The 62,449-nt window shown below is 36.1% G+C and overlaps 2 protein-coding genes and 2 pseudogenes across 2 annotated transcripts; 1 reads left to right on the top strand and 3 right to left on the bottom strand.

The window, feature by feature from the left end:
- Window positions 1-2,512: 2,512 nt before the first annotated feature.
- On the bottom strand, window positions 2,513-8,492 carry LOC143577130 (adenine phosphoribosyltransferase 1-like). Its single transcript, XM_077061053.1, has 7 exons — window positions 8,414-8,492; window positions 8,102-8,328; window positions 7,904-8,014; window positions 3,553-3,645; window positions 3,004-3,153; window positions 2,859-2,917; window positions 2,513-2,762 (listed from the first exon to the last, which is right to left on the bottom strand). Coding segments are annotated over exons 1-7 (696 nt in total). The 5' UTR covers window positions 8,416-8,492; the 3' UTR covers window positions 2,513-2,708.
- Window positions 8,493-21,869: 13,377 nt separating this feature from the next.
- LOC143577120 (zinc finger protein ZAT10 pseudogene) lies at window positions 21,870-22,684 on the bottom strand (annotated as a pseudogene).
- Window positions 22,685-29,548: 6,864 nt separating this feature from the next.
- Window positions 29,549-30,187, top strand: LOC143577128 (zinc finger protein ZAT10 pseudogene; annotated as a pseudogene).
- Window positions 30,188-35,790: 5,603 nt separating this feature from the next.
- LOC143577114 (uncharacterized) lies at window positions 35,791-39,746 on the bottom strand. The gene is made up of 3 exons (XM_077061045.1): window positions 39,097-39,746; window positions 37,364-37,711; window positions 35,791-36,721 (listed from the first exon to the last, which is right to left on the bottom strand). The coding sequence occupies exons 1-3, from the start codon at window positions 39,571-39,573 to the stop codon at window positions 36,092-36,094; spliced, it is 1,455 nt and encodes a 484-aa protein (XP_076917160.1). The 5' UTR covers window positions 39,574-39,746; the 3' UTR covers window positions 35,791-36,091.
- Between the last annotated feature and the right edge of the window lie 22,703 nt (window positions 39,747-62,449).

Below are 62,449 nucleotides of genomic sequence, written 5' to 3'. Positions count from 1 at the left end.
TGGTAGATCCCATTTTTCTAGTTAAATATGTATAAATGTATTACTATAAATTGACATTTGACAGCCTAAATATCTACCTAACACATTTTATGATCTTGTTGAGATAGTGAAGATCCATATATTGGATTGAAAATGTTTGGTAATCAGATGTCAAACTATGTGCTTACATTTGTTTATTGTTTTCGCGTGTCAACTGAAAGTAATTTAGTCACCAATTAAATTCTAACTTATGGTATGGATATGCCTGGAAAATGCTTATGCTGTTTTGGGGATCGAAGATCAAGTTCACGGCTCCTGCAGAATGCTCGGGCAGTTACTAAGTCAATATAAACACTCAGATTGTAGGAACATACAAGAAATGTTGATGTTACGGTGGAATTATCAAACGATAAGTTTATCATATTCATTATAGTAACGTTTGGTGGAGATGCGTTGGTTAAGTAAGATTAATAATTGTCATAATGTTATAAGACCAAAAGTTCCAAATCTTGAATTATATGACAAAAGATCAAGTGTACGGGACGGACACTGGAACACACAAGTCTTAAAGTCTAGCCCACATATTTGTGGAATGTGTTTAAGTTGATGTTTATCACACATTGTTGAAAATAAAAACTCTTATGGTGTTTGCCGATTGCCATTTTTATAATTAAATAAGTTTAAGGCTTGTATGTGTAAGTTGTATATCTTTCATAGAGTAAAAAGGTGATTACGTGTGAAAATTGGAATTTAAATAGTTGTGATAGAAAATAGAACTTAAAATTGAAAATCTAAATCAAACGTTAAACAAAAACCTTATAAGACGGAATAGATGAAGGGTCATGGCCTCCGGCTCGGTACATATTTTATGTTGAAGATGCATAAGTCCTGAGGGATTGTCCATTAATTGGGATGAAAGATATTCTGATGGGTGAGGGCATTCAACGAAAAAGTGTTGGTGATGGGTCATCTTTTGCGAGGATGATAACCTCAGTATAGTTCAAATCCATTTTTAACATCCTCTTACTTAGGACTCGGGCGTTGACTCTTAACATGCCCCAACTACTACAAAAACAGCCATAAGATGCAGTGATTTTGGCCAAAATGTGCGGTTCTAGGACCACACCAAATAACATCGAATCTTTAGACATAGGAACCACACCTTTTAAGAAACCGCATCATCTAACCTGCATAGTCATAGCCGCACCTTTTACATCCTAAACTGAATAACAAAACCGCATCTTTTAACATATGAACTAACCACGCCTTTTAGCTTAAATTCTTTTTTTTAATTAGCTGGAAACAATATACTAAACCAAATGATATACACACACATCTCACTGAGAGAATATGTACTCAGCTGGATGCCACGGCCCTTCATCTCTTCCGTCTTTTAATATTTTTGTTTAGCGTTTGATATCTAGAGTTTCAATTTAAATTTATGTTTTCTAAACACAACAATTTAAATTTCAGTTTTCCCACGTAATAACCTTTATATTTGGGGGGGTAGAAAGAAAGAAGCTTGTTAGTGTAAAAATGGTTGATTTTGAGTTGTATTTATTTGGTTAGATTTTCGGTCAATTTTTTAGCTTTTGCCAACGGTCGTTGTTAAAAAAAAATTTGTTAGTATCATGTTCGGACCTTACCCTACCCGGATTCAGTGGGTATTAAATCCTACCCATCCTACCTGGTTCTGGATGTACCTGTTGGGCTATACCTGGGTCCGGGTCCGAGCCCGACAAAGAAACAGGTTTGTTAACCCACATGACACCTGCTTCCTTCAATACACGTAGAAATCATGATCATTGGTTTCATAAAATAGATTACAAGTATTTTTTTTCCGGTCGTAAACTGTCTAAATTATTATTATTATTATTAAAGGATCCAATTACAATAAAGAGGCGGGTAAACATGTAACAAGTTGTGCCGTCATCCCCTTTTGTATGGCAAAACCGATCCTACTGAAAACAAAGTTATCGTTCTTAGCGTCGTTGAGTTACTGTGAATGACCCGCTGAACTCTTTTTAAAAACGTAGCAGTATCGGGCGCAAGGGACCCAAATGTATCAAACGCGAAAGGAATGAAGACATATTGATTCTTAACACAAGCCTTCTCAACACAAGCATGCTTCCCCCCCCCCCCCCCCCGCCCCGCCAATCCAAACACAAGAATGTCCGCTGGTCGGAGAGTAGACCTTCCTTCACGCAGATTCGACAAGAAATTCACATAAGCTTCTTTTTTTGCCGAGATTCTCGTCCGTTTTTAACACATCACCATCTTTACTAAATCATGTTTATATTTAAACCCGGGAGTTCTTTGCAATGAACCGCGTGTTCACTAAAATTATCTGAACAAACTTTACGGATACTGGGCATGTCTCATCAACTGGCAACACAGGGGGGGTCATTAAACGATATTTAAGAATGGCTCGGTACTCCACTGTTGACATGTGCTGGTGACAGTCAAAAAGTCTTGAGCATGAAAAATCTGAAAATATTCTAAAACCGCTCTATGACGAGAGGGCATTCCAATAAAATCACAATGAATGACATATATTTATGTACACCAAGTTTTAATAAACATTACACTTCCCTTAAAAGTGTTATATAATCAGTTACTCTTTAAATGATCGCTCAAACAAAGCCTTCAACAAATTAAAGTTACATATGTGCTCTAATTGACCAATTAAAACCAAACAACAATTATAAATTTCAAGGAACAATCGATAATTAAGTTGAGCTCACAAGCACAAATAGCGGCTTGTCACCTAGACGGTCCTGACCCTGTAAATTATGATCCAGTAGTATCCGATTAAAGTTGTAACATACAAAGTTAGATGTATTAACCAATGACAAAAAGAATAAAAAGAAAGGCCGTACCTTCAGATCACGTAATTCAACGGCACAAGCACACTCGACTATATTCGCCCCGACTCGCTCTGCAAAATATAACAAGACAGAAAAAAAGAATCAAATATATATATATATATTCAGTATTGTGTATTTATTGATGATTCAAACTTACCAAGTAGCTTGATTGCAGCCGCCAAGGTTCCGCCAGTAGCGATTAAATCATCTATTATGAGTGCACGCTCACCAGCCTGTACGGCTCCAACATGCATTTCCATAATGTCTGTCCCGTACTCCAAGGAATATTCTTCTGATATAACAGCTCCTGAGGTGACAATTAAGGCTCATGGCTTACCATAACACCTTACAAGACTTGCTATTATATATAGTGGAAGAAATTTAAATCACACAGCCAATTCCCGAATCAAACATTAAATAAAAACCTTAAACGCTAAAGTGATTATGTAATGTGGTTAACGTTTGATAGCTTAATCACCCAAATCACACAGCCTTTAAACTACAGCCAACCTTGATGCCAGCCGATTCTGAGTAAAGCGTGTTTAAGTTGCTAGATATACTTGTACAGTGTTAATACCAGATATTGGGTAATAACCGATGGAACTAATTTTAGCGATCACTTGTGCAATATTATAATGCCATATGTAGACCAAAGGTACAGCAAGACACAAAATCATTTGAAATTAATAAGAAGTCAAAGACGCACCAGGTAACTTGTTGGGTTTTCTCATAGGAACAAATTTAGCACCAATGGCTAATGCAATTGGAGGACCAAATATGAACCCTCTTGCTTCAATACCTGCATTAGGACCCCGAATTATAAGTTTATCAGTGATTTGTCATCAACAGATTAGAAAGTCAACTATAAATGTCAAACAACATACTAATATAGATAACTTTTTTCTATCTTTGTCAATGATCCTTTGGTTCTATAATCTCTAAAAATGGGTCAATTTGAGTCTACACGGATTATTATACAATGGTCATTGTTATGAAACTTGCTAATTTAGAACGGGCCCAAATAGGCCAACACAACCACCATCTCCACTGATGTCACCACTAGCCGCCACAAAAACTATACAGTGATGTTTCATAAAAACTATAACACATTATTTTTCCCAATTTTATGAGGCATGACTTTTCCCAATTTACATAGAGTTCATTGTGATGTTTCACAGTTCGTGTCTAGCCACCATAAAACCTATACAGTGGGTCAAAACTTGTTATGATATATCGCAATGAACTCTATGTAAAAGAGAAGTAATCATCTTGGTTATCCCAATTTCATGATGCATGATTTTTCCCTTATATACTTTATTCATCAAAACTTTAACAAGTAAAAACTAAAATTTGTAAAATATGTTAACTAACAATTAAGTCACAGTTTAATACCAACTAAGAGAGAAACTATGTCCAAGAACTTATTTAATTAGAACATGCCAATAACACTCTAGCTCTTATTACACTTTGCCACTAAACACCATAAAAACCATTCCTTTAGAAGCATCATGTCATACTAAATCATGGCTAAAGTACTCTGTTTCTACATCAAGGTTATCCCAATTGAAAAAAATATATATATTGTAATCCCCAAACAGGCAAACATCGTCCTGACTTACAAAAAAAGTTAGGTGATGTTTGTTTTTGCTTCAAACATTTTCAGGAGAGTAATGTCTGCAGGCGCGCAGACAATCAGCTGTGAAGACAGTTTGTTTTTTTAAAAGAATAAAATCTGCAAACAGCTAATAACTTCTTAAAACAAAAGCTATTGAAACATGCTTCAAACGTCTTCATCCTCCACAACCGGTCGTCCAGCCCTTCCAACCCTAGCCACCGCCTCCGTCGCTCCTCCACTCGCCGGCAGCCATCGCCACCGCCTCTGCTCCTCCAGGTACACTCCTTCTCTTCCTCTCTCCCTTGGTTCCGGTCGCCATAACCACCGCCATACCGCCTCCTGCTCTCTCCCTTGGTTCGGTCGCCATACCGCCGCCATAACCACCGTTCGACCACCTCCGTCGACCCCCCGCTGCTTCATCATTAAACCGTTCGACCACCGCCGTTCGACCACCTCGTTCTGGTGGTTGTGTTTTGGGCTGATTTGGTCTGCTTATATAAATTGAAAGAGTCGAGAAGTTTTATTGTGATTCATACAATCCGTTCAGTTTCTCTCTCAAACATCAATTTTGTTCATCTTCTGTTAATTTAGGGTTTTGATTCTTGAATCCGTTTGTTTTCCAGTTTTAGTCTTTATGATTGTTGTAATCAGTAGATAGATTCTAGTGTACCAGATGTGCTATAAGTGTGTATTTTAGATTTTGATTGTCTGGTTGTTTTTGTTTGAGAGTTGTTGAAGATTTATGAAATTGGTAGTAGTTTTCAGAGATATATGGCAAGATTGGTAGTAGTTTTCAGAGAAGTCAACATATATAAATGATTTCTTTTATTTTGGTCCATAAACTTTCGTCTTTAGGAAAATACATTTTAAGAAAAAAGAGTGTGTCGGTTTATGGTATTTGACCCAAACCACCTTTGATTTGTTTTTGTTAAGCCATTTGTTTTTGTTAAGCCATTTGTTATTGACCGAAAAAGAAAAGTTCAACCACGCACATGCAAAACTTAGAAATGTTATTGAACGTTCTTATGGGGTATTAAAGGCACGTTTTCCAATATTAAAAAAAATGGCGCCTTTCTCGTTGGTTACACAACGAAATATTACGATTGCATGTTTTGCACTTCACAATTTTATACGGAAAGAGGGTTTAAGCGATGACCTTTTTGATGAATATGATCACCCAAATGTACGTTTTCAAGATGGAGATGAAGATGCACAAGATAATGGTGAAGAAGGAGAAGCTCGACATGGAAGTGCAGCGGATCGTGAATTCATGAGTCAACTTCGAGATCAAATAGCACAACAATTAATGCAAAACAATGTGCTTTGAGTTTATTTTATGTTATGTGTTTTTTATACTTGTTTTTAATATTATAATTTTATGTAACTTGAATGTTAAATAACTTCTATCCAGTGAGATAAGTTTGATAATTTACATATTTTCAGTTTATGCAGACAGTATCAACTTATAAAAACAAACAGTCTTATTTTTTCAGCTTACAGAGCTTCAGACCACATCTTCAGCTGCAGACATAAAAACAGATGAAATCAGCTTACAGACAGTTTATGTCTGCAAAAACAAACAGCACCTTAGTATCGTTCTGCCTGAAGGTCGTCCCGGCTTGCAGAAGTGTATACATTAGTAATTAAGCTACCAAACAAATACTTTAAAAACACAAAAACCATATAATAGGAGAACAAATAATATGTTTCACTTGTAAAAGTTTGACAGAATTACAGAAATTGTCCTTTATGTTTGCGCCAAATTTCAGTGGTTGTCCTTTATCTTTAAAAGTAACATAAATTGTACTTTACGTTTCGAAATGTAACACCGTTTGTCCTTTTGGCCTAACCCAGTTAGTTTTTCCCGTTAAGTTAGGTCATGTGCGTTGCACATGAGGGCAAATTCGTCAATTTACCTATTTAATTATATATAAACATTTTAAAAACAAAAAAACAAATTTAATAACTTTAAATATATATATATATATATATATATATATATATATATATATAACTTAACCCACCCAACACCCCCCCCCCCTCTTCTTCTTCCTCCCTTCCTGCCACACCAAGGTCTCTTTCCGGTGAGCCGTCGTCTTCGTCGACAACGAAGACCGTCTTCGTCGACAACGAAGACCATCCCCACTCCCACCAGAAACCACCATCACAATCCACCACCACCCACACCCACAAACACTCCCTTTCACCACCATTGTCCTCAACACAACCACAGCAACCTGCCACGGTATTCCAACTTAAACATTGTCGAGGTCATACATAGCATATTACAGGACTCAAACGAATGAAGCTAGCATGTTACAAGTATTCCGACTCAACCACTATTACCTGCAATAGTATTCCGGCGACGGTATTCCGATTCAAACGAAGGTGGCTAGCAGATTGCAGGGATCAGACATAGCCGATCTAGCGGCGGCTGATGTCTAGGGTTCTGATTTGTGGCTATTTTTGAAAGATATTATACAAATCTAGAGTGTTGCGGACAGCTAGGGTTTCAATCTGGGGCTTTTTTAGTAAGAGAGATGCAGATCTACTTCCGGCAGGTTTTGGGGTTTCCGGTGTAGGGGTGAATGATGGTGAAATTATGTTACAGCGAAGGTGGTTGGGTAGTGGTGATAGAGACGATAAACAGGAGGGTTAATCAAACGGTGGTTGTGTCAGTTGCAAAGATATGGTGATGGTCGGGGTTAACGGGAATGGTGGTTTTCTTTGTCGGCGGCGACGGCGGCTCGCCGGAAAGAGACCTTGGTGAGGAAGGGAGGAAGAAGAAGAGGGGGGGGGGGGGGTTAAGTTATATATATATTTAAAGTTATTAAATTTGTTTTTTTGTTTTTAAAATGTTTATATATAATTAAATAGGTAAATTGACGAATTTGCCCTCATATGCAACGCACATGACCTAACTTAACGGGAAAAACTAACTGGGTTAGGTCAAAAGGACAAACGGTGTTACATTTCGAAACGTAAAGTACAATTTATGTTACTTTTAAAGATAAAGGACAACCACTGAAATTTGGCGCAAACATAAAGGACAATTTCTGTAATTCTGTCTAAAAGTTTTATCAATTCCAAGTAAAGAATTGTGATAAAGTGACATAAAACAAATTCACTGATTCAGACATTTTGCAAACAGTAAAGCACTTACGGTCCAAACAAATTCATGTTTCAACAACATTATATCCATGGTTATAAAAATCGCATCTGGGCACTGATTAATTGCTAATTAATCAATAGTTGATCAAGATTTGTGAAAATTGAAAAAATAATATAAAAAAATCGGTGTATATATATGTATATTTAAAAATTTACATTCCAAATAATCGCTAATTAAGACTTACCCCATCGCCAACTAGCGCCTAGCGATTCCTTCAACACTGATTATTACATCTCAACTGAATAACATCAGCACAAAACGAGAACTCACCAGCAACAACTGAGATGTTTTTCTCTTTGTATCTCTCAACGAACAGATCGATCGTGTGCTTAAAAGCAACCGGATCAAGCAACATTGTCGTGATATCATGAAACATGATCCCTACACACACATAACTTCCACAAATGAGTTATTTCAAAATATATTTGTGACATTGATCAACTAAAAGTTTTTTCTTAATGTGCGAACCGGGTTTAGGGAAGTCCTGGATAACGCGAATAGACGATGAAATACGAGAAACACGATCGTCATTAACCGCAACATGTACTCGATTAACATCGGAATTAGATGCAGCCGTGCTATACAGGTGTTTCCATATCAAGGGTCTTGTGGAGGGTGAGATCGATGTGGGTTTAAGGCGAGTTAAGCTTCTGTTGATCTTGTAAACTGCTGTTATGAATCCAGTTCGTGCATACCTTCGAGTGTAAATAAATTAAATACATCTGTAAATTAAATCAAGTCAACTCAAATTAAGTAAAAGCAGAGAGAGAATTCACTTACATCCTTGTGAAATCAGATCAAACAACCTGAAAATATGTGTTTGCTTGTATAAATGTTTTAGTTGACTCAGAGACTTTGGTACTAAATTCGATGCATATAAATTTTTGTCATCGATTCAATGCTGGTATCAAATCGGGATTTTCACTGGATATCATAGTGGGGGACTAAAAAAAATTTCATAAGAAGGTCGTCAAAATTTCATGAAGTCGGTCGAGATTTTAACATATATTATACTATTAAGAAAATTTCACAGCATACGACCGACCCCTATAAATCAGTATATAATAAAAATATATAAATCAGCAAATATAAAAATTTCCTCAACAAAAATTTAAGAAAAAAAAAAAAATCATATCTCAAAGTATAAATTATAAAATAAAAAAGTAAAAGAACTAAATTGTTTCTTATGTCTTTCTAGTTAAAACATAAAACAAAATATAAAGTCGAGGGAAAGAGACACAATAACGAAAAAAACAAATAAAAACACAATGATGAATAAAAAAACACAAGAGTTGGCAAAATATAACACAATGTTGAGTAATATAACACAATATCGAGGAAAAAAAGACAATCAATGATGAAAATAAACAAACTCGCCCTTCTCATTTTTTTTTCTCCCTTTATATTTTAACAATTTAACCTAACCCTTTTATAAAATACAAAACATAAATATTTAGAAACAAAGCAACCAAAAACCAAATAATTATAGTGTAATATATATTTTTTCTAACAAACCTTAACTATGATATAAAAAAAACTCTTAAACCAAAAACTAAACTCACGTATTATCTACTCGCTTAATACATTTTACTCGAACTCCATATTGAACCTAGATTTATCTACGATCATTCGTTGAACCGAACCTTACCGGTTCACTCGTTTAAGTCACCTTCATTTCATCTTCTACGCGCTACTTCCATGTGAGTATACACATTTTTTCCAATTTTACATTTTGGGGGTAGCATGTATTACCTACTATTAAACCTCAAATTTTATTTGAAGTACTGATTTCAAGTTTCATATTACAATTTAATCTCATGTTTCTGTGTATATTACATGTTTTATGTTTATGTCACACTTTTTGTTTATTTGTGTTGATTGGCTCATTTTATTTTTTCATTGGCTCAATTATATCTCAAACTCAATTTATATGATCATACCTTATTCATATGCGTTTGGCTATGTGCTAACGACAATGAACGCACATCGATTTTTATTTATCAATTCTCATTAATGAATGCACATCTGATTTGGTTGTTTCATATACACATATGTGTTTGTAATTGCGCTCAACATGTGAATTGTATATTATTTTTTTTTCATATTACATAGTAAAAAACTTATATGCTCACTAACTACTTGTAGTGACATATATTCTTATGCATGCTAAAGGTACACTTAAATGATTTGATTCAAGCGAAGACCACATAGTTATACTGTTAGGTTATTTCAAATAAAAAGACTTAGAGTTGTTTGTTATATATCTCTTTATTTATGACAAACTTAGATATACTTGTGACATGAAAGGAATAAATATCGTCGCTCTTTAATAATGTCATGTGTGATGAACAATCGTGTTGCGCCTCGATGAATAATCCATCTTAAGCCAGGGTGTTGCATCCTGGACGGGCAATCCATCACAAGCAAAACAGACAATATTAATTGTACTATATGCTAGATATCACACCACCTCATGTAATTCACGAGTTCATGATGTTCCATGTGAATTTGAAATTTCATACCTTGTTAAATGGTCGACAAGCTAAATATAGCAGGGGGTAAACGGTGGTGATGAATGATGATGCTTGCATGTACAAGAAATGTAATTAATCTTTATCTCTTGCTTTCTGATAGAACTATGGTTTTTGTCCCTATTGTTTGTTAAAATTTGATATTTCAGTCCAAAAGTTTAAAATTTATTTTTTTGTCCATAAAGTTTCCATTCTGTTGCATAATTCACCCGTAGAGTTTCACTTTCGTTGCAATTTTCATACATGGGGTTTGTTAAAATATGCTATTCAGTCTAAAATATATTCACGAGATGGACGAAAATTGTAACGAAAGTGAAACTCTAGGGACAAATATAGTGTGTTTTAAACTTTTGAACTAAAAATGTAAATTTGAACAAACCATAAGAACAAAACCATCTTTCTCTCGGTGCTTTATTTATGGCTTTTACTTCGTTACAATCGAGGCGACTATCATTACTTTGATATAAATTCGGCCATAGTTTCATATTACTGCATTCAAAGTTAAACAATCCTTTCAACTTATTGTGATTTGTGAAAGTGTCGTTTACGTTTTCAAAACAGAGGGCGTACTCTTGGGCTCGTTCTTGTGATTTGGGTTTTGTTTTCGTTGTTGCTATTGTCGAGCTTTGTACTTTTGTATTAGTAGATTTGTCTTCAAGGTGCATCAAAAGTTTCGTGTTAAATATAGATCGTTGATTGCTTACACAGATCATGATTTTTACCATCAATGAATTATCTCTGGCGCAGATCTTTATATCGCTAGCGGCAGCGATCCCTTATCTGTAACGTAAGTGCTCTCTCTTTCTCTCTCTCTCTCATAAAATTAAATGTATAAATTGGGAATAGAGTTAAATTTAACATTAAAAAACGTATAGTTAAACATTTATTGATGGCAAAATTGATTTGTTTCTCTAAAATTTGGATTTTCAATTGCTAAATATTATCTGATTTCAGAGTAATTTTATAATCAATTAGTGTTCATAAAACCTTATTTATTTATTTATTATTATTATTATTATTATTATTATTATTATTATTATTATTATTGTTTTATGTTTTCGCAATGTTTGTAATATCAAGATCATCAGGATATACAATTCACATGGGCGGACCTACCCTTACTGTACAAGGGTCGGTCGTCCCATGTGAAATAAATTTAACCAGTATTATTACCGTATTAAAGTTTCGACCGGCCCTGTAAAATTATAAGAACAAGCCCATGAAAGTTTGAGACTGAGATAGTTTCAGAAAATTGACTAGCTAGTTTTTCTGGTAACTGGTGCAACGGCGTTGCTCAAGTGCGAATGGGTGATAAAATATAAAATAAATTTGTTGAAGATGACGGTGATGACCTACTAATCTTATATTGCTACATTGGGCTTTTAAATGGTTGAACACTGGTCCAATATCATGCAAAAGGGATGGGTACCGACCGTACCGTCAAACTTAATAAGTTTTATAAAAAATAATTTAGAGTTCAATGTTGAAAATCATGAATTGATATTTAACAATAAAAATCTTAAGAGTAATTTAATTATATATTTTTTTATTAGTTTTATCACATCATATCACTCGTAACAACCGCAAGCATTGAATGTTGTTTTCTGACAATGAACTATGTGAAATATTATTTGCTTAATTTGATAGATGATGAAATTTAAACGATAATTGCACTTAAATTATGTATTTTAGTTATACAATCATATTGGCGTTTTACTTTTTTTTATATGATATTTGTTTGATTAACTTTTTTATATGACCTAACCTGATTTGATCTGACTGGAACGGTCGAACCAGACCAAAAAAGTTATATAGCGATTTGAACCGACCTGACCCGAATGGTCGAACCGAAACAACTTTTTTTATATATAACTGAGTTTTGACCAGAAAATTTCCGATCCCTGTGAGAATATTTTATGGATCCGCCAGTTGTTGTGATTTTATGATCGGATTACGAAAGTAAATCAAAATTGGTTGTGATTTTATGAAATTAGGGGAAAAGAGTATTCAAACACAGACGGAAATTGTTTGGATTTCTAGAGGTTATAAGTAAATATGGATCTAAATCATTAAAAGATTATGTGTACAAATGTACCCACACTAACACCCCGGTTCACATGCTTATTATGGTGGTGGGGCGGTGAAAGTGACCGGAAAAACACGGGGGTGGTAGTGGTGGTGGTTGCTACGGGAAGATGGTGTGGGCGGTTGCATATGATGGTGAGTTTTTTTGGATGTGGGTGGTTGGGTGGCGATGTTGATGGAGGTTAAGGTTTTATTAGTAAAGAAGATGAAGATGATGTTGATGGTGCACCTATTGAATTCATTTAGTTCTTTAATTATTTTTTAAAATGTCATATTAAAAACGTCATATTAGCGATAAAACTAACAAAGTTAGAGTCTAGTTCGCTTGTCTTTATATTTTCTAATATACTTTTTTTGTTTCCAGTTTTCTGATCTCTCTCTCGATATATGATCTCCAGGAGTCATCAAGTTCACGAAGTGTTGCTTTGTGAGGAGGATTTTTGTTCAACAAGACTTGAACCCTCTAATAACCAGTGTATTTTTTGGGACAAAATGTTCGTACATTGTTAAATATAATGATGGGAATTCAACAACTGGTTATTTAGTAAGTGATATAATGCAACTTAATAAAATATCATGAGATCTTCATACCACGAATATGTAAGAGGGCACTCTCTTCAGGTAAGATATTTTTACACTAATTATTTAATGATTGAGTACGTAATCTAGAGATAAATTTATAAAATAAGAACCTAAGTTTATTTATATTTTTATTTTATTATGGGTAATCATTTTTTTTTCAAGGAATAAACAATATTTAAACTACCAATTCTTTTCTTTTTTTTACAACATCCTTATAACTTCGAAAAATTAAATTAATTCTAGTTAATCCATACAACTTTACAAGTCATCAAGTCAAAATTTACGAGTGACCATCGTTGACTATAATTTTGACCATGTTGACATTTCTTCTAAGGTAACCTTATAATGATATAATCTTTAATTATATGTAAGTTTTGATCTTTAGTTATATAAATTGTTATTCTATGAATCTATGGATTGAGACAATTAGGGACTTTAGGTGAAACCAAACAAGCCTTTGCTGTAATGTTAGGTTTTGGACAATCTAATTCATTCATGGTTGTCCAACCCACTTCATCTAAAAACGTTAAAAAGATGGTTTGTCATTATTTGTTAGGTTCTAAAGGCGAGATCTTTGTTATTGGAGAAGTTGTGCATTCGAAAGTAAATTTTACACCAATGTTGCTCAATATATACATGTTTTTAATCTATTTTTTATCATCTTTATTTTGTTATAAAAAAAGCTTAATTACATTTTAATCTATATTTTAATCTACTTTTTATTATCTTTATTTTGGTTAGAAATCTCGATTACGTATTAATCTTATATTACAAGGCATATTTCGATATTGAGTTGAAAGCAATTCAAGTAGGTTATGAGTTTGTAAGGACTTCAATATATATGTTTAACATCCAAGCAAAGTGAATAGCCATAATTGATAGCGATACAAGTTTGGCTTATTTTTCGAACTGTCTTATTGCCAGTTAATGGAAAAGGTAACTAAAATAATATTTTTAGCGAGTTATGTTTGTTTATTAGTTAAGTTTCTCTCTATTGACTATTTGAACTAAGGGTTACACAACCAAATGTAGAGGTTCACATAGTTGATCACAATTCATGTGTTACACGGGCCATGGGAATTCAGGCTTCTTTACCCCTGATTATTTAAGTTTAGGATTTTAACTATAAAGTTATTATTTTATAGCTTTCTTGATATTAAATATTTTAAACATTAGAATTTATATTTGATACTGCGGTGTGGATAATGGTTTTCGAATTGTCATGTTTCACTTTGCGAGTGCTTTAAAGTTGAGAGGTTATTCTCATTAGTATACTTTTAGAACTCGAGTATATGCTCTGGTATCTTTAATAAACTTATTTTTTTAATTCTTTTGTAATTAACATTTGCATTACACTATGTTTTAAGCATAATTATCTATGCATTGGTTTTATGAGCAATGGCCCGCAACCGAGGGGAGCATGTGCGATCTTGTTGGAAGATTAGACAGCAAAATCCATGAATTTATTATAGCTCTTTCAAATGCTCACTAATGATTTTTATAATATTTTTCTTGATTTTATATGCTATAGTTTGTATGTATGTATAGTAATGATTGATAGGGTGGTCACTTATAACATGGAAGATCAAAGCATTAGATGGACAAACCATGATTTTAAGTGTACACCTTTATCATGGTCAAAATCGTTATAGGTTGAATGGTCACTTTTAGTATATATTGTCAACAAGTCAAACCAGACCAGAACGGGTTGTGTTGCGTTAATGTTCAAACATATTATTTTATTTAAAATTTGAATTAGTCCTTTTCTGTTTCAGACGCATCGAGCATTAAAGTGAATGATGAAGAGAGTGATAAGGTTTATGAGGTCAAAGTTCATGATATAACACGGGCGAGTCCAGGAGGGGGTTCAATTTGTGATAATGTGTCAGTTTTTTGTTAATGGTGTTTATTATAGCTACTAGAATAAGGTATTTTTACAATATTTAGTAGCTATAATAAACTGATGCAACACAAAAACTGACACATTATCACAACTTGAACCCCTCTTGAAACCACCCATGTAATATCATGACCTCTAACCTCATAAACTTTACCACTCTCTTCATCTTACACTTTAATGTTCCACGAGCCTAAAACTAAAAACAAAATGATTCAAATTACGAATGCAATAATATTTTTGCACGTTAACCAGAAACTACATGTTCTAGTCTAGTTTGACCTGTTGATATGTACTAAAATGACCCGTTTCAACCTAGAAAATTTTTGATCCTGATAAGGGAATACACTTACCGTCATGGTTTGTCCATCCAATGCTTTGATCTTCCATGTTATAAGTAATCAGGCTATTAATCATTACTTTATTTGCATTACAACTATAACATCAAAAAGATAAAAAAAAATTACTATAAAAATAATTGGTTGAGCGTTTATAAGAGCTGTAATAATTTCATGGATTTTTTTGTCTGACCCCCAAAAAGATCGCATTTTCTCACCTTCGTTGCGGGCCCAAAATACCAATCCACAAATAATTATGATGAAAATAGTATGATGCACTTGTTAATTACCAAAAAATAAAAAAGAAATTTTATAAAAATATTGGAGCATATGCCCGAGTTCTCAGAATATACCAATGAGGATAAACTCTCAACTTTAGAGCATTGGCAAAGTGAAATGTGACAACCAAAAAATCATCATCCACACGACAATATCAACTACAAATGTTATTTCTTTAAAATGTTTATTATCAAGAAAGTTATGATATATTTAACATCATAGTTAACAATTTAAACTTAAATAACCAGGGTAAAAGACCTCTTACTTCCCATGGCCCACGTAACACATGAATTTGTGATCAACTATGTGAACCTCTACATTCGGTCATGTAGCCATAACCAATGTCAAATAGTCAACAGAGAGAAAAATAATAAAGAAACATGATGCGCTAAAAAATATTTCAATTACCTTTTCTATCAAGTGGCAATAAACCGATTTAGAAAAATAAGCCAAAGTTATATCGCTATCGACTATGACTTCTCTCTTTGTTAGGGTGTTAAACATATAAGTTGAAAGCCTTACAAACTCATAATCCACATAGAATTGCTTTCTACTCTACATTAAAATGTGTCATGTGATGTAAGATTAATACGTAACTGAATTTTTTTACAACAAAATAAAGATAATAAAATGTAGATTTATAAATAGATTAAATGTAATCAAGCTTATTTATAACAAAATAAAGATTATAAAAAATAGGTTAAAAACTTTTATATACTTGGCAACATTGGTGTTAACTTTACTTTTGGGTGCACGACTTCTCCAATAGCAAAGATCCCACCTTTAAAATCCAACAAGAAATGACAAAACATTTTTTTAACTATTTTAGATTAAGTGAGCTGGGCAATCATGAACGAATTAGGTTGCCCAAAACCTAATATTACATCAAGGGCTTGTTTTGTTTCACCTAAAGTCCCAAATTGTCTTGCTGCACACCTATTTTGATTCACTAATTGTGATTTCAAACATGGAATCATAGAATAACAATTTTATTAATAAAGATCGAAACCTACACATTTGTAGAGATTATATCATTATAAGTTTATTTTAAAAGAAAGGTCAATATGGTCAAAGTAATCTTCAACGACGGTCGGTCACTCGTCATTCTTGTCTTGGTGACTTGTAAAACTGTATTAATTAACTTGAATTAATTTGTTTTTTCAAAGTTATAAGGATATTGTACAAGAAATATTTTTTGATAATTTAAATATTTTGTATACCTTGAATTGGAAAAAAAATATGGTTACCCATATAAACATAAAAATATAAATAAAAGTGGTTTCTTTTTTATATATATATCCCTAGATTACAGGACTCAATCTGTACTTAATAAGTGCAAAAATTATCTCACCCGAACAAAGTGTTCCCTTTCATATTCATGGTCTGAAGATCCCATGATATTATATTACGTTGTACAATATCACTAACAAAATAACCGGTTGTTGAACTTATGCCACTATATTTAACAATATATGGGCATCTTTTCCGGAAAAACATTGGTTATTGGAGAGATCAAGTGTTGTGCAAAAATTCTCCTCACAAGCAACACTTCATGAATTTGACGACCAATTTTCAACTAGAAACTAATGATGCACCTGAAAGACAACATTTGCTTATTCAAAAGTACCAAGTTCAACAGAAGCAACGAAAACAAAAACCCAGGTTGCAAGAATAAGCCCAAAATTACACCCCTCCGGTTTGAAAACTGATACTTTCAAAAATCACAATAGTTTTTGTATGGATTTATTTAGCATTGTATTATATGTTATTTGTTAAACTTACAATCTGGATAATGTTGTTTTGCTTTACTAGATTAAGACTGGGCATGTTTTATTGGCATTCAGTCGTTTCAACTTTCAAGGATGCAAATATTTGTGGATGATATATTTTTTTCTTTTAACAATGTATTTCTTATAATCTTTGTTTGATTTGGTATCTGCCTCACGTGATCAGAATTCGGAAAAGATGTGAGCCAAAGAGAACATGCTATTGTAAAGCCTGTACTTGTGGAGGTATGCTCTTAATATCTAATAAAATTAACAATTATACTTGTATCATAAGTTTACTTAACTTTAATTAATTTACTTAATATGAAGATGGTTGGCACGGTAATTAGAAATACAAGAACCGGCATGTAAAAAAAGGTTTATTACTAATTTTTTTTTATTAAATCAATAGTTTTTAATTATGTTGAAACATCCAAATGATTTACAATGAAGTGGCAGGTAAGCGGGCAACAAGCTGTAACACCCCGACCAAAGGCGGATTATACATCGGGGCGCCACATATTGTTTCATTACTCGTGACACTATTGGGTGTCAATATTTAATAAATACATTCATTCGCGCACGCGCAGGGTAAACATAGATCATTAAAAATCAATATATTATAAATCATAATATTCGAACAGCAATAACTTGTCTTGATACATTTTAATCTAGGTCCAAAAGTAAAAACGTCCTACGTGTCCACAAGCTCCAAAACAGCTACTGCAAACCTGAACATGTGTTAAAATAACGTCAAACACTTGCGTGTTGGTGAGAAATCAAGTTTAATACAATACATAGATAACAATAAATCTGCGCGCAACATGTGTATGTCTGGTTTTCAACAAGGGTGTAATCTGATCGGGACCAACTCTAAGATTCATAAGACTGCCAGTGCTCACAATTGAGCTCACAAACAAGACAAACTGTGCATGTGTAAACAAAAGAGAAAATCATAAACGATAGTTCTCCCGTGTTCATCTAATGGTACCATGAGAACTGCGGAATAGACCGACAAGACGGTTAATGATCCACACATACAAATAAACAGCCAAGTCTACGTCCTCAACACATGGGATACTGCGCGACTAAAGTTCATAAACAAGTTTAAGACTCTAAGTTTGTATGAACACATGAACATCCCAAAACATTAAAAGCAAAAAGGGATTAGGTACGAGATTACTCACTTGATAAATGATGCGGTGTAAGATAAAGCTAGAACCAACTTTAAACAAGCACAAGTTAACCTATAATTAAAGATTATTGTTTTAATGATTTGTTTTAAGTCTTGATTATAAGTTAGCATAATTAATAAGTAAATTATTATTATATATATATATATTACCGGAAAAGCAGGGCAGAACAGGGAGGAAGACGGAGGCAGAGAGAGAGGAGACGGAGGCAGAGAGAGAGGAGGAGGTTGAATTAAGTGTTTGTGTGTGATGTGTTAAGAAAATAACATTATTATTTATAGGGAAACCCTAGGGAACACAATCCCTAGAAAAGGGGAAAAGATCTCCAAAAAGTAAAAGATTCCAAAAGCAAGAGATATCAAAAGATATGGCAGCAGGGAAAAAGAGAAAAAGCTGACAGGTAACAGTAAAAAAGGCATGGGCAGGTCAGTTAAAGGTACTGGTCAAGCATGGAAAAAGCAGATCTCAAAAGATAATGTCAGTCACTTTTTCTGCCAACCAATGGGGTTGGTGCGCATGCTGCGCCGAAAGTAACTTTTCAGACATAAAGCAGATTAGGTCAACAGCTCAAAAGATAAGACAACACAAAAGCAAACGGCTAGATTCAACAGAAGAAAACTCAAAGGGTTCAGCGCGAGAAAGCTCGAGCGCGAAGGCAGACACAGAAGGTCAAGAGAGCGCGAGCGCGAAGGCAGACAGAACCAACCTTAACGCGTCGCGGAAAGAACTACATTTCTAAGCGCGCCGCGGGAAGAATCACATTTCTTAGCGCGCCGCGGGAGGAACTAAAATTCCTAGCGCGCCGCGGGAAGAACTATAATTCTTCGCGCGTCGAGGGATGAACTACTATTCTTAGCGCGCTGCGAGAAGAGTTCGTCTCGCGTATCGCTGGAACAGATGGTCTTCACGCAGGCTTCCTTGTAAGGAGTCTGGCGCGTGGAGCTGCGCAGACAACCTTAGGCGGGAAGGAACAAAGGACAAGCAAAGAGTTAGAAGAAAAGAGGGAAACAAGGCGTAAGGGCGGGACGGCGACAAGAGGGAAAAGAAGGCGGAAAGAGAGAAGGAGAGGGACGGGACGGCGGAAAGAAAGAGAGAGAAAGAGGCGGGAAGGAAAATATATATTATTATTAAAAGTAAAATATAAGTATAAATAAATATTAAATCACAAAAGAAAGAGATCAGATAAGGGAAACGGGTACCTGGGTCGGGTCGGATCGGGGCAGATGTCACACAAGCTGCGTCGCAACCCCCTTTTGGATAGCAAACCCAATTCTACTAAAAACAAAGTTTCGATTCTTATGAGCTGATACGTTACTATGCGCAACTTTCTGAACCATATTCAGAAGGTCCACGACATCCGGAGCTAAGAAACCAAAAGTGTCAAAGGCAAAGGGGATAAACACGTGTTGATTCTCCAAACAAGCTCTCTCGTGTTTAGCAACCTTCGCCGATGCCACCTTCAATGCTGTCTGGCCTGCTACAAACCCATTGTCCCTAATCCCAACAAGAGGGGACACTCCTGTGAGGTCGACACAAGCCTGTTTCCCCCTACCCACCCAAAAACAAAAATATCGGCCGGTCGTAATGTAGATCTTCCTTCTTGTGGATCCGTAAGAAAGTTTACTGGGGCTTCCTTTTTAGCCGAAATTCCGGCTCATTTAAGAACATCGCATAGAACATCCCTCACTAAATCATGCATGTACTTAAACCCATGCAACTCTTTGCAGTGAACCGCATGCTCGCCAAAAGAATCCAAACAAACCTTACGGCAAACCGGGCACGGCTCATCTACCGGAAACAAAGGGATCATTAACCGATACTTCAGGATGGCCCTGTACTCCAAAGCGGACATATGTTGGCCCAATCCTTCAATAGGGAGAACACTTAAGAAATCTTGAGCCCGAGGAGCCCGAAGACACTCAAACACCGCTTTCTGACGAGGGGATAAATCAAACTTCATTTCTAAACTCTTGATGATTCCGCTATAAAGGGCACTCGCCAAAGCATGTTGGGCTTTAGGGGGGGCGGTGTCTTTATTAGAGAAACCGCTAATATCAAAATCGGGAAATGAAATGTGCAACCGATCTATCGCACTCCCATAATCAGAGTCAAACCCATCAATACCACAACCTCGAAGAATGTGGTCTTGCAATTCCCAAGATTGCGCCCTCGAGGCCACAAACGCATAAGTAGAAAGTGGTCTTGCAATTCCCTAAATTACTAATTTATATAATTTAGGGCATTTTGTTTTTCATGTCCAAGCTTAGTGTGTGTTTTTTTTTTTCCTTTTTTTTTCTTGGTCACGGCCCTAGTGTTGGCCAGTTGGATTCTCCAAGTGTGGTTGAAGTGGTCTCTTCCAGATGATGTCATTAGTTTCACAACCTGATGTTGATAGTATTATTTTGGATGTAATTTTATATATCCTCGTGACTTAAAATTTGTAGTATAAATCTACTCTCTCTATATTCAATTATAAATTATGCTTTTTTTTACTTGCAGGGCGTCAACCGAAGGTAAAACGACTTACATGGCAGTTTTTACGAAATACACCGCTAGTTTCTCTCTATACAACTTCATCAAATTAAACTCTTATGAAAATCTATTCGTGTTAGTTCGTTTGTTCAGTCAAAGTTAAACGAACAAACATGAAAATACCTCGCTCGCGTACTTTGGTTCGTTAAAAGTGGTTTTGGGTAATCTTTTTGTTTTGTTCAGTCTTAAATAAAAGGTGGTTTTGGGTCAATAAATGAAGTTAAACAAACCGTTCTTTATTTCAGATTTATGTAAATTGTGAATATTGATGAGTTCATTGGTCTTTCTTGCAAATCATGCGCCAATTTGAGTCAAATGGGTTAGAAATGATGTTATGTGTATATATCCAAAGACAAAAAAACTAAAAGATTGCTTTATTTAAATAGTAAGTAACTTTTTAATATAAAAGCATTTTGTACGGTGGCAAACATGAATTGCTTTGCTTCGGTTATTGTTTTAAAACGAACCATAACTAAACATGCTTGTTATTGAAAAACCAAAGCTAATCGGTTTGGGTTATTTTGATTATTGTTCATTTTTAACTAATATAACGTGCACAATTTGTGAGTCAGGATCAAGCATACCTTTGGTGGCAAAGGATCTACGTACACGGGTAAGATGGGAATTCAAACATGCTTATAGTGGCATGTTACTATTATTAAGAGACCATGCTGTTTAAATGGTTAGGGTCGTCGACTCGATCAACACCTTTTCAAACAAAACAAAACGTTAGGGCAAATCGCAACACCATATTTGTTGTTTTTACCTAACATTATATATCAAAATTTTATATAAGAAAATTAAAATTTATATAAACTAATGTCGTGTTATTGCAAAAACTTTGGTGAAAATAGATTTAGTTTTTTTAACACGAACTAAATTTTATTAAGGACAGAATTTGTAAGACTTGCTCGATCTGTTTACCAAAGAATGAATCTAATTGAGTTTACAAAATGCAACAATTAATTACACAAAATAATTTCTAACAAAAAGATTCCTAGATATTAAAACCAAGAACTTTGTAATCAGTAGATTAATGATCATGTGCAGTGATCTCACTCTCACTCTTCACCGCCGGAAAAAGTCTAGATTTTTTAACCGGATGTGGGCTTTCAACCTCTTGGTCAGAAATTCCGGCAAGCAACTCAGGCAAGACAGCTGGAATATTCAGGTCAAACCCGCGTTGACTTTTTCCTTCCGATGACGTCATCCCGCGGCCGATAACACCTTCATAGTGACGCCTCTTGTGACCACCCAACGCCTGTCCCGTGGGGAAACACCGGTGGCAGATAGAACACTTGTGACTCCTTCCACTAGTGGTGGGTTGTTCGACTTCTGCTCCGGCGACGGCAGGGTTGTTTTTCCGGTGGCTGGTTGTATGCCCACCGAGAGCTTGGTAGGACCCAAAACTTTTGTCACAGAAGCTGCATTTGTAAGCCAACGTTTGCGGATGTTGTTGTGGTGGTGATGAGCTGGCATGGCGGCCTTGGGAGAGTAGGACAAGACAGAAAGCGAGATACTCATCGTCATCAGAGAGTGGTAATTGGTCGACATGTGGACGCTTGGATCTTTTGCCTTTGGTCCTTGAGTGGTCTAGATACTTGAAGTGGTTGCCGGAATCTTGTCTCAGCAAACAACGGGTGGTTGCCATTAGTGTTTTAGAGATAGAAAGTATGAGAAAAAAAGAGGTGTGGATATATTGAGTGAGAGAGTGGGGGTGAGTGAACTATATATGTATATATAACGGAAGTTGGTGGTGGGCCGGTGGCGGATGGTGGAGGTTATATGGAAGGAAGTTGCTACCTGCGTGGCAAGTTTGAGCAAACCCCATTTTAAGTGTTGAATAATAATAAGGGGTGGATGGATATAATACACACGTTGAGTGTGTGTGTTATACTTTTATGGATCAAGTGGCTTCAATTATTTACATTATAAAATATAAGAGTTAGCGTATTAATCATAAAAATAAGAATATTCGTTAGTTATTACAATTAAATATTTATGTAACATTCATTAGTAACTGTTTGTTTAGTATCAACATTAAAATGTTAGAGCATGGATGATATATTTGTTTAATTTGTACGTTTTTTAGGAGAGAAGAATGTAGAGGAGAAAGGGAGAATATATAAGCATTTTTGTATAAAAGCACTTTCCTCAACGTGTTATGTATTTACCTGCGACTTGAATAATATACGAAGTTTCCATGCTCTACTTTCTAGCATCTGATACAATTCTCAAGCTAAAGAAATGCGAAAGAACATATTTGAAGAAGATTCTTAAGGGGGTTGAGCCGTTGTCAGTTGAGGAAAGTGCTACAAAGAAACAAGTGGAGTTGGACCATAGAAACGAAAATGTAAATATGTTGAATATTTTGTCCAATGGCACTTTGGACCACTTCAATGTATTCTTATAGAAGAAAGAAAAGAGAGATAGTTTGACTTTTCTAAAGAAAATCAGACTCTTTGCATAAACTGGATCTGATTCAATGGTAGAGCACTCACTTTACTAGTGAGAGATATGAGGGTTCAAACCTCACTATCACCAGTTTATATGGGAGATATGAGAGATCAATGACCCTGGATTGCCAGGGTTCGAGTCCTGATCTCACCCGGATTTACCGGCTCCTCACTGCCGTGCCATTTGACGGTCGTGGGGGTCGGGTTTTATCCGGAGAATCCTTCAATATGTGGACCGCTAGGGGTTCCATCCGTTCGAATCGGGCTACCTTTAGCCAATGGGGGCCGTGTACGAAGTATCCGGCATTACTTAATTGGTTGTTCCAAAAAAAAATACAAAATCAGACTCCTTGTAGCTACCGTAGAGATATACACTATACATATATTTATCGTTTCTTCCGGTTGTTTAGTTTATATTATAATGTTTGTTAGAGTTGGTTTTTTGTTTACATTAAACTATTTAAGTACTAGTTTATGTTAACTTGTTTGCTTACGTTAATTTTGTTATTTGTTATTAAGGTTAACACCTAATTACTTAAAAAGAGGGCAACTTTAAGTCCATATGTTTTATCTTCTTTTCCTACGCAAAACTTGTCAGGACTTAAAATTCTTATATTCGTCACTTCCTCAAAGCCGGTTCTATTTAGATACCCGGAAATTAATATTGTTGGCATGGTTGATGATCAATTGATAATTACATGGTTATAAGAATTAGAATTAGAATTTACCTCATTTCTTCTTTTTTTTCGAAAGGTTACCTCATTTCTACTAGTTCATGATTTTTCACAATAAAGCAATTTTAAATTTGTTACACAAAAAAACTTTTTGACAAAATTGTTATCCAGAGCATTTTCTAATAAACTTTATACATATTTTAACAAAGACTTTATACATATTTTACCAAAGACTCATTGTAAATGTTACATACGTATTTCGCAGAAGCCAGGTTTTTGTATGGTGGCTTTGACTTAACCGGGTCGGAGTCAACGCATGAAACCGAGTAACCGACGCCACGGTCCCCAGCCGGCACCAACTACTTTGTGGGGTTGTGATTACATGACATTATATATTTAAATCTCACCCACATGTAACATGCAAGTGGCCTTAATGGCAATTAGCCTATCTTTATTTAATAACTATTGGGATTTTCTCTTGTGAATTGGTATGAATTCGGTCAATATTGGTATGGTTTGTTATGATAAAGACACTCGGTACATATGGCAACTGAAATAGATTACCCAAAAAATAGATTCGTGATATGTCAAGATATCAACACGTGTTTTACATCGATCGAAACTATAAAAACAAATGTCGGTAGCGGTTCTGATAATACTAGTATTGTTCGAAAACAATATGAGTGTCAATGTTGGACATCATACCAATGTGTTATGGAAACCGCTAGGCGATAGTTGCGCATTGGGTGGGGACAATGATTAATCGGGATTTTTTCGGGATTAAATAGGCTTAATCGAAGATTAAGTGACATTAATCGGTGATTAATCAAGATTAATCAATACCTAGCTGGGGATTTTACAACCATGCCAATATTGTGACGAACGGAACTGGTTTCGAACAAACATCATTGTATTATTCAAACTTCTGCTCGTACGATACGGAATTTATAGAAGAATGAATTATAAAATGTGTTAAAGATGTATATTATTTAGTATCATGGGTGAAATAAAACTTATACTGAAAAAAAAAAGACTACCACTATTCATGTCAACCTTTGATTTTAATATTATTTAAAATATACATGTGTGGTCGAAAAGATCAACAAGAAATACCGTGCAAATACGTTTTGAGCCAACACCGAGATTGGCCCCTGCTTCTCGTCGGTACGGGTACCACCTCTTGCCGCGTTCATCCATCTCTCCTTAAACGATAGAAGATGATGTGACAACAAATTAATGTAAATAAAACACGGATTCTAGCCCATTATGTGTTGAGCTGATTCAACTCCATTTGATTCCTCCACATGGTACACACAAGAAACAATCAACACCTATCATAGCCTGCTAGTTAGACGTGCACAAAAAAACCGGTTTCGGAACCAAACCGGTGGAACCGGCCCGGAACCGGTTCCAGTTCCTACCCGGTGGAGCAAATACCCGGTTTGGGTATTATTGTACCCGAATATCATACCCGGTTCCCCTATTTGTATTTCCCAGTCGTTTCCAACCCGGTTCCTACCCGGTTCCTAAGTGTACCCGGTCCGGTTCCTACCCGAAATACCCGGTTCCGGCGGGTTTTTCTTGAAAAGGTCAAACACTGGTCAAACTAGCCGTTGGAACCGGTTCCAACGGTAATATAGCCGTTGGAACCGGTTTTTGAGAAACAAAAGAGCCGTTGTAACCGGTTCCAACGGTAATATAGCCGTTGGAACCGGTTTTTGAGAAACAAAAGAGCCGTTGTAACCGGTTCCAACGGTAATATAGCCGTTCGAACCGGTTTTTGAGAAACAAAAGAACCGTTGTAACCGGTTCCAACGGTAATATAGCCGTTGGAACCGGTTCTTGTAGCCCAAAACCTATATATAAGTTGTTTTCCATTACTTGTTTCACCACCAAACTCAAAAACAAACAAAAAAAACTTCTCCTTTAGCAAACCCGACCATCCAACTAAATATTATTATAGCACCCATAAAAAAAACTAACAAGAAGGCTAAGAAGAATGTTTTTATTGAACCCGTTCGTGCTATGGAGGACCCAAATGTTCTTGCGGTCGTCACCCATACCCGAAACCAAGACGTATGGAATAATTGGGATTTGGTAATCAATGCCGAAGGTGATCAAAAGGCTCGTTGCAAACTATGTGGAAAACAATTAAAACACGATTCCAACTCGACTTTGAGAAAGCACATCGAGAATTCATATTGCCCGGCCTTGAAAGGGATTGGCGCGACCGATCAAGTTGATTTGGGTAAAGATGGTACGCTATTTCATTACAACACGACTCATGTTCAAGATAGAATGGCAAAGTTCGTTATTCAACGAGGTTTTCCGTTTAACCACTTTGATGACCCGGATTTGACGTCGTTGATTCGAGAAACTCTACAACCGCGATACACACATGTAAGTCGTACTACCTTAAGAAGTCATTGTATCAAGTTGTGGGAGTGTGCTAAAAAAGAGTTAAACGAGTTTTTTCATTCTTTACTAGCGATGGTTAGTTTAACTACCGATGTTTGGTCGGCACCACACGGGTTGCCCGAATCATACATATGTGTCACCGCTCATTGGGTTGATCCGGTGACATGGCAATTGATGAAACGAACCATAGCTTTTGAAAACTTCCCATACCCACATACCGCCGAAAAATTGTTTGACTTGCTTGATGAAGTTATAACGACTTACAGTTTGAGAAAAAAAATATTTTCGATTTCGTTTGACAGCGCATCAAACAATACTAAGGCGGCCGAAAAATTTATCATTAAGTATTCACCACCTTGTTTCGGGGATTTTTTTCATATTCGATGTGTTGCACATATCATCAACTTGGCTGTTCAAAAATGTCTCGAAAATGAAAACATTTGTGACGATTTAAAATTTTTTAGACTTATGTTACAAGATGTCTTCAAAAGTGGTAAAAGAAGACATCTTGAATATAAGAATTATTGCAAGTCGGTTGAAAGAAAGTATTTTTGGCCGAATTGGGATGTTCCAACCCGTTGGAACTCAACTTGTCATATGCTCAAGCGTGCTTTCGCCCAACGGCAAACTCTACAAAGTTTTCATAACAATCTTGTTGACGTACGAGAGGCCAATATGCTTCCGGAAAGTGTTTGGGTCAATGTCGTTTATTTGTTGGGGTATCTTGACATGTTCAAAAACTCAACAACAAAGTTATCAGGACTCTATTACCCTACTAGTTGTTGGGGTTTGCAAGAATTATACTACATGTCTTGTACTTTTAAAGAGTTTGAGGAGATGAACAAACTATTCAAAAATATTGTTGGGGGTATGAAGGAAAAGTTCTTAAAATATTTTGAAAATATACCGCCGGTCTTCACTTGTGCCGCCGCTTTAAACCCATATTGGAATGTTAATGGGGTTGAGAGAACGATCGAAGAAATATTCGACAACATGGGTATGCACGAGATCGACCCGAAGTTGTCGACGGAAGCGTGTGAAAAGTTTAACAAAAACCTTCAAGACCTTTATGACCATTATTTTCAACTATATGGTCCAAGCACGAGATCGTCTTTTATTACAAAAACAACGACTAGTAGGCCGAGCAAGGACCTACTTATAAACTTGATGAATGGGATTCGTGAATCGGTATCTAAAAGGCAAAGAGGAAACACACCAACTAGCGAACTTGGTTGATATAGTGGAGCAAACTATGTTTAGGGTGCAACGATCGACGATGTTCACAATATTGATTTGTTGGCTTGGTGGAAAGGAAAACAAAACGAATTTCCTATTCTATCCGCCATGGCTCGTGATTTGCTTGCCGTACAAGCCTCAACGGTTGCTTCCGAATCGGTTTTTTTTCTTAGTGGGAGGGTATTATCAATGCGAAGAACAAAATTAACTCCCGAGTCTTTAGAGGTTTGCATTTGCCTAAAGGACAATTTGGATGCGGTGGATCGGGTACAACACAAGGCGAACTTTGAAGACGAAATACCAATAGAGCGTCCTATTCATGATGAGGAGGCGGAGGACGGCCTTTCTTCCGATAACGAAGACGAGGGTGAAGACGAGAATGAAGACGAGGGTGAAGACGAAGAAGAGTAGTAATTTGTGTTTGGTGTTTGTTTTAGTAAAATTATTTGTAACAAGTTTAACTAATATTTAGTTATGATTTGTTTAATAATAACTACTTTTGTTAGTCATGATTACTTTTTTTGTTACTTTTTTAATAATGACGAACATTTTATTTATTCAAACAATAACTACTACAAACATTATTAAAACATAAACGATACTAAACATAACAACTTAAACTAAAAAAAAGTCCGTCGTTTTGTCACCGGCGGTAGATGCTTGGGTTGTAGAGCTGGACGACTCTCCCACTTCCGTTTTTTTAGCATCCAAACTTCTTTTCTCTCGACAATACTTATTCGTATGTTTTTGTAACGTCGAGTTGGACCCTGCTTTAAGAAACTTCGAGCAATATTTGCAACGAGCCATCTCTTGTGAGTCGGTCATGAGACACAAATCGTAATGAACCCAAACATCGGGGCATTGTGTTGTTTCGATCACCATAACAACGTCGTCGTTAGTTGCCATTTGTTGTCGGTTTAAGCTTAATTGTGTTTTGGAAAGTGTTTTTATAGTTTTGGAAGTGGTTTAACAAGTACACACCATACCTTGCTATTTATAGAAGGTAAATAACCTATTTTTAGTAAAAAAAACCCGGTTCCAATGGTCAAAAACGGCTATATAGCCGTTGGAACCGGTTTGTAACGGCTATATTATTTGAAATTCAAAAAAACCGGTAGAACCGGTTTTTACGTAATAACCGGTCCCGGTTCCTAAAAGTTGGCATTTCGGGGCATCAGTTCGGATCGGGAACCGAACCGGTTCCTGACTGGAACCGGTGCCATTTCCTACCCGGTGAGTAAAAAACCGGTTCCGAACCGGTTCGGGTTTTCCAAGTGTACCCGATTTGTGCACGTCTACTACTAGTCACTTTATATGTAAAATACACATAGCGTGTTGTATACCCACCGTCATGTTCACTTAATATTTTTAGAACATCGACTATTGTTTTTTTTAGGCTATCGTATTTTTCAATTTGAAGAGACCCACTGTCTTACTCTGGTCATACGATATTGTCTTAACCAGACTCATGCTAGTTTCAGAGTTTGACTTGACTTTCCCCTGTGGACTATACCGCCGACTGCTACTTGACCATCATGGTGCCGCCACAAAAGCATAACTCTTTGACATAACACACGGTTGGACGAAAACCTAGGTGGAGTCAGCATCCGAACTAACAACTTCACAAGACTTAACTCAAATCCTTCATTATCAATATCCACCTAAAATAACAAAAGTAGATATCAAACCTATAGGTTTGCAACGAAATACCTATATTTTTATCCCTAATATGTTCACTTAATACTCGATTTTCCAAACAAATAAAAAAAAATAACATTGGCCATATTTCGTCAAACTTGCCACGCAAGTTACAACTCACTTCCTTAAACCCTACACTATCCGTCACCGAACCACCAAAAACCTCCCTTTATATACTTGACTCACCTACACTCTTTCACTCAATTCACACCTCTTTCTCTAAAACCCTAATGGCACTTGAAGCTATGAATTCTCCTACGACGGCAACCACCCGTTGTTTGTTCAGACAAGATCAGCCATCGACCAAAGGCAAAAGATCCAAACGTCCACGTGTCGACCAATTACCACTCTCTGATGACGATGAGTATCTCGCTTTCTGTTTTGTCCTACTCTCCCAAGGCCACCATGCCAGCTCATCACAACCACAACCACCACAACACCACCACCCGCAAACGTTGGTTTACAAGTGCAGCTTCTGTGATAAATCTTTTGGGTCCTACCAAGCTCTCGGTGGCCATACAACCAGCCACCGGAAAAACAACCCCGCCGTCGCCGGAGCAGAGGTTGAACAACCCACCGCAAGTGGGACCCACGGTGGTGGGAGGAGTCACGAGTGTTCTATCTGCCACCGGTGTTTCCCCACGGGACAGGCGTTGGGTGGTCACAAGAGGCGTCACTATGAAGGTGTTATCGGCCGCGGGATGACGTCATCGGAAGGGAAAAGTCAACGCGGGTTTGACCTGAATCTTCCAGCTGTCTTGCCGGAGCTGCTTGCCGGAGTTTCTGACCAAGAGGATGAAAGCCCGCATCTGGTTAAAAAATCTTGGCTTTTTCCGGCGGTGAAGAGTGAGATTATGGCACACCATTAATCTACTGATTACAAGTTATTGGTTTTTTAAGTTTAGGGAAATTATTATTAGAAATTTTGGCTGGTATTATATAATTTGACTTTAGGAATATATTATAAGAGCATCTACAACAATAAAATTTCACAAGCCGTCGCATCAGCGTCACATCAGATTTCAAACTTTTCTCAAAAACCTCTACTTTCTTCCACAACAACAAACATTCACAAACCACCACATCATCAACTACCTTTACAATTAATTTAGAGTTAAGTGCTATTTTAGTACCTGTGGTTTGACCAACTACGCAACTTTAGTACATATTCTTTATTTTGTGCAAATGACTACCTCAGTTTTAAAAAACTTGCATTTTTAGTACTTTTTTTCTAACCCCGTTTATTTTTTTCGTTAAGTTAGGGATAATTTGATAACTTCATTATTTTATTTGTTTTTTTTTTCTTTTTAACGCTTATATCTTGTAAACCCTAAATTCCCAAATCATAACATCAAAAATCCAAATCCTATATCCCCAAACCCTTTCTCCATATCATCATAGGGTTTGAATTTTTACGATATTTGGGGATTTAGGATTTGGATTTTGATGTTAGATTTGAGATTTAGGGTTTACAAGATATAAGCGTTAAAAAGAAAAGAAAAAAAACAAAGAAAATAACGAAGTTATCAAATTATCCCTAACTTAACGAAAATAATAGACGGAGTTAGAAAAAAAAGTACTAAAAATGCAAGTTTTTTAAAACTGAGGTAGCTATTTTCACTAAATAAAGAATATGTGTTAAAGTTGCGTAGTTGACCAAACCACAGGTACAAAACTTAACTCATTAATTTATGTTTAATTAGATTACTTTTATAAGAAACTTAGTTTTTATATTTCCCATATATTTAAATGATACAATAAACATTTATAAAATATAATTTTAAAGAAAAAACTATTTAGAAAGTATAACTTTTGAAAAAAAAAACATTTAAAAACAAAGCATTTAAGAATATGAGAAATTTAGTTTATTTGGCATATGTTATGTGTTTGCTAAAATTTTTAGAAGTGATTATATATTTAATTTATTTTAACATTTAGCTATTGGAACATGAATTCAATTTAGGTAAAGAAAAGATGAAAAAGAAATAAAAAAATACAATGTAAAAATATAAGGTCAATTTTGCTAAACATATAAAAAGAAGGATGAAGAATATAAATTAGTTAAAAAGAAGCGTTAAAAAGAAAGACAAGAAAAATACATCATACTATATTTTAACCTAATTATTTCTTCTTTACTTTCACAGCCGCCAACCATTTTTTCATTTCCTTTCCTGAATATCTCTTGAAGCTTCATCCATGGTTATATAACAAATCCATTAATCCATTAGTAAGCATTTGATTTCTTAACCATTTCTATTCAAGATTATTATTTTAATTTTCAATTTGGCCTTTGGTGAAGGCCCACTTTTTCCCGTCCGCTGCAGGGTTGCAGATTCGGACCTGCAACACAACCACCGCCTCCACATCGGTGGCATCTTCAGCCTCCCTCGTCCGTGATATGCCATGTGTATTCAGACCTTGGGGATTGGCCCCCGTTGTGGATGCTCTAATTATGAGTTCGGCTAGTATTAGAAAATTGTTGCTTATGATGAATTAAAATTGACTGATTCATTGTAAAATTTTGATGGTGGATAATGATTGTTCTACGGTTGACTGGAATATCTTAATTTTAAGCAATTGCGTGGCGTACAAGAATTAATTGAGCATTTGTTTTGTAACATAAATTTGGGGCAAAAGCTAACGGTTACCAAATTCATCTTCCCTCAACCAAATGTGGTCTTGCTCCTCTATTTACTTTCCAATTCAATTGAGTTTTGGTATATTTTTTTTGAATGGCCAACTAAGTAACGCCGGGTACCCCGTACGCGGCCCCCATTGGCTAAAGGTAGCGCGAGCCGGCCACTACTCCGGACAGACGGAGCCCTAGCGGTCCACCTGTTGAGGGATTCACCGGATAAAACCCGACCCCCACGTCCGCCAAACGGCACGACAACGAGGAGATCAGGATAAGATCAAGACTCGAACCCTGGCACATCCATCATATCTCCCATATAAGTTTTGGTATATTTAATATTGTTTTATTTTTTTACAATTTTTTTTTATTATAATCCTACAATTTTGTTTTGTGTTTAATAACTTTGTTTTGGATACGATCCTTTTTAATTTTATTAAATATTTAAATAAATGGGACGTTTTGGAGTAACAAGATAGTTTAGATTTGTTGTATAGGTGTAAATATGCTAATCAGTGTGTAAACGTGTTATACGAATTGCGTGTTAAATTATTAATGTTAAATAAGTATTAAGATAGATGAATGGTTCATACTTCATATTGACATATTATGACTCTAAAAATGTAGTTTTGGTTGTCAAGTTTTGATATCATATATTCATATACGAGCTGACAAGTCAATGTTTGAAATAAAGCAACTATGTTGATAAGCAAAGTTCATTACCGGTGGAGCAAGTCTTGAGGAGCATGCTTACTTAGGGTTAAAGTTATGAGGGTGATTGTTTTCATTTGTTAAATATAGAATACTTTTACCATAACCATGATGTGTTAAAAACACCTTAAAATTTCCTGATTAAAAGTTGATCATGGGTCATTTAGTTGACATGAACTTTCACATAGCCAGTTTTGTGTGATTCGGTATCCTACTCTTCTAATGAAAGAAAATAATTATGACACATGTCATTTTGTGATTAAACCTTATAATTTTTTTCCCTCCAAAACTAAAATCTTAATTTACCTAATTTATGTCATAAATGAATAATTATTCACTTTTCATTTACGCTTTATTTATATTATCTCTATATATTTTTATAAAAATAAATATTAACTTATTATTTAATATATATTCTAAAATATTTGGTGAAATCCAAAAATCAACAAAAAATCATATTCGTTAAAGATTGAAAAAAATATAATTTCCAATGTTATCATTAACATATTATACTATGTATATTGTTGAAGATTGTAAATAAAAAAAACTCGAATAGCTTTCATTCTACAAAACCATTTTTTAATCATTTAAATTATAATATATGTTTAAAAGTCTATCCATTTTTAAAATCTCCATTTATCTATTGTTATTATTAGTATTATAAATTGTCATATGATTTATAAATTATAAACATATGTTATAATCAATCCATTTAGTTTTCGGTTAATTTAGTAAACTATATATATGTTAAAATGTAAGGATAGTATATACCAATCACTTTCATATATAACAAAGTTTATCATATTTAATTTATTGGTTTTTTTTCAAGGATTTTTTTGGGTTTTCTTGTGGAACTTTAATTTGATTTTTACAGGTCAAAAGCTGGTAAATAGATTGTTTGTTACAAGTTAACTACATTTGGTTCAAAATTTGTTACGGGTCAAAAATGGGAGCTTTGAGAATTTTTAAAAGTTTGAGAATGCCAATATATTTTTTATCAAATTTGTTACAGGTTAAAAGTGTTGACTTTTAAAATGTCAAACAGATGAAAATTAGATTTTTAAACATGATTCGGGTTTCAAATTTATTTTCAAGGGCATTTTTGGAAATAAATAAAAAGTTCGGGATTTGGCAAATTGACTATTTTTCTCTCGACTATTAGAATTAAAGAAAAGATAGCGAACACTACCAGCATGCAACCCAGGTCTATCAATGCTTCTAACTTTTACCAAATATGAAACATGTGTGTCAGCATTAACGTTTTCTTTATTGGTGATCAGAACGTTGTATAGGAAGCATGTCATGCAAAATTATTCTCAAATGAAACAGAATATTCATAAAACTGAATGAGTTAACATGTAATTTTTTATGTTGTTATTATGACAAAGTCGAGAAGTCCCCTAAAACTTATTAAAATCTTTCTCGTGTTGTAGCCCAGAAAAATAAAGTTCTTGAAAAACATCTGTCATTACAGTTTAATGTTCTCATTAGCTTCTATGGGTGGTAAGTTGATAAATACCAATAAAGGTAACTTTCCATCTGTATTTAGGTTGAGTGGTCAGAATTACTATTGTATGGGAAGCCTTCTTTTCCGAAATTAGTTCATAACTAAATTTCTTTCAATTATACATATATGATATTGAGAATGACATTTTCAGTAGAATGCGCGTTCTTGGATATGTTTTTGTATGTGCATTTTATTTAAGTTCATTTAAAAAAAATTCATTATGTGATATAAAAAATTTAATTTATGCACACATAATACATAATATAGATACAAACATAGATGTAATACATTTTTTTCATATACGCTATGTAATTATTTGCTTACTTGTAATTTTATAATTTGGATCATCCCGTGTGTTACACGGATCTAAAACTAGTTATTGTTATACCTGTGAAACATACCGTCTACATGACATGATCACACCAATACTTTGTAGTCTTACACCCGGTCAGTATGTGGAAGCTTGGGTTTAAAATTGTACATGTAGGTGGCAAGATGAATATGTTAGTACGGTTTAAAACAGTTTTGGTCAAGCTTGCCCACACTTTTTCTGCTTTATTGTAACAACTATGGCCACCAAACAACATTCGTAATAACCAGCATAAATCTTTGAATAAAAATGATTTATAGTAATATAAATTAGAAATAGACTTTGGGCTACCAAAGGCCCAGCCCAACTCCAGACCTTCATATTGAAAACCCAATGGCCCACTTAATGAAAAGTGTTGTTTTGTAATTACATGAATAAAATACATGAGTTGAGAACATGTTTTGTTTTAAGTAAAAAATGTCTCAGATGACGTACCTGCACCGAGTCCTAGGAAATTCAAAGCCTACATGGCATATAATTAATAATTAGCGAGCCGATTGGTTTAATTAAATGAATGAACATAACTTGTAAATTGTAATTACAAATGCCATAGAGACCAACAAAACATGTCTTATCGTGTTAGATAGGTTACATGCAACACTTAACATAGGTATCAAACATAAATACGACTCATTTAATTATTTTATATCTCATGTCTATAATACAATTGTAAGTTTCATGTACCAATAAGAAAAAATGTCGGAGTCTAGCTTACTAATTTGAATTATTTTAAAAAATCACATAGGGTACCTTCTTTATTAAGTATAAGCGTGTCGTCAACAGGTACCCAATTATCAGCCTAAGATGCCAATATATTTACAATAATAATTTGCGTATAAATTACAAACATATTTAACTACCGATATGTGAAACTGCTAACCTATTAATAAGCTAAAATAAACTTTAGTAACCTTACTGGCATAATTTAATATCAAAGAAAGTGCAGAAGATAAAATAGGATATCAAATCAAACTTTCTCAACTTTTGTCATGGTATAGAAGATCTTTGATTGATAATTTGATATGATTCTAGGTCAATTGTAAATTTATAATGTATCTTTGTAATAGTTGCTTTTAGGAAAGCCCCAAATACAAAACACCAACTTCCCAAAATGCAATCTGTGAATTATTAACATGACATTTTTGTTTTTGTCACCAGTCATTTCATTATGTTTGATCAATGGTGTTTAGAGAACAATGCTTTTTGTAATGGTAAAGGATTGACCTTTCAAACAATTCAATGACCCACAAAATGACTTAACTTCAATAGAACTATGTTTTGCATAAGTATTGTACAAAGACGATATCAAATGTCGAATCATTAAAGCAAGATTTTACACGGGTTGGGTCGGGTCGGGCCTTTCTTACCCGCCCAACTTACACCACCAAGAGAAATAAACACCTTGACTTGATGACAGAACTCTTCATGACTGAAATATTAAACAGATTCAAGCAAACTTGCTCATAATCAGTCGAGTTTCTATCCGATCTAAAGTCAAACCTGTCCCCATCGGTAGTCAAACCCGAATCCCGCCCCACCGACATTCATTATTCTCAAATATCCCTCCTTAACCCGACATGATTATTGTTACCCGTCCCATCACGTGATCTTTCTAATGCCACGACTTTAGCCCGATAAGCAGCTGCGGCCATGGCAGCGGTTTTGACCCGATCTTCTTGAAACTCGCACGCCTCGCTCACGTTTCCGAACCGTAACTCGGCAGGTGGAATAAAGCAATCGATTGAAAGTCCAGGGACGTTAAATGCAACTTCTTCGATGGTCCACGCCTCTTCCATGCGGGTTTTCGTGTGGCTCATTGCGGTTTCACCGAACCTGAAAAGGGTTACAACAGACCGCCCCGAATGAGCAATCATGATCCCTTCAACGGGCCGGTAATCGTCTAGAAACGAGTTGATTGTGGTTTCCCAGTAAACCGCATCTCCACCGTTGGTTTGGATGCGAGTTAGATGAGAGTCTTCTAGGTGGACTAGGAGGCCTGTCTTCTGGCTGAAGTAACCAAAGAGAACGTGGCGGATGATCTCTGCGGGCCCCTCGCTTCGGGCTTTTAAAGTGTGCGGGTCCGCACAGAGTTTGAGGATGAAACAATCTTCATCGTTAATTTTTTTCTCGCCTGTGCATCGTGCATTTGTGAACATGCTTGCGGTTGTTCGTGGGTCCAGTCCCTGATAAATAGGCCAATCATGAGATTCCCAGTTTTTAAGTTATCCAACCCGTTACTAAAAATCTTTTTTGCGCGACCCGTTACAAAGAAAACCCTTTTTTCTGCCCAGCTTGTTTTGAACCATTACTAAAACAACATTTTTTGCTGACTCGTTTTGACCCCTTACTAAAAGCAATATTTTTTGTGTGACACATTTCGACCCACTACTAAATAAAACCATTTGCCCGACCTGTTTTGACCTGCTACTAAAAACATCCTGTTTAGCCCAACCCGTTTGACCTGTTAATAAAAACCTTTTTTTGGCGGACACGTTTGACTCCTTACTAAAACAACCTTTATTTTTTCTGACACGTTTTGATGCGCTACTAAAAACAACCTTTTTTGCCTGACCCGTAAACACAACCTTGTTAGCTCGACCTGTTACTAAAAATAACCTTTTTCTTTCCCGACGCATTACTAAAAACAACCTTTTTGCCCAGCCCATTACTAAAACCAACCTTTGTGCCCGGCCCGTAATTTAAAACAACCATTTTACCCTAAACCTATTTTTAATCCATGACTCGACTTGTCCCATACAACCATTTAAGTGTTTTAACACTTTCACCGCCCTGGCAAAAAATCAAAACAAGAAATCAGTAATAACCTGAAGAGCACGACGCAAAGGTCTAACGGGTCCTTTCGCTGCATGTGCACCAAGCCACGGTGTATGTCGCCACACGAGACGCCCATTGCAACCGGCATGTACCTTGCTTGCACCAAGTGCCAGCTCAACATACCACATATCCGGGTTCATCTGCCACAACACAAAACCACCCGACTCTGCGGTTTTTGACGCGTTTCTATTCTTTATAACCTTCGTAGCGGTCTCGATATCAAACGCCAACATTTTAACTTTCCCCATCGCGTACGCGTTGTGAATTGAATTCTGCAACTTCTGACCACCAGATGCCGCCATGTATTGCTGCAGTATGTATTGTGCTGATGAAGTTTCCTGCCACCACAACCACCAAACCATTATAACAACTTCCACCATAAAACGCCAAAACATTTCTTTGTATTTACTCAAAACCACCCAAAATGTGATCAGAAATCTTGATTTTTTTAATTGTTTTTTTAACCATGAGATCTCATCATCATCATCATCATCATCATCATCATCATCGTACTCAGTATATCCCACCAATAGCAAAGCTATGGTAGGGTCTGAGGAGAGTAAGATGTAGACAGCCTTACCTCTACCCCATAAGGATAGAGAGGCTGCTTCCGGTGAGACCCCCGTCTCGATAGTAGTTTTGCATCAAGCCTTGGACATAAGGCACATAGCACTCAATCATCGGGACCGGCTGATCGGTGCATGTACCCTTGTCTTTCGGCTATCAACGCCACTACATGATGCCTGATTAACCGTCCGTCACTTTTAACGTTTTTAACCATGAGATCTAGTACAGGAAAACTCACGGGCCCCTCTCCATAGACTGCTAACCTACGGTTTGGTTTTATGTTTTCTAAAAACCGGTTTTCCGGTTCGCTTTCAATTTCGCAATCAACCAATTTTATGTAACTGATAAAAACAATTTTATGTAATTTTTAAGAAATATATAACTGGTGCAGGCCAAAATTGTTTCGGTCCAAATAATCAATTAATTATTAGTTGACAACCAAAATTAGGCCTAAATTTTCAGGCCAACATTCATTATTTTGAGCTATTTTCTTTTATGACCACAATTTTCAAGCCCAACTGGTAAAACCGAAACCTGACATTTTTCAAAAACGCGAAAACCAAATTTCGGGTTTACGGTTTGGTTTGAGCCCAAACCCCACCCATGCGCACCGCCACCGGCTATTGCTAACCAACCGGATCAAGTAAATCACAACTTGAGCTTGGTAGGCGGCCTTCAAGAGGCCACTAATGATCACAATTGTTATTTAAGAACATTAAAAGAAAAAAAACTCCCACTTCAGAAAATGAAAAAAGCAACACAAATTCATCTCCTTTTCACATTCCTACAAACATGCATATCTCAAATTTGAATCTTTGTACCTAAAACATGCTTAACTCAAAAAAAGTAACAATAAAGAAAAAGCCCAAAAATAACCAAACAGACATAAAAAAACCACCAAATAGTTCACACCATTTCCATATTACAAATTTTATAGGATAGATCATAGAACACTAAATTTCTTAATTGACCCTACATTATTAGTATATGCTACATATACACAAAACATCAATTCTTTTACCATTTCCATGAAACAAAGATGATCAACCCAAAATACACAAATTTTAGATTCAAAAAACTTTAGTCGAATTAATTTAGATTTTAACAATTTTTTTATAATAAAATAATAATAGTAATTAATGAGATGGGAACTAACAATGGGTGTATCTTTGATGCTGAGGTGAGGAAAAGGTTCCAAGTTGCTAACGTGCACCGGTGCAAGCGGCGCACCCAAGACACCAAGCAGCAATCTCAGATCCGACCGCTGGTACGACCCGGAACCCGAACCCGACCCAACCGCCGGAGCACGGCACAGCTGACCCTTCACCCAGTGGCCCCACCTCTCCACTTTCGACGAGTCTCCGGCGAAGTCCGCCGCCGGGTCATTCGGATCCGGGCCTTCCCGGAGCGGCGACAGGGCTTCCAATGGCCGTAAGCTGCCGGATCTTGACATAACGGGTTCGGGTTGACCCGCATGGTGGCCGTGGCCTTTTCTTCTCCGGAGCAGACCCGAGTTGGGTGAGCCGCTTCGACTCCGACCGGGTTTGGGAGCCCGGTTTCTTGACCTGCCTGGAGATAAACCTCGTACTACCTCGTCCTTCAATGTGGAGAAAAACCCTTGTTTTTTTTCCATGATTAAGGTTAACCCAGATGGGATTTAAGGTGGAGATTAGTGTGAGTGGGAGTGTGAGTGGGAGTGTGAGATGAGAGAGAAATAGAATAAAGAGAGAGAATGGTATGACGTTTAATTGAAGCAAAACATGGTGATTGCTTCAGGAATGAATCAAAGGGGGAACAGTTATGATGATTGATTATTATAATAATATTAATATTAATTATGGAAAGAAAAGGAGAGAGATTATTAGCAATAACACGAGACAAATGACACTGTTGGAGCTGCCATTGCTCTCAACTTTGTGTCCATTTGTTTAAAGAGAGAGATTGAAACTTGTGTTGTGTTTACACATACATATTACTTGGCCCCTCTTATTGTTGACTAGTTTTCATATAGGTCCCCTGTAACTTTACCAATAAATATTAATAAGCCTTCAAATTCAACATTAACCGCTACACAATCATATTCAATAAAAACTTCAGTCATAGCAAAGTTATTAATAAGTTAGAATATAGATGTTGTTTCATGTGAGATCATCACTTTAGAAAAAAAATGGCATCAAAAAGCATAGTAATTGAATATATAGTGTTGGTGTGGTGGTGATTATTTCAAAATTGCATAACTAGAAAGAAACCGTTGGAAGAGGGTACAACAAAATAGCAATAAAGATATAGAATATCATAAAAACAACCTATATACGGTATCACTAGAATACAATAACAAGCAATATATAATAAAAAGTGCACCCTCCCTAGTGATCTTTAATCATAATCTTGCATCAGCTTAAACTTTTATAAGAGAGGTGTAAGTCAAGTAAATCCTGCCTAATCCACTTATCCAAAGTGAGCATGTGTCTGCCTCTACTATTGCCCAAATCATCTCAATTTGTCATCCCTTATTGTAACACCCTAGACCAAGCCCCACATCAGTTGTGGACACTAGAGATTCTTGGTTCATAAGGAGTGTCTCGCCTCATAAATCACCAACACGGGTTTGGGTTTAATGCTAGTGAATGAGAAGAGAGTTCAATAGTTAGCGTTCTAATGTGGGTGTATTATCAAGATGAGTAATCTGCCGGGAAGTATCCACCTGGACAACCAAAAACAAATATGTGAGCTCTTCGTGGACACAGCGGACAATATTGATGGTACGAGGGGCCGAATGTTACATTTATCTAAGAGTTTAGGTGGTTAAGATATATTTTAGTAAACTTGTAAAGGGTTGTAACAGACCATTATCTAAAGAGTTGTGACGTACTTGATGAAACACATGTTTCCCTCATTGTGTATATAAACCAATCCAATAAAAATGATGAAAGGTAACGAACCATAATTTGTAATTCAAGGATTTCTCAGTTTCAGTCTTTGTTGTTTTGATGTCAACCATGTGAAACTCGTAATCCAATGTTTTACGAGCGTTTTTATAACTTTTACTTTTACAAGATAATAAAAAGAGAAAAAAATATAGGTTAACTAATATTACTATATATAACATGTCAATAATTTGTTATCAAACAATTTAAGCAATAATTTATAACATTTAAACTTGGAATGTAACACCAGTTTTTCAATTATATTTTGCCCATTTAGTTTTATGAGATCTACTTGTAAAGTTAACATATATATTTTCACATACAATAACAAAATAATATAAAGATAAGTTAATCTTTAATATAATCCGTATTATAATCATTTGTTTCTAGTTTAGATGCTCTTAATTAATTGAAGTTGATATGGTAATAGGGTATCCAAGAAGAAATAAAATGAGGTTGGGTAAAATGGCAGAATTGAAAAAATAGACAGGCATGATTTTTATGTTGTCCAGTCTTGAAGTGATCTTTAAAATACATTTTCAAACATAACTTACGTTTTGAAATTGACAGAGTTCTAAATTTGTCTCACCTATTTTCTTTACGGATTATATAATGACTTTTTGTTATTTTTTGTAGTTCAAATTATACGTTTAAACAAGTCAAACTAAGTTGGTAAGTATGAGTAGCCATATGTTACATGTTTTTGTTATTGTTATTTTTTTAGTTCAATTATAAGTTTAAACAAGTCAAACTAAGTTGGTAAGTATAAGTAGCCGTATGTTACAAAACGGTAGATTTGTTGTTTCTGGTTATTCAAGATGATATATCCCAATGTGGTCACCCATATGATAGATACTATACCCATATGAGTATGCTTAAAATGCTTCTTTCATTCACTAGCATTAAGCTTCTTATGAACCAATAAATACTCTTGTCCATAACTGATGTGGGATTAGCCTAGACCATAGAGTAGAGGCGTTGCATTCTTCGCGAATCAAGTTCGAACAGTTACAATGCGTTGAATCTCCAACTTGTCATAATAAAAGTTATATTATTTAGTTATAAACTCATTATAACAATTGTTTTATTACATTTATAGTCATTTCTAACGACAGGTCGGATCAATAAATAGTTGCATAACAGTTCTAGTTAAACATTTTTAAACTTCTTTGAGCCTGTCAATTAAAGCATTCACAATCTATCCATCAAATCCTTCACAACCTTTAAAATATAAAAATTTCTTTCAAAAACACACTTCATCCATTCCGCCATTTCGTTACTCTAATCTTAAATTATATAAAGTTAATATAGTAACTCTTCGTATATGAAGAACTATATTATTCATCATCCATCAAATAATGTAAGTATATAAAAATGAGAAAAATAGTAACATAAAACTTTTATGAGTAAGATTAATATAAAAATAAGGAATGAGATGTGAGGGAGTCTTTTAAAATGAGAGATAAATTTTAAAAAAGTATGAATTTTGGTTAAATTATATGATTTAATGAACGAGTAATGAATGCTCTTATAAATCAAACATGCTAGAGACTAGTGGTTAGACTGATGTTTAAATTAAAATTTGTTTTCGTTCAAAACCTCATTTACTAATTCAACTTTCGTATTTCATTTATTATTCATATGATGTTACCATTGTAAATCGAAATAAAAAAAATATATAATACTTTCATATTTGTTTTAATCTCACACAAACATATTTTATTTCTAATTGACGTTGCATGCCCTTAGCAGGGGGTGCAAGCATGCTGATGGTGTCTATTCTTTTTCTGTGGATTCTGGAGATGCTGGAAAATTCATCGTTGGGATCCAGAAACCTAATCGTGTGTCTGTGGATAGGAACCCAGGTCCATCTGTAGGAGTGGTTGGGGATATATCCCTTTTGCAACAGGTTTTCTCCCTTCCCATTCAAACGGTTAAGAGCATCCCCCCAAGTTGTCGTTTGGCGTTTGCTCAGACTTTGGCATGCGCTTTACGCAAGGTAGTGGATTCACCAGGCTCGATTGAGAATTGGGTTAAATTACTATTGTTGCCGCGTTGTACTTTAAGGGTGGTGAAACCTTCCACTAGGCAGGAACGCAGGTCAGGGAATCGAAAGTCTTTGCAATGTAGTAGCATTCAGCAAGCACTTGCGGTGTGGAAAGATGGATCTGATTTTGCTGACTTGGTTCTTTCTCTCTTTGATAACGTGGGGGGGGGAGCACTTTTTCTAAAAGAGGGGTGGGAGGGGAGGAGGGTTCTGAAAACAGCCTCAATATTAAACAATGTCTCAGGAAAGTCAGGGATTGTCATTTCACAGCTGCAGTCAAGGTATCATGCTCAAGTGGGGTTGCCCCTCTCGGAGATTCAACCATGAAAGCCCTAATTGATAAACACCCAGTGGTGCCGCCTCCGTCCTTGCCTTCTAGCTCTGTCGTCCTGCCTACTCTCTCTGTGGATGGGGACTGTGTGCTTAGATGTATCCGATCATTTCCTAAAGGAACCTCATGCGGGAGAGATGGGATGCGGGCGCAACACTTGTTGGACGCTCTTAGTGGTGAGGGATCAGTGACTTCCATGGGTCTGCTCTCAGCCATCACTGAAGTCGTCAACTTATGGCTAGGGGGTCTGTGCCCCAAGGTGCTCGCTGAGTTTATTGCTTCGGCCCCCCTTACCCCTTTATTAAAGCCGGATAATGGAATTCGGCCCATTGCTGTGGGGGCTATCTGGCGTAGGTTGGTTTCTAAAGTGGCTATGAAGATGGTTGGGAAGGAAATGACTCAGTATTTAGGGGACTTTCAGTTTGGGGTGGGGACCCCTAATGGGGCAGAGGCGGTGCTTCACAGCGCGAACCGGTTTCTTAACTCCTTTCACGCGGACGGCTCTTTAGCTATGCTTACCGTGGACTTCTCCAACGCCTTCAATATGGTCGACCGCACAGCCCTTCTTCGAGAGGTTCATCATCATTGCCCGTCTATCTATCTATGGGTCCAGTTCCTTTATGCCCAGCCGGCTAGGTTGTACGTTGGTGATGACTGTATAGGGGCTACTACTGGGGTTCAGCAGGGAGACCCCCTTGGGCCCCTCCTCTTTGCCTTAGCATTACACCCTCTTGTTCTCCGGGTACAAAATGACTGTAACCTCCCATTTCATGCTTGGTACTTGGATGATGGGACTATTATTGGTGGTGCCAACGAAGTCGCTAAAGCCCTAGACATTATCCACTCGGAAGGGCCATCATTGGGGCTGCAACTTAATATTAAGAAAACCGAGGTTTTTTGGCCAGCGTGTAATGGGGTGAAAGTCAAAGATGGGCTCTTCCCTAGTGGGATTGGTAGACCAGAGGGAGGGGTAAAGCTCCTTGGAGGGGCTGTTAGTCGAGATCCCTACTTTATTAAGGTGTTGGCGAGGCGGAGAGCATCTCGTGCAGTTGATATTATGAAACTCTTACCTTGCCTTAGGGATCCCCAGAGCGAACTCCTCCTGCTTAGGTCTTGCATGGGGGTTGCTAAGTTGCTTTTTGGGTTACGAACATGCCACCCCCATATGATGGATGATGCGGTATCCTGTTTTGATAAGGGGCTACGAGAAGCCATCGAAGACATAGTTGTATGTGGAGGCCCGTTCTTTGGTGATCTTCAGTGGCGACTTGCATGTTTACCGATGCGCTTAGGGGGTTTAGGCCTTCTTTCGGCTCATGATGTTGGGGTTTACGCTTTTGTAGCGTCGAGGGTTCAGTCTTGGAAGCTACAGAATCACATCTTAAGGAATAGCGGAGTTGTCGACCTGGACCCAGACTACGTGCAGGCCCTGGAACGCCTAAATGACGCTCTCCCAGACTTTGACATTGGCGGTTTTTCTAATATGGACACCGCCCCACCAAAGCCTCAAAAAACTTTGGCGAATGCCCTTTTTGGAAAAATCGCTCAGAGCCTGGGAGAAGTTATTGGATTGTCCCCCCGACAGAAGGCGGTTATTGAATACTTACAAGGTCCTCATGCCCAAGATTTTCTGACCGTTATCCCGATTGATGGCTTGGGCCAAAGCATGTATGCGGTCGAGTATAGGGCCATTCTTAAGTACCGTTTGATGGTCCCAATGTACCCAGATGACGAAACATGTCCGATCTGCCGTAAGGCTTGCCTGGATAAATTCGGAGAGCATGCGGTTCATTGCAAGGAGATGCCTGGGTTCAAATACCGACATGATTGGGTGCGGGACGTTCTTTGGGACATCTTAAGGCGAGCTGGGATATCCGCTAAAAAGGAAGCCCCCGTAAACTTCCTTACAAACCCCACGGAAGGGAGATCCACTCTACGACCGGCAGATTTGCTCGTCTTTGGTTGGGCCGGGGGAAAACACGCTTGTGTTGACCTCACAGGGGTATCTCCCTTAGCTGGTTTGAGGGATAATGGGTTTGTAGCTGGGCAAGCAATGAAAAGGGCTGAAACGAAGAAGGTGGAGAAACATGCTAAAGCCTGCGAAGAGAACCAACATGTTTTTGTCCCTCTGGCTTTTGATACATTTGGCTCCTTGGCACCGGAAGCTATCCGTTTTCTAAACAGGGTCCAACAGGTTGTGCATAGCAATGTGTCGACTCCAAAGGGGCAGGGGTATGTCTCTAGTAGGTTAGGGTTTGCAATTCAGAAAGGGGTGGCGGCGCAGCTTGTTGCCCGCCTACCTGCTATATTGATGTAATATCTATGTTTCTATATATTGTAGTTGAACATCTCAATTTTAAGTTTATTGGCATTCGGTTTTTCAAGCTACTTGGTTAATCCATGATAAGATGATTAGTTCACTGACTGTTTTGGTTCAGGGGGAAATGCATATATTACTTATGTCATATATCAAAGATGATTAATATTTATCTGAAACTTGTTCTTAAAGTTACTATAAAGACTAAATCGTAAAATAAAAAAAAAATGCAACTACTATTCTTATAATTTTATAAATTTAATAGTTTTAAATTAATAAAAATGTTAACAAATTAATTATTGTATTCTTTTAAGATTGTATAATATTTAACAATATATTGAGTTTTGTATTCGTGTAAACAAATTTACATAATTGGACAAGAATCACCTTATACTATACCCGTTCTGAGCTTATAAAATATTTAATAACTAGTCTTATACTTGATCTATACCTTTAATATCCGTCTCAAATCTTTTATGTTACATGTTTTTTCTATTGTATGACTTGTTTTCATTTGGCTTATGTTGAATGGCCATATTTAAGAAATAAGGGGGTAACCTCTACTTTGGGTTGATGGGTTCTATATGCAAGTTTGCTGATGAAGAGGGATTGATTGTGCTTGACCTACATATTTGTCCGTGTAGGCTTTTCAATGGATTTTTTTTTTTTATTCTCTCTTTTCAGGAGTAAATTATATTTGGCATGGAATCAAACCTAAGTAAGAAAATTTATCATTTTATAGAATTAATGAATTTATAACATGTGTTATTATATTTTACTTCTAGTTATAAATAAATCCTAAAATTATTATTTTATAGGATTAATGAATTTATAGCATGTGTTATTATATTTTACTTCTAGTTATAAACAAATCCTAAACTGATATGATAACACTCCTTGGTCCTAACTCCTAACCAATATTTTACTTCAGCTTCAACTCATCATTGAACACAAATTCAACTACTCCTCAAACGTTCTAGATATCATCCACTAGTATTTACCTTGTCGAGAGTACCTCCACAAAACTTTATCGAACACATAGCCAGTTCAAGTAGTTAACAAACATATAATATAACAAGCTCTAACGTTAGGACTGACGACTACAGACTTAAGATACAACAAAACATTCACAAGGAAGGCACACAAAGTCACAAATCAATCAAAGCTCGATCATTGCGTAGACAACACACATTGATCGATAACTTTTTTACCCTAAGGTTTAGTGACAGTTTTATTAATAAACACAAATGAAGTACACAACTAACTTGTTAGATATGAAGTGACTCCCAACAAGTGCAAATGAGAGGACCAGATTCTCTTCGTATTTATTCTGGTCGAAAACAACATGCAACTGTAATAAGAACATGACAAGAACATCACCATCAAAGTTTTCCACTGATATCATATTAAGATGTTAGCCAACAACTTTTATATTTGTTCATGATTTATTTTGAACGACCAAAGAATAAAGCCTGGGTAGTCGGTAACATAATGGCAAAAGGCTACCCCATACGTCTGTGATCGCATACAACCAGGGGCATAGCTTTACTTGGGCCAGGGGTGGCCCCGGCCCCCTCCGTTTTTTCGCACGATAGTGTAAAGTTATCCTTTTTCGGCTGAAAATTTTTATATATAGTGTAAATTTACTCAGTTTCGACCGAAATTTTGAGCCCGGCCCCCTCGGTTTTTTGCTCGGTAGTGTAAATTTATCCACTTTTTGCCCGAAAATTTTTATACATAATATAAATTTACCCGTTTTCGATCGAAATTTTGAGCCCGGCCTCATTTTTTCACTCGGCGGTGTAGATTTATCCTTTTTCAGCTGAAGTTTTTTATACATTGTATAAATTCACCCGTTTTCGACCGAAATTTTGAGTCCGCCCCCTCTAGTCTATGAATATTTTTTATACATATTAAGTCCGGCCCCCTCGAAGTTTATGTCCAAGCTTCACCACTGCATACAACGTTGGGTAGCCCAAGCCCACCATCTTCTATTACAGAGAAAACCGCTGCCCAAAGGTCAATACAGTAAAACACGATTGTGATCGGATTCAAATTTAAGACCTTACGGTCTTCAGCCCAAATAATCGCTTTCCCTCTAACACCAATTGAGCTAATGATTTAAATATTTAATACGACATCGCTCACCTGTACACGTATTCACAATATTAATTATTGATGAAAATGAACCTCCATTATCACTCGTCCAAATTTTCGAGTTCTTCCATTATGCATGCTGTGGTCCAAATATTTTTATTTTCATTTAATTTTTATGTAATAACAAAAGCAAGAGCAGTTGCATGATATTTCATATAATTATTTAATAAATGGTATGCAAAGAAGATTGGTTCAAGTATTCCAAAAATCAATCATGGTGATCACATCATAAAGCAACGTTAATGTGACTTTCTTTAATAGCAAGTTGGTGGTCGATTTTATAAAGTATTGGCCATAGAATGTTTTACAATTAATAACAATCTAGAACTCTTAAGATTTTTAATAATATTATGGAAATAGAAAATAAAATATATGGAGCGTGTCACATGTTTAAAAATATAAAACTTGATGACGAATTAAAGAGGGAATAAAGTTCAATATACAACTGTAGTAAAAATAAATTATTAACTTTTGTTATTACGGCAAAGTGATTATTTTGATTGATACAAAAGAATGATGCAGAGGATTACATTGGGGATACCATTTATATAAACGTAGGGGTCGAAGTCATCTAAGGAATTTATAAGCAGTCAAGGCTACAATTAGGTAGTAAAGGAGGTTATACGGTCAATGAATAAATTTTGGTTATTATTCCTCTTAAGTTGATGTATGAAGGTTCACGATGCCCGACTTGTCGAGTAAGATATGAGAATCTTTTGTCTCTCTAATGGTTTTAAGAGAACATCAGTAATTTGTGCTTTTGTATTAATCTGCATATGTTGTATTTATTTTGATTCAACCCTTTTTATGACGAAACAATAAACCATTTCTACGTGTTTAGTCCATTAATGAAAAAACAAGGTTGCTGGCAATGTGTCTAGTAGCTTTGTTGTCACATAATAGTTATGTAGGTCCAACACATGACATTTAGAACTTCGTAACATCCTGACCGAAAGTTATGAAAAAGCAGATCGTTAAAGTAAACCGGTGACTAGCTTAGACGATTTCATGATTTTAAATCAAACCGCAAACACCCATAGAAGATGTAACAAGCAACACAAAATTGTTAACCAAATCAATTTATATCATAAAGATATTAGGCCTAATTATCTAAGAAGAAAACAAAAATGACACTTTAAACAGTACATAAAGTCAAACCACAATAATACAAACCTTTTGCAAAGTCAGGCACATGGACTTAAAACCAATAAACCATAGCTCCGTTTGACATTCAAAATTTACTATAAAAAACAACACAATAAAACATTGAAACTTAATTTGATTCAAATTAACCCTAAAGCTCTTGCTTATTTAATATACTATAGAGTTGGTTGTCAACCGAACAAACAACTATAGCATCACCCAAATACCAATATACATCTAGGTTTTTTCTAAATCATTGATCAATTAATTTAGAGGCTCAACTTGATTCTTAAAAATATCACACATACAATTTAAATCACATAGAAAAAAAACAAAAAAACATATATTTTCATGCAAAGTTTACTCATGAATGTAAGAAAAATGGATTTTAATAATATTAACTTTATTCTATTAAATTTTAATAATCTCAACTTTAATATTTACATGAACATTTTCATGTAAAGTTTACGCATAACAGAAGGTTAACCTCGTGAGTTTTTTTTATGACGTGGACTGTTTATGTTGCAAAACGTGTATCTTACTACGAATTTAGAAGGATATTTTGGTCCAATTTGACAAAATCATTTTTCATTTTTAACCCCAACACTCATTTTCAACTTTGGTACCCTATACTTTTTATCCTTTACAAATATTTATTTGACGTTTTGGTCTAATTTTTGCGATTTAACACCCTACAACGTGTGGGTGTAGTTCAAAGTTTCTACGTCTATTTTTCCAGCTTAATGGCATCGCTGCAACACACGAATCCTAGCCAAGTTAGTTATTCTTTTATATGTTTTACGTTTTAGTCTAATTTTACTTGTTAGCACACTACAACATACATACACGGTTCTACGTTTTTACACCTACTTTTCGTTTGGTTTTCTTAATGGTTCATGAAATTACTACTCGCGGTAGAGGGAATGGTGACCGAAGGTTGTAGTGATGGTGATGACTTTATGTTTTTGAGTGGAGTGATCAGTGTTTAATTCATCTCATGACTTTATTATTATTATTATTATTATTATTATTATTATTATTATTATGAATCATATATAGTTAATAAATATATATTTGATAATGACAAAATGTCTTAAAAAAGTCCTTTATAATTTTGGTTCATAAATCCGATCTAACCAGTGCATAGTTATTACAGAGGCGGATCTATGTAGAGGGTAGGGTGGCCACGTCCACCTTAAATTTTTTTAGTGTTATTTGTATGTGAAAATCCCGATCGCCCTCCTTAAGATTAGTGTTAAGTCCCGATGTCCCCACCGCCAAGAAAATAATTCATGGGTCCGCCGCTGACTTCTTATAAAATTTAAGAGCATTACCGGCCATTTTTGTATCTATATCTCTATAATTACGCTATAAATCAGTATATTTTATCTCACATATACAATCAAATTATATTTTTTTTACATTTTTATCATTAATTTTCTTGCTCTTTCACTCACAACTATTTTTAAATATATTAAAAAATAAATAGAAAATATACAATTTTTTTTTCTCCAAATTTTCTTCTCTCTTTAAAATTTTTTCTCTTCTATTTTACTATTTTTACAACCCTCTCAAAAAAATCAAAGATCTCAAAATAACTATAGGGGAGATGTGTGAGCATGTGAATGCTCTAAGTTGGACATTTACATGACAACTCATTAAATTTTAATAATTTTTATTTTTGATTAAATTAGTTTAAATATATAAAATAACAATTTTACAACCAGCGGGGCTTGCCCCAATGGCCAGGAACATGATGGATGACCCGGATGTTCCGGGTTCGAATCCTGATTCCGACCGGATTTTACCAGAGCATTAAAACCTGTCATGCCTTCGGGCGGGGTGAGCCAACTGGGTTTTACCGGGAACGCCAAGTCAAACTCGGATGCCAGCGTGGATCCCGATCATGTCAACATAGTTGGCCTGAGTTGGGTGGTGGGGCGCGACGTGTTCGCGCAGTGAGATAACTTAACTGTGAAAGTCATCGTTCGAAAAAAAAATAACCATTTTTACATTCCGCCGCAGCATAGAGGTGTGTTAATATTAGCATGTAATTCACTAATTCAGGTTACTAACCTGAGGTTAGGACTTAGGAAGTCCATTCTGTGTTTTTTTTAAAAAAATTTGGTTTTTCAAGTTAAAACTGTTATCGAAAGTCAAAGATGTTTTAGTAAGCAGAAATTTAATTAATTCTGTTTGATTTTTTATATATTTTTTTTCCTGTTTACTTTTATGAGTTCATCAGTCGTAACTTGAATTTAAATAGCATTTTAAAATAACAAATATTTATTGGTATAACGGAATTAAAAAAACATATTGAAGCCTAAAGTAAAGTGACACACTAGTTTTAAGCTCATAGCGCTCATAAGTTCACAACCAAATCGAGTTTAGTTAATAACCATGTAATACAAAAATGTAAAAACCTAAGCCGCTAGCGTTATGGATTATGATTATCGAATGCATTATTTTCAATACAAATTCTCAAGTTCGGGTTCAAGACTTTCACCAAGAGTTTAATCACTAAGACAATCTTTAACTTCACTCCCAATTAAAATTAGGATGCTCATAAACAGTAACGGCGGTTGAACTATCCAAACCAAACCAAATCGGACGGTTTATCCAGTTTGACTATTAAATGATTCGATCCATAGTCAAACAGTCCAAAACAAATTAGCAAATCAAACGTTTCATCCGGTTTGCTAGTTTAACGATTTAGTCGAAGATTGCTTTTGGTGGTTTGACGATTTAACATTTTGATCAATGATTCGATACTTGAAACCATCTGCATAAATCGAACCGTTTTTTACTCCTCTTTATGTTTTTCAAATACAACTTATGTATATGATTTAGAAACTTGAACCATGTTTACTATTTTAAATAAATTTAATACAAACTAATGAATTTGAAAATGGAAAATTCCCTAAATGACTCATATTTAAAGAGAGGAAGAAATTAAATAACTCATTAATAATCAATATTCTCAAAATGGATCAACAAATTTGGACTTGAGCGACAGGATTTAAAAAGATTTGAATCTCGTCTACTCCGTCCAAATTTAAAGTGAATTCGTCTTTCCCGTCCAAATTTAAAGTGAATCTGTCTTTCCCGTCCAAATTTTAAATAATTTCATATTTACAGTCCGAATTTTTAGAAATTTTATTTTGTCATTTTCTACACTTTTTCATCATCATCATCATCTTCTTTTTATTTATCATCTCCGTCGATTTCTAATTTTCGACTTGTTCAAGGAGAAAGATTTCGATAAACATGGAGTGGCTTCATCGTCAATTTCGTCATCTTCATCATCTTTACAGAAATCATAGTAATACTTATCGATCAAAGACGAGAAATCTTGGAAGTTGACTGTTTTCCGTTAATGAGTTTTCTTTTTATTTCCGGTGATGAAGAAGAAAAGATGGTGATGATAATGATGATGATGACGAGAAAAAAAAGAAGAGAGGGGTTGAAAGAGAGAGAAAAAAGTGTTGGAGAAAAATACAAAAAAAAATTCTAAAAATATGGACTGTAAAGACGAAATTAGTTAAAATTTGGACTGTAAATACATGATTCACTTTAAATTTGTACGAAACAGACGGGATTCAAATCTTTTTAAATCCCGTCGCTCCAGGCTCCACTCCATATTCCTCTCCATATTAGTTGGTCCATTTTATAAATATTGATTAATGATGGATCATTTAATTTTCTCTTTATTCAAATGGGCTATTTAGGGAATTTTCCCATTTGATAAAAAATATAAAAGAAGGTTCAAACCATTAAAACCGAACATTTTAACCGACTCAACCAATCCGGGTAGCTTTGCTTGCCGTATTCCAATACCACAGTTAATGATTCAGTTTAAAAGTTCTATCAAAATTCAAAATCAATCAATCATGATCATAAACACTAATGGTCGGGTATTTTGTATATATATTAGTGTATTAATTATGTAGTTTTATTGAGTATATTGTTAGAACTTTGGTACTTCATACGTGCTATTGTATTTCAGGTAATTGATCGTTAAAGATGTTAAATGCGAGACATGTACGAGCACGGAATGATATATTGGGAAGACCGAAGCATGATTTGATGTCTTGGGAAGTGTTACAAGGATTCGGGAAGAGTATGGATGAGAAATCATAAGCCAATGCTAAAACTGAACAAGATGGGTTGACAAAATGCGACCTTGAAGTAAAACGAGCATGTCCTGAGCTAGAAAATGAGTTACGGGAGCCATAATATATGAATTTTGGGTTTCTCGACGAGAGGAATCCAAATATGAGGTTTTCTTAGGTTGCAGTACGCGATGAGATGGTGATATATCCATCGCGTACCGCGACGGGTGCGCAGACGGGAAAAATAGGTTATATGTCATTCTTCATCAAACAATAACCCTAACTCCGTTTTTACGAACCATAGGCGATTCCAGCAGCTCCAAGAGGTGATTTCCACCATTATAGCTTGTGCCAAGACCTTCCGCATGATCCATATCATTCGTATCGAAGATTTGATGATGTCACGGCTCGGCTAATCTCCTAGAATTGCACCCGGGATGTATAGTTTGTAACCTTTTACAGTTTTTCTCATGTGATTAAGAATACTTATGTTTTGTTATTGATGATTAATATATGATTATTGATGTTTGGTATTTCTGAGTGTTCGGTCGGTTTGGGTTTACGTTGGTCTGAACGATCTGTTACCAGTTGCTAGATAATTAGTCATATAACTGTTTGGTTAGATTGAATACGATAAAACATATAATTACCCTTAACTGAGTCACACTGGCAAGGACTGTTTGATAACCAGTGCCGTGTGTAAAGTAATTGTTGATGTCTAAGGTTTTGTCTGATTGATCAGTTTTCAGTTAATCGTTAATAGTTAATCGTTTAGGTTGCATGAGATACTATTGGTTGCTTACTTGAATTCCCGGGTGTGATTTGCTTTGTTAACTGTTTACAACTCGTTTATTTGTTCGTTGCTTAGTTCTCTACTTTCACTAAATTTGCTTGTGTGATCAGCACTAAAAACCAGTTACTTCATAATAGTAAATCTGTTACACGAATTCATTGACCACATACTCCTTGTGATACGATACCCTACCTGCTCTAACAATTTAGAATAATTAGGTTTTTGATTGACTCAAACGACGGTCATCAAAATGGCGCCGTTGCCATTACTGCTCAAGCTCCAAGAAGGGAAACAATGTGCACATCAATGCTGTAAGTCTTTTACCTCATTTTGAAATTTCTAGTGTTGAAGTGGATTCACCATCACAGTTTTTTGAGGAGGTGGTGGAAGATATTAATGGTGAGAGTGATTATGTCGGTCAAAATGAATCAATTTTCCAAAATGAATCAGAACCAAAAACATATGAAATGTCTTTTTGTGAAAATTGCACATGTGAAAAATGTTTAAATGGTAAATTGACCAACATGAGAGATGAGGAGGTGGAGAATAATGCCACCTCAAGTAAACTCCAAGACCCAGGAGTGGCGCTTTTATCAATTCAAATCGGGAAATTTAAAACTGATCGGGCACTTTTAGATCTTGGAGCATGTGTTAGTATCATGCCCGGTAGTTTATATGATCAGTATGAATTTGGCCCATTAGAAATGGTAAACACCACCGTGGTGTTGGCAGACCAAACTCATACACTTCCCCGGGACATGGTGATTAATGTAATGGTTCAGGTGGAGGAATTTTTCTACCCAGTTGACTTTCTTGTACTTGACTATGCTAAACGTGGGAATAATACACAACCAAAAGTCATATTGGGTAGGCCATTCCTCGCCACAGCACATGCGGTAATTGATTGTGCTAAGGGGGTTTTGGGAATCAATTGTGGAGACCGTGATAAACGGTTATTATTGTTTGAAAATTCTACTAACCCTCTTGTTGACAAGTGTGTATCCTTGGACAAGGATCGTAGAAAAGAGGAATGTTTTGTGATTGACAAGATAGATAAGAAGGGATTTGAGAAACTACAGAGTGAGAAGGTGGAAGAGAAAGGTAACCGACCAAGGAAGAAGAATGTTAGACATCCACCCAACCAAAATGATCGAGAGTGGAGATTGAGGATGTTCGGGCCAGATCATGGCCTATCGAAAGACTGACAACAAATGATTGAAGAAAAGCGTGCTTATAATGAGAAGATTGCACGGGAGGGGGGCAGACGCCCATCTTGAATGCCATAAAAGTTTCAAAAGGGTGGTAATTATACATTTTGTATATTTTTAGTTTAAATTTTGAATTTTTTATATATTACTAATTGTATTTCAAGCGTACCATCATAGAAAAAGCTAAGTGTGGGGATACTGCACCACGAGAAAAGTTGGGATTTTGATGTGTCCGTTTGCTACCCAGAGTGCTTTCATGTTCTTTTTGCTTTGGTTAATCCAGGTACGTGTATATTTTGTTGTAACCGAACTTTGTGGGTGTTGTTAACTATAAACCCTCACGAAACCCCACTCGTCCTCCCGGGCTACCGGGGGGTTTACAAGGCTTGTTGCATACGCTAAATGCAATCGTGATTCCTACGAAAGTGAGTTAGGTCTTTTAACTGTAACATCCCGAAATTTCCAAGTAATATTAATTATGTTACTTAATAATAGAGAGAAAGTTTACCCGGGTTATCAGGAAATAAATAATAGAATAGGAGTTGGTATGGGTCGGGCTAGTGTTGGGTAATGGATGTGGGTTGTGGACTTGGATTAATTAGGATGGGTTAAATGAGAATGGGCCTTAGGTCCATGGGATCTCAGGGATATAAATACCCTAACACCCCAAAATATCTTCATTCTATCTTTATCCAAGCACACTCCACACACACATACACTAACTTCGCCGGAACCGGGCCGAGCCAAGGGAAGAATCGGACTGATCCGAGAGTGAGAGAGGGCGACTAGTTGCGTTAACAAGTTAAAGGAGATCCAAACAAGCCCAAAAAGGTATGATTCTTGATATTTGAAGTTTAAAGATCCAAGCTTTTTAGTGTTTAAGTGACCAAAAATGGTCGGGAAGCGTAGTGGGTGATATTGAACCATAGCAAGGGTGTTAAAATCGCTCGAAATGCTGGAAAGAAACCGAACAGCGGCTGTCTGGGCAACTTCGCCTGCATCTGGGCAACTTCGCCTTCAACGCGATGAACTTCGCCTGCAAGCTAAGTTCGCCTGATGAACTTCGCCTGCAAGCTAAGTTCGCCTAATGGTAACTTCGCTGTAAAGTTAAGTTCGCCTGATGACAACTTCGCCTGAAGCCAAGTTCGCCTAAGGTTTAACTTCGCCTGAAGCTAAGTTCGCCTGAGGTTTAACTTCGCCTAAAGCCAAGTTCGCCTGAGGTTTAACTTCGCCTAAAGCCAAGTTCGCCTGAGGTTTAACTTCGCCTAAAGCCAAGTTCGCCTGAGGTTTAACTTCGCCTAAAGCTAAGTTCGCCTAAGGTTTAACTTCGCCTAAAGTTAAGTTCGCTTAGAAAATAAATTAAAAATCTAATGAAAAATGTGTTAAGACGGTTAATGGAAATAAAATTTTTCCAAGCTGACCTGGCAGCTCGACCCCAGCCAGGGGCTCTGCCCCTTGGACCCCGCTAGGGGCTGCCGCCCCTAGACCCCGCTGCCAGGGGCGCTGCCCCCGGACCCCCGTTCGTTGTGGGTCATATAAAGATAGAAATACATTATGAGAAGTGATAGTTAATTGATACGTGTAACTTGTTCAGTCAGCCGAGCTCAGTTAAAGAAGGGATTTACAGCTATCAGAAGAAAGAAGCAGAGTTCAGGTGAGTTTCTAGCCCCATTCCTTGTTATGTTTTCGGGGCTGTGTGCATACTCGATGTGTTGTTAATACATTTATCCTAAGTGATAAGTGTATGTCATATGTGATATGTGTGATAGATATGAATGATTGTTTGTCGGTACGCGAACGATCTTCGGATATTGCGTGTACTGTCAGGTTAAAAATAAAGGTACGAATATTATATATCGAAGATGTATGAATATTTCAAATGAAAACTTGTCGGGGCGTGAACGATCTTCGGATATTGCACGTAACGACAAGGGGTATGGTTGTTAAATGAATGAGGTAAAGAATGCCTAGAGTGTTCTTATGTTATAATGTAAGTATGTGTATATAGGTACACGAATGGCATGTGAGTTCTACGTTCGACATAGTAAGTTAGGATGGCAAATCCCTCTAGCTTCTGTCGGACATAGACTCGGCTGGTGATGGCGTAGTTAAGGACTGCGAGCCTTATACGTGAAGTAGATGATATATGTAGACGTAGATAAGGACTGCGAACCTTATACGTAATGTAGATAGGCGTCAGCATAGGAAAGGACTGTGAACCTTATACGTGCTGTATTTGTAGCATAGGGGAGGACTGCGAACCTCGTACGTGTATGAATTAGGTTACAGCATAGGAAAGGACTGTGAACCTTATACGTGCTGTATTTGTAGCATAGGGGAGGACTGCGAACCTCGTACGTGCTATGAATTAGGTTGCAACATAGGGAAGGACTGCGAACCTTGTACGTGTTGTGGATATATTACAGCATAGGAAAGGACTGTGAACCTTATACGTGCTGTATTTGTAGCATAGGGGAGGACTGCGAACCTCGTACGTGCTATGAATTAGGTTACAGCATAGGAAAGGACTGTGAACCTTATACGTGCTGTATTTGTAGCATAGGGGAGGACTGCGAACCTCGTACGTGCTATGAATTAGGTTGCAACATAGGGAAGGACTGCGAACCTTGTACGTGTTGTGGATGTGCTATGGTATAGGGAAGGACCGCGATCCTTGTACGTACCATAAATGGTGAACATAGGTAAGGACTGCGAACCTTGTACGTGTTCACGACCTTGAGTACAGGTATAGACGGTGAACTATGAACGTACTCTCGGTAGACTGAGGTTAGTGATTGTAGATATGTATGTATGTATGGTAGCAAGTATGTATGTAGAACAGAATGGTAACTAGTGAAGTATGGATATGTATCTACGGATATGTATGTATGTGTATGTATTGTATGGCGTTCGATTAACTAGAACTCACTCAGCGTAGCTGACTTTTAGTATGCACGCAGGTGAGCTGATTATAGAGTTAGCATGAGGATGACACACGGCATGGATTGAACGGCTGGCATCTGAAGAAAGAAGTAAAGATGTTTTAAATATAAAGTTTTGTGTTATGGTATCAAAGAAAAGATTTAATGTTTTGTAACAAATGATTGATGTTTTATATTCCGCGAAAAGTTTTAATAAACTCTGATTTGAAGAACTGTGTTTATGAGTAAATCCGACGCTAAAGTAGGGTCACCGGGTTCGGGGCCTTACATTAACGTTTTTAACTAATTTAACAGAATTTATTATGAAACGAATTAATTTGGCTCGGTAATTGTTTTAATAAAATCAACAATTATTCATTTTCGAAACTCTTAAAAGACCTATGTCTTACACTTGTGAGAAGCTTGCTTCTACACATCTCGAGATTTTGCAAGTTCGTTTGTCAGTTTGGTAATTGGATGAGATGTGAGTATACGAGTGTTACGAGAGTTCACGAGCCGACTGGTCCTTCTCCAGTCACGTTGATATCAGGTGATTTCGGTTTCATAATTTAATTTTGTTTCTATTATTTTAAACGTTAAAAGTGTAATTGTATAATTGTTAGTAGAACCGCCACACATGAGCCCCGAAATTTTAAAATTGCTTAATAGTCAAAAAGTCAATTTCAACCCCGTCCCTCAAATGTTTATTAATCGTTCTATCATTTTTAACTTTGAGGACAATGTTAAGTGTTCTTACATTGAGGACAATGTAAACCTCAGGTGTGGGGATGGGGGAAATTTGAAAAATTTTAGCCCGATAGTACCTCGAAGAGTGTTCAGAAACCAAAGTTATTAACTGTTAATTATTGTCATTAATGCCAAGTTATAGGTTTCTGGTCATGGTTGGTTTTTCAGCTTCTTGATAGTCTTACTCACAAATGTTTTCAAAAAAGAGAAGTTGAAAATGGGGTCGTTTAGGCGGGGATAACGAGTCAAGGGGACGGGTATACATGTTTCATATCGGCAGCCCATTATTCCAGACATATTGTGAGATGGCCCCCTATACTTAATACACATATTATATAATAGATATAAAACATGTCTTACACCATTGATTGAGGGAAACCCGTATGTTTTACAGAGTTAGAACTTGCTTGTCACATGCTTATCGAGATCTTAATACCACCACCTGTATGGAGATTAGGACTTTATAAAACCTTTACATACACTTTTCCTCCACTAAATAAATTTCCTTACCCGACTAGGAGCCCGTTTAGACCTCATTTCTGTTTATTTGCTAAACCAGACATTACACACCATTTCAGCCTTGGCCTTCATTATATTTTAACCCTGTGTGATGAAATCCAGTTCGTTATCGAGTTGTATATAGTCAGTTATTGAGCATAGTACACAATGTACGTATGTCTCGGTTTAGTTGTAAATATGTGTTTGTCAGAGTTGTATAATTATTTGCTTCAGTGTATTATCTATTGGTAAAAAAAATGAAAAAAAAGACAAAAAAAAGAAGAAAAAAATATGTATGTTTATATTCAGTTATGTATTCTGTAGTTCGTTGATATATATAAAAAAAATCAGCAAAAAGTCAAAAAGAAAGTCAGTTCTTATTCAGTTATGTAATTAGCAGTCTGTTTATCTTTGATTAATTGTTTGTGTATTTGTAAACTGGGTTTCATTCACCTTAGTCACTAAATATGCCTATTCCGCATCCAACCTAAGCCTCAGCAAAACCCTAGTCCGAGTCTTTATGAAACTGGTGGGTAATGGGTGGAGATAAGACTGACCTGCAAGCTTATTAAGTTGTAACTCATATTAGGTATTTGAGGGAAGAGACATATACTGACATATCTTTTGCTAGCCCAGATATTAAACCGAGAGGAATGTTGATAGTGTGAGGGGTATGAACATGTATGCCTTAACCAGAAACAAAGTACATTCGTCTGGGCGGCTCTATTGTTTTTATAATATCATTTAACCTTATTTGTGGGATGTCAATCTAGAAATTGTCAGTCTGGTAAACTGGGTATGACCTTAAACCTTACTAATATTAATGGCGATAATCTACATACCTATGATGGAGGTCGATGTTTACTTTAGAGTTTTGCTTGAGGGCAAGCAAAAGATAAGTGTGGGGATGTAATGGTCGGGTATTTTGTATATATATTAGTGTACTAATTATGTAGTTTTATTGAGTATATTGTTAGAACTTTGGTACTTCATACGTGCTTTTGTATTTCAGGTAATTGATCGTTAAAGATGCTAAATGCGAGACATGTACGAGCATGGAATGATATCTTGGGAAGACCGAAGCATGATTTGATGTCTTGGGAAGTGTTACAAGGATTCGGGAAGAGTATGGATGAGAAATCATAAGCCAATGCTAAAACTGAACAAGACGGGTTGACAAAATGCGACCTTGAAGTAAAACGAGCATGTCCTGAGCTAGAAAATGAGTTACGGGAGCCATAATATATGAATTTGGGTTTCTCGACGAGAGGAATCCAAATATGAGGTTTTCTTAGGTCACGGTACGCGATGAGATGGTGATATATCCATCGCGTACCGCGACGGGTGCGCAGACGGGAAAAATAGGTTATATCTCATTCTTCATCAAACAATAACCCTAACTCCGTTTTTACGAACCATAGGCGATTCCAGCAGCTCCAAGTGGCGATTTCCACCATTATAGCTTGTGCCAAGACCTTCCGCATGATCCATATCATTCGTATCGAAGATTTGATGATGTCACGGCTCGGCTAATCTCCTAGAATCGCACCCGAGATGTATAGTTTGTAACCTTTTACAGTTTTTCTCATGTGATTAAGAATACTTATGTTTTGTTATTGATGATTAATATATGATTATTGATGTTTGGTATTTCTGAGTGTTCGGTCGGTTTAGGTTTACGTTGGTCTGAACGATCTGTTACCAGTTGCTAGATAATTAGTCATATAACTGTTTGGTTAGATTGAATACGATAAAACATATAATTACCCTTAACTGAGTCACACTGGCAAGGACTGTTTGATAACCGGTGCCGTGTGTAAAGTAATTGTTGATGTCTAAGGTTTTGTCTGATTGATCAGTTTTCAGTTAATCATTAACAGTTAATCGTTTAGGTTGCATGAGATACTATTGGTTGCTTACTTGAATTCCCGGGTGTGATTTGCTTTGTTAACTGTTTACAACTCGTTTATTTGTTCGTTGCTTAGTTCGCTACTTTCACTAAATTTGCTTGTGTGATCAGCACTAAAAACCAGTTACTTCATAATAGTAAATCTATTACACGAATTTATTGACCACATACTCCTTGTGATACGATACCCTACCTGCTCTAACTATTTAAAATAATTAGGTTTTTGATTGACTCAAACGACGGTCATCAAACACCCTTAGTCAGATTTATTAAACGCGGAGTTTTAATTTTGCTTCAATTATTTATGAAAAAATATTCAACTTATAATAAATAGGAAATGGGAGTTGGTGGGGGTCTGATTTGAGTAGGGGTATTTGCTGCAAGTTGTTTGTTGAGTTATGGCGCAACTAACGGGCGGTAGATGAGATACCCCCTACGAATTTGTCCCATCACTTCAACTCATGCTTATTGTTTTCCTTTCCAATTAGACTTTACGAGTTTAGGGATAATATAAATTAGTACCTTGTTGTATTTTAATATAAAATAATAAACTAATGTCAATTATCGAGTTTATGGTGTTTATCTACTACTTAAGGATCTTTTAGTGTAAAATTTTATGATAGTTTTTTAAACCTGTTACAAGTCATTTCATGATTAAACAATTGATTTGTTTAGGTTTTTAATTGAAGCATAAAATTTAACTTATTATAATTAGAATAGGTTTGAAATATGCAAAAGCAATTGTAGTTATAGACGTCCATGTATTCTTTTGTAAAAGAAAGTGTCACACTAAGCTTACTTTTTACATTAAGCTGGGTATTGTAGGAGGCGTAATGGACTCATGTCTATCTCACCTCTCACCGGCTTGTTAAACCACAATAACCCAAGTGTCATATTGTTTTCGCCACCTTGACATCATCAGGGTGCCCATGAGGGCTCCAAAGTTGGGGTCCACCTCCACTAGCAACCAATCTTGATTTAAAAAATAATAAAACGAAATTTAGTTAACCCACAACGTGCTAAAAGGTGGCCAGGTTAGTTAAAACCATTGTATGAGTGTATACGTGACAGTAACATAGTGTTGATATGACACTATAGCTAGTCTTTGCTAATTAAATCACAATGTTAACCGTATTGACACTCGTTTTTCTTTCATCTTTTTTTTTTAAAATTTTTCTGTGTCGTTTGTTTTTAGAGAGATAACTTCAAAACATAGTGTATAACTTTTTTCATATTTTGAACTTTTATTAATATAATCACTATGTATGCATTTTTCATATAACATTTATGTAACGTAATATAAATAACCAAGAATTTGGACAATCCTATGAACATAAATTATAAATAAATTCACATGAAGTTTTTGCATGATTATGTGTTAAGTTTGCTTATTTGTTTA

The sequence above is a fragment of the Bidens hawaiensis genome, unplaced genomic scaffold (genome assembly GCF_021521415.1).
Source record: "Bidens hawaiensis isolate Kalapana, Puna unplaced genomic scaffold, B.hawaiensis_p1.1 tig00028465_1, whole genome shotgun sequence".
Taxonomy (NCBI): Eukaryota; Viridiplantae; Streptophyta; class Magnoliopsida; order Asterales; family Asteraceae; genus Bidens; species Bidens hawaiensis.
This window is presented reverse-complemented; position numbering and strand designations above follow the sequence as displayed.

Excerpts from the sequence above, each read along its gene's own strand:
- LOC143577114 (XM_077061045.1), bottom strand. The coding sequence starts at position 39,573 with ATGGAAAAAAAACAAGGGTTTTTCTCCACATTGAAGGACGAGGTAGTA. Across the intron at positions 37,712-39,096 it reads GCATCAAAGATACACCCATT|GAAACTTCATCAGCACAATA; the intron begins GTTAGTTCCCAT and ends TTGTGGTGGCAG. Across the intron at positions 36,722-37,363 it reads CTTTGCGTCGTGCTCTTCAG|GGACTGGACCCACGAACAAC; the intron begins GTTATTACTGAT and ends CCTATTTATCAG.
- LOC143577130 (XM_077061053.1), bottom strand. Across the intron at positions 2,918-3,003 it reads GGCTGCAATCAAGCTACTTG|AGCGAGTCGGGGCGAATATA; the intron begins GTAAGTTTGAAT and ends TATATTTTGCAG. Across the intron at positions 2,763-2,858 it reads TTGAATTACGTGATCTGAAG|GGTCAGGACCGTCTAGGTGA; the intron begins GTACGGCCTTTC and ends CATAATTTACAG.